We start from the raw sequence: 72,089 nt of genomic DNA on the forward strand, positions 1-72,089 counted from the left end.
ATGTGCATGACCAACTTGTTTCACAAGTAGCCAGTTTACGAGCCAAACTGGACTTTTTTCCTGGATTCTCACAAAAGTCTGCTCGATTGCGATCAATCTGACGATACAATCGGAAACCCGAATGCTGCCGATGCCGAAACCTTGTCCCGTTGCCGACAGATTCTTCATATGAATGCAACGTCTGTTACCGGAGATTAACCGGCAGCTAGCTCTGGAGACAGATATGATAGTGGCATCAATCTTCTCATTTAACTGTAAAAAAAAAGCAAACAAGCGCTTTTTCTAAAGCGTTGCCACACGCCGAGAAAACTCTCGGACCTCTTGGGTAACTAAAACCTTTCACTGGATAACGCCTCGTATTCACACGGGGATACGGGGCATTTGGTAAATGTGGGGTTTTCCACCCAAACGGCCACAAAAACGTTACACCTCATTTCAATTCCTGAAATGTGCCCATCAGCTCCATGTTACCAGTGTTGCGAAACATGCGCTCGGCAGCATTCAGGATGCTAATGCATAGTAGTGGTTTTATCGGAGGTGTAAACGCCTCGAAGGACACATGCAGTTTCCATAAAAGATCTATTCAGCGGAAGAATCCCAACCCCCCTCTCCATCCCCCCTGTCTCTTCCCAGTAGTCCTCCAGAGATAAGGCTGTCCTTCATGTGCCGTGTCTGAGCACATAGTCCAGATTACATGGCCATGGAGGATTCCCTGCCGCCTGCCTGCTCTTCTACCACATCTCCTGGACATAAACAAGGAGGATGCTGCGGAGAGGGAACAGGCTTCCACCGTGCTCCGCGTCTTTGTAATCTTGTATCTCTGTAATCCCATACGCCGCGACTGTGCTTTGAATGGCCTCGGTGCTGCGATGGGTCCGCGAACATGTGCCGTCTGTGGATTGTTGCCGCTAATAACCAAGGCACCTTAGGAAGAGCTTACACCTCCGAGATGCTTTTGCTTCTCTGCTATCAGGTTATGGAACTGCCTGCCAAGGAAATACTTCACTATAATCCATATCAATAGTGTGGGAGTGAGAACCAAACATAGGGGGCACATCTAAAAGACAGTTTAGTTTAATTATAATGTGCATTCAATGGTTTTTTATTTAGTTTTTAAAGTGTTATATGTGTCTTGTACCGTTTTTAGGTAAAGTTTGTAGTGGAACTACAGTGAGAGTTTTAAATAGTACTTGGAAGTGGTCCTAAATCAATACCAGAGAGGGTGTGTGTAAGGCAGAGTTTAAACTTAAGACAGGAGAACAGTATTTCACCTCCCACTGCATACTTGCAATACGATTTGCCTTTTTAATACATAGGTAATTATACATAATGATCCTTCCCCAACATTACCCATGCATTTTAGTGATCTTACCCTAGCCATGTCTTAGTTAATTTGACATAACCATGACCTTTCCTTAACCCATGCACAGACAGGACATGAAAACAAATAAACCCCAAATATCATTGAACGTAACCCAGGGTCTTTTGCTGTACTGTTATTTACCGAGACTTAACCAAACAATTACTTTGCAAGAAGCAGTGTGATGTTTAGATATACATTAATATGTAAACACGACAAGAATCCATTAGTGTAGATTAAGCGAGAAGATTTGTTGTCTTTGTTTTGTATCTAAATACATTTTAAGACTGATTTCTCACATATATTTTCACAACAATGTAAATACATGCCAACTGCTACTTTGAATATAGCATCAATCCTGTGTGATCCGTGTCCTCTTATGATCTAATACCAAAAAGCATGCTCAATCAGGGTCAGTCAACACTAAAGAAACGCTGACCTGGGTGGAATATGAACAGTTTCGCGTATTCATCTGCCTCACAAATCTATTTTCACAACGAGCACGCTATAGCAACACTTTAAATCATCCGCACTTGTCTTCAGCCGCTGATTTGCATATCGGGGCGCGCTAGAACATTTCCGCGCGCACCGATTCTGTCTTTGCATGTTGCTGCAGCATGTTGGCAAAAACATGCTGCATGTTCTGCTCGTCCTCAGATAACTGCCTCCAGCAGAAGATGTCCTGTCGGCACCTGGCACCCGGGGAACGGAAGGAAGGCCTGCAATTCCCCACCTTACCCCCCGCGTGCACACACACACACACACACACACACTCACACTCACACCCTCCAAATGTGGGCGTCTAGGCGTGTGAGAGGAGAACATGTAGATGTACGTGCGTGCTCGGTCGCTATTGCACAGCAGCTACTCTGCATATCTTTGTGTGTGTGTGTGTGTGTGTGTGTGTGTGTGCGTTTGTGCTGCATTATTATTGTGGGCCTATAAGCTAGTGTTGTCTGTAAAATCTCCCCCTGGTCCCAGCCTGCTCTGGCTGGTTTTATTGAAGCAACAGACAGCGTGGGCACACACACACACACACACACACACACACACACACACACACACAAGCACACACATGCACACACATGCACACACACGCACACACACACACACACACACACACACACAAGCTTGGAGCAGCCCTGATCCCAGGCTGATAGAGACAGACAGAGACTTGGTAAAGTTGAGAGAACAGCCTGGGGTTGTCTGCAGACCACGGGGAATACGCCCCCGAGTTACGAAAAAGATGAAGCACAGAAGCCCAAAACTCTGCTAACCCCCCCCCCCCCCCCCCCCCCCCCCCCCGCCAAGTTACTAATGCTGCCATTCGGCTGTCTACCTGTCTGTCTGACTGCTGTCTGTCACCCACCCCATCGGCTGCTTCATCATTCCCTTTTTTATTTTTTATTTACAGTTGCATATATTTAGCATTCTCATTTTTGTGTGTGTGTCATTTTTTTGTTTTGCATCACTTCGGTCCACGGGCTCCGTCGGTCGGTCCCCTTTTGTTCATCAGTGCCATCAATCTTGAATGGAGAAAACCAATGCATCAGCAGTGTAATTTTGTAATCAGCACAGCGAGGAATACAAATCAGATCGGAAGCGGGGCCGTAATGCATGTAATCCATCAGAGTGAAAGTGTTACAGACAGCTGATAAACATGCATTTTTTGAGGTGATTAATTGACTGAATAATAGATTGATCTCTGCGTACACTCACAGATCTAGAGTTTTATTTCTTTCTTGCCCCGCCCAAGTATATCCACCGGACTGGGTCTGTGAAGCGTGGAGACTGTAAAAATCATTACAAACCTTCGATTCAAATGCGCCGGACAGTTTGGGAATAATAAAGTGTTCTTCGCTGTAGCGCTGCAAGCTTTACAATGTGTCTGATTGGGACATTTCATTTTGTTTACGACATTTATTTATTTTATTGCTCTCCATCGGTGGCTATTAGGAGTTTTAACAGCATCACAAAACGCCGTCTCCTCGTACGCGGGGCCCCCGCTCATCTTGAGCTCTGGCTGCCCGCACTCGACAGAAGCAATGAAGCCCTACTTTCACACGGAGACGAGGAAGCGCTATTAGAGACACACGCAGTAAATAGGTGATATATCACCGTGCTAAATACTGCAATAATAAGCACAGCTCTGGCATTTGCTTTTGTTGGCCTAAGAACAAAGACGATCGGTCTTCGCAGCTAAAAATGTCTCCTTCATGTCCGTTTTCTACCTTTTTCTCAACTTTTGAGATCAAAGCGAACGATTGATTCGTTATCGATCGGCCGTCCCATGCGGCAGGGCGGCCGTTTTTGTGTGCAGCGGGGCGGAACGAACAATCTGGCCCTCGCGTTCTGGGCGTAGCGTTCGTTCTCACTTTCGCACGACTGGTGCCAACACCGAGGCCAATTGACATCGTTTCCCCACTCCAAATATCGGGACCCAGCCCGGACCAGCTGTGGCTATCTCAATGAAAGATTGATGAGGCTCTTGAGGTAGATACAAAGCTAAGTGTCTTGTTTATTAATGTGCTGTGATTGGATCCATTAGCTTCCTTGTGTAAACTAATCGCCGTATAATGCGTTGTTGTCATTTCAGCCTAACGGCTCATAATGTATTCCTCCTCCGTCTTTGCAAATGCTGTTGGTTTCTAATACACTCATAGGAATACTGTTGTGTCAGGAGTAAGGATTGCTTTCTTTTTTTTTCTCTCCATCCGGTCCAGTGAACAGTAAGCATGTTTCACATTTACATTGATTGCTGAATATGCTCCCGCTCGCGGTTCTCTGACACGTAATATAGCGATTGAGCGCAGGTTGCAGCAGATTTGGACGAATCAAGTTGCGACGATGCCTTCCTTTTTCTACTCTGTTCCATCTGGCGGAGTGCAGATGTACTGCCAGTCCAGGTGTTGAGCTCTAAAAGTAGGGAGTTTGTAAATGAAAACTACAGATGGGAAGAAAAACATTTAAAAAATGGGTCACATCTCAGCAACATCCTGAGATATTACTGCAGACAGCCTTTTCCCCTTGTGCGTGACATGACATCCACATACACGTCAGCATGGCGGCAACACTGGGGACGAGGATTATTGACTAGTAATAGCAGATCTAATGGTGTCGCTTTCATGAAAGGATGACAAAAAAGAAAAGAAAACAACCTCACAGAGCCATAACAGTATCATAAGCACACTGGCTGACATCCAGCTCGCCATCTTCTGGGATCAATTTCTTCAAAGCATAATGCATCTCTTTTTATTCTCTGTCTGCGATGCAGAGTCGGTGATCTCAAGGTGCGCCGGGAGGACTTTGAAGTGCAAAGGAGTCGGAGATGGAAGATTCACAGCCCAGGTTTCTCCCCGCTGAGATCCTCTGACCTCGAGCGAACGACGTGAAACTGAGCAAATTGAGAATAAGTCTAGAAGGCCGCTGTTCAGTGTACATACAGGAGAATAAACTACCTGTCAGAACCCATTTGCAATGACGACGGATTTCAAAGAGTTATGGGAGGCTTTTTAAAAAAGAAACAAACCCAGACGCTCCTTTTTTCATCATAACGCATTTCCATGATAATAAGCATTTTGAAACCCCGCGAGAAGAAAGAAATCTAATTTTACAAAATTAACAAAACACGATGAAGCTTTTTGAATTCATTTCCTTTTTTTTTTTTTTTTTTTGCGCCTTCTCACCTTCGTCGCCGTGCCACGTTACGAAAGTGACAGGTGTGCTTTGCGTCTCCGCAAACGCGCGTTCGCCGGTTCACTGTTGCGGGGGGGGGGGGGGGGGCGCTCCATCTATAAATAAGACTGTGGCCGCTCGCATTGGGAACTACACTTCACAGGGAGCGGCACAGCACACACTGCACCGGGACACAATGGGGGGAACAAAGGAGAGGAATAGTGTGTCACTCTTTTTATTGTTATTAAAGCAGTTGGCGTGCCACAGAGTGTACGCCACATGCTGCGGAGCTACAATAGCTGTTTGGGTTCTTGGAGCTAATGGACGGGTCTGGGCCTTCACTAAGACCCGGACTAGAGACGGAGTTGCAAATGTAAACAACCTGGTTGGGGGTCCGCGGTCACACAAACGGTTTAATAGTCGGTTAATGAGGCCGAGTACACGCGACCCCCCCTCGCTTTTGATTTGGCTCAAAAACATCCGCTGGAGTTGCAAACCAACGCTGCTCATGAGAGAAGCTATATTTAGCCGATATCATAAATGGAAGCCCAGGCAAACACACACCTCTCCGTCCAGCTGGAGGGGGGAACATTGACACTGTCCCTTTGCTCTTTCTATTGTCCTAATTATAAACAAGCACACAGTTCCTTCCTTCCCGCACCGAGGTTCCCACAAAACCAATCGGACGAGCTGAAAGGCAGAGTCACAATGATGTAATTACTTCTCCAGGTTCCCAGGATACACTGAAAAGAAAACAGAAGGGGGGGGGGGGGGGGGGGGGGGGGGGTAATGCAGGGCCGTGGCTAAACAGCAGAGCCAGTTTCGGTGCTCTTTAAAGCCGACTTGGGTGTAAAGCGATGCTGGATCCCCCCGATACATGATTTAATGGCACATTCTCCATTGGTTCAGCCCACCGCAGCGCTCAGCCCGGAGTCATGGGGTGTTCACTATAGTCTGGGAAACCAACCCGGTGGCGGTTGTTTTTGGCAGATTGGAGGAGAACGACGTCTTAGATTACGTCTGCCTTGACAACAGCGGTGCATTCTCATTGGATGACGCCTGCAGCAGAGTCAGCGAACCACTCAACCTATATATTGACAACATTTTGCACGCATTCGAGTGTGCACACGTCTCACAATGGCTTAAACACTCTACAGTTTTATATATATTTTCATAGCATGACCTTTTGTTAGCAGCACAAAATCATATTCATCGTATTTGCATCCAATATGAATCTGAGAAATGGCTGTGCAACTAACTAACTAAATCCCTCTATTTAAATCAGGACTGTTTGTAGTCGTCCTTGTGGCCACTACAGCACTTGAGGAAGAAAGGCTCTCTGGAGGGGATGCAGATGAGGGGGGAGAAAACCCTCTTTGGTTGCTTTTGAACTTGGTATTCAGCGCTTTTCAGAGATGACCTTCGGTGACTTTGTTTTCAACCACGCTCAAGTGTCTTGGGACTGGATCGCGAGCGAAACAACACGACTTCACGTGCAACATGGTGAATCTGAAAAGTAAAGGAAGAAAAGGCCGGCGAGGACGAGAAAAACGTATGTTGAGGGCTGGTGATGTTCCCTGTAATCTCCTCTTGCTTCCCGAGGCTCCGCCCGGTGTGCAACCTGCTCGGATGGCATGTTGGAGTCCGTTGAGACAAGAAAAAAGAAGGAGAAAAAAAAGGCAGCTACTTGGGATGCTTTCTCAGCACCAGCATTGTAACCAGATTGGCACAAATTAACATGACTGAAGTGAACACTTCTGTAACCACTGAAAGCACACATAATTAATTTATCAAAGACCCTTGCGCACGTACACACAGAACAGCCATTAGTTGTAACACTTTGTTTTTTTTACTTCACCCCCCCCCCCCCCCCCCAACTCCTACTGCATCAATACAGTCAATCTCACATTAGTGCAGACACTGGGGTGCACAGCCTGCTTGCCGTATTTTTTGGGTTGTCAGGGGAGGGATGGCTGCTGGCTGCTGGTGGTGGTGAAGGGGGGGGCGGGGGGGGGGGGGGGGGGGGGGGGGGGAGCTGCCTCCTTTTTGAAAGGGTGGGCTTTTGATTCGGTGCCATATTCTCTGAAGCTGGAAAACAGCCCCACCAGTACCTCATTTCATATGGACGTGCTCTGATGTGGCAACTGCTTCAGCCTCCACTCGGTGTGGGGCTTCGCCACCGGCTCCCTGTATTCTCCTTTCTTCTTGATCGCACAATGGCGCTACAAGCTATTTCGCGGGAGGAGGGGAGAGCTGCCGCTAACCTGATTTGTTCACCCGTTCGTGTTTCTCGTTTAAAAAAAGATTTAAAAAGTCTGTCAAAAGGGGCGGGACTTTGTCAAAACTGTTTTGACATCTTGACCTTTGCTCCGCGGCTGTAAGTGGCTGTCAAAGCAGAGCTGTCATGTCCCATCTCAGACGCTCTGCTCTCCTATTGACTATATTCAAGTGGGCAGACAGTTGTCTTAGGAGGGAGGGAGAGGAGGTATTCCTCTGGGCATAATCAAATCAAAAACATTGTCAATAAACAGAAACAGGAAATAGGAAACAGTATGGCCAATTAGGGGGGCATTTCCTCTCAAAGTCATGAAAAAATAAGCTCAAAACACTTTGAATGTAAGTGCCTCCCCTCATGTTTCGGGGGGGGGGGGGGGGGCATTTGAGAGCTCTTTTTGTGTGGTTTCCTATTAGCGCTTAATTGAGAGAGTCCTTGAATAAGCTGTGAAAGAATGCAAGTACTGTCCAAGCTGTGGCTCTGCCCCAACAAAAAGGGGTGGCGGGGCATAGGAGGGCACAAATTCACCCCCTCCCCGATTAGCGCTCCTCGCCCCCAACCCCCACCTTTTCTGATTTGAGTTTTTCTCTGTACAAGAGCAACACTGTAAAGTCCGCCAAACGGCATATTTAATTTGTTTGACGAGCCAAGGAAAATTGTTTGCTGTTGAGTTTCTGCTTCCTGTGAGTCTTCCTCCCTCCTCCCAGCGCTGCCGCATCTTTGTTCCATTCCCTCGGCAGCTTGTTCAACTACTTCCCGTTTGACGTTCATTTGTAACAACTTCAAAACACACTGGCACAGAATATACAGACAGATGTTAGCGATGAAATATTTATCCCATAAATTGTAACCTGGATTCCTCACTTGCCTTGTGAGCTTAGCTAACTCATCTATTATTAATGATGAATGGGCATGTTTTTTTGACAGCTCCTTGTTGATTTGTAAAAAAAATAAAAGGCCTTTCAGATTTTATTTATTTTTTATATCTATCTATTTCTGTGTAAGCATGTACCCGATGATGCGGGATGAATGATGAGGGCCAGAAACAGCAAGCTCAGGTCTGTTTTCAGCCGATGAATCTTCATCTGAAATCCATCTTTATCTGCTCTCCGATGGTGATGACTGGCCATTTAAAGACACTCGGGCTGTCTGTTGAGACGGAGCCAGGAGCGTTTGAGCCCGAGCTGGGATCCAGGTTCCTCCCACTGCTTTGACATATAAATAAAAGAGAATAATAATGTTCAGCGGCTGCCTGAGCAGCATGCTAATGCGGCTGAAAGTGCCCTTTAACCAATGCACCATATCAAAAGGTGGAAAATATGATCCTGAGAGGCATCTAACAGTCCGTGGAAAGCTCCACAACTGGGACAGCCGCCTTATTTTATTTTTTATCTGCGGCTAAGTAAAACCATTAGACTGTAATGTCCACATATATCTGAAGCATGCATGCAAAGTGAATTCCGCGAAAAATCAATTCGTGTGAAACTATAAAATCTCCAGACAAAGTCTGTGCCATGCACATAAATCCAACATTGATGCATTGATGCCTATTTGTTTGAAAGCAGCCCCTCAGACTTCTCCCATTCAGCGGTGCATAAAACAGGGATGGTGGGAAATTCAGAGGGTGAGATTAATTGGCATGCAAGCAGAGTAACTGTCCACAGTCTGCCGATCACAGGGCTAGCCAAGCATGACAAGCATAGCCTATCTTCTACTTTTCATTAGGCCACGGACGGGGCCAGCCACAAGCTTTATGCTAAACAGGGTTGATACGGCTGTCTCAGTCTCCTAAAGACCTTTACACCCTCAAAACAAAACAACAGGATACGTACTGGCAAAGAAAACAAACAATGTCAGAGGGAAAGAGAAGAAGAAGAAGAAGAAGAAGAAGAAGAAGAAGAAGAAGAAGAAGAAGAAGAAGAAGAAGAAGAAGAAGAAGAAGAAGAAGAAGAAGAAGAAGAAGAAGAAGAAGAAGAAGAAAGGACGGTTCTCGCACAAAGTCTGTCACGCAAAAAAAAAAGGAGTGAATAGCTGGCGGGGAAATAAGAAGGAAGTGCGGTATCAGAAGTCGACTTGATGCGGAGAATCAATGAATAACTGTCTGCGTATGATTTACTGGGCCTGTATTCTGGAAGTGTGCCTGCTCAATTTTCAAAATGTACATTTCATTTATTGGGATCCATTAACTGCGGGGTGTACACAGAATTATGATTTGTGTATGCAACAGTGGTAAACTAATTAAAATATCAAATGAGCTGAGTTGTGTTTTCTTTTTTTCTTTTTTGGTGTATGTTCCAACCATGACTCGAAAACAAGCAACACATTAAATAGGTTCAGTGTTCCTTGGGATGTTGATCACACTACTTTGTGTGTCTACTACCATTCTATTGGTGTGAACTCAAAGACCCCATCTCTTCCCTTTTTAAAATTCATATCAAAAGTGCATCTCCAGCAGATTGGTGCTTAAGTTCTCTCTCTCTCTCTCTCTCTCTCTCTCTCTCTCAATACTTGAAGGAAAAAGAATATTGCACAGAGAGTTAAAGTCCAACAAGCAGAACATATCTACGTGTTTCTCATCACACTTTAACTCAAATGGCAAACAGGTTTGTGATGTATCTCTGTGAGAGTGTGATGTCACCGGATGGGTTGCACATTTCCACTTGCAGGGATCATGTGGAAATGTAAAACACGATGAAGTCACAGTTCATTTAATGGTGTTGATGATCATCCTCTTCAAGAAATAGCTTATTTACTTTCTTGCCAATAAAAAAGAAAAGAAAAAGGGTGCTTCACATGCTTTCTCCACTGGTAGGGCGCTGCACGTTTTCTCCACTGGAAGGGCGCTGCACGTTTTCTCCACTGGTAGGGCGCTGCACGTTTTCTCCACTGGAAGGGCGCTGCACGTTTTCTCCACTGGTAGGGCGCTGCACGTTTTCTCCACTGGAAGGGCGCTGCACGTTTTCTCCACTGGAAGGGCGCTGCACGTTTTCTCCACTGGTAGGGCGCTGCACGTTTTCTCCACTGGAAGGGCGCTTCATGCTTTTCTCCACTGGAAGGGCGCTTCATCACGCTTTCTCCACTGGAAGGGCGCTTCATCACGCTTTCTCCACTGGAAGGGCGCTTCACGTTTTCTCCACTGGAAGGGCGCTGCACGTTTTCTCCACTGGAAGGGCGCTTCATGCTTTTCTCCACTGGAAGGGCGCTTCACGCTTTTCTCCACTGGAAGGGCGCTTCTTCACGCTTTCTCCACTGGAAGGGCACTTCACGTTTTCTCCACTGGAAGGGCGCTTCACGCTTTTCTCCTCTGGAAGGGCGCTTCACGTTTTCTCCACTGGAAGGGCGCTTCATCACGTTTTCTCCACTCGCCTCTCTACTTATGACAGAATAATTATCTGCAACAATTTTGAGGTCATCTTTCAACCAAAAAGCATTAAACGTTCAAGCTGCTGACATTTTTTCTCCGCCTTACGTGATCGTAAACAGAACGTGTGGGTATTGGACTGTTGATTGGACAAAACAAGACATTAAATGATCATCTCGGTTCGTTGGTAGTGACAATGGTAGTAACAATCCTCGGTTGCAGTCCAATTTGATTGGCAACGTCAAGGTGACAAGACACCACCTCCCCTCTATTCAAAGGCAGTGTGTCATGGAGCAACATCAATGAAAACAGCAGGGACAGAAAACAAGAGTTCTCTTATTGATTTAGTCGACGTTCCATCTTCCTGCTGTGAGTCAGTCTTACACTTGCATTTTGTGCCAAAAGTATTGACGGCCCATATTCTACTTTGTCACAAGATTCATTTGCAAGAAGACAATGAATGCGTGTCAAGGAGTATTGTACTGTATCCCACTGGCTGTGGATATCTGGTCATATCACAGTTGGAACTAACAGAAGCAAGGGCCACGTGTATTCATCCTTTCAGCCTCCTTTTCTCCAATCTTTACCTCCTCAGCAGCTCCTCTTTACCCATCTTAAGAGGAGGTGACCGCTTGGCAGAGTGGGAAAAACAACAGTATCCGCTCATGGTGAAGTGGACGTGAGTGATCCGGTGGTCCACCGCCGCGACCTGGTTTATGGAAATCACCTCTCGACTGAGCGGACGCCTCCAGCTCATCATAGGGGAATTTCACAAAAGCTCTCACAGGCTAAGAGCAATATCAGCAGAGGGGCAGGAGGGGAGGGATGTCGACACCTTCGCTGTTTGTCTGGTCTGGTGTCTGTTAAAAAAAACACTAAAGGACGCTTGTGATTTTGGATTGCAAGTGGATCTGGAGAGCAATACTGGAAAACACCATCGGCATGATGACGGTGATTACTGTCATTGAAAGCGCTGCTTTTCTAAAAGGACATGATTGGGCCTCACGAGCACAAGAGCGGGTCAGCCCCGGGACTACGGCAGGTTGTTGCTCTTTCTGTTTGGCACAGTGTTGACATCAGTTGGACATGGGCGGGCCAGCGTTTCCTGGTGGGCGGGGTGGGAACGCATTATTCTGATAGTTAACCCCCTCCCTCAAGCTCAAATGACAAAACGCCCAATTTCTGCGGGAGTGTATTCTTCAGCCGAGCATGGGAAGTCGCATTCACAGCCACAGAGTGTTAATAATGCGCCAAACAATTATGTCATAGTCTTTGGCCTCCCATGTGTGAGAGAGAGAGAGAGAGCCCCTCCCCCCCTCCCCGCTGTGTTACAGTATGCAAATGAGAAGGAAAAGGCTAAGGTCTGAGAACTAGATCTTATAGAGCTGGGCCAGGCTACTGGTATGAAGCAACGTGAATGGCATCTGGAAGCTTTTACAGGAAGGGGGGTGGGGTGTGAATTAGAACAGTTTTCCATGGGAATTAAGAAGCAAACCATAATGTGTTGTTGTTAGGGTGCTGGAGTGAGCTGGTTTGGATGACGTTTTTTGAATTTCTCGAGCTAGAGAATGTAATCTATGTCAGCCATGCAGTTTTTCCACCTTGTGTATTTGTGTGTGCACTGCCCCTAAAAAAAACTATACAGATTAATACAGAAGAATACAGATTAAGTGAAATCTGTCGAGTGACAAATGCCAGAAACATCATAAGAAGTTGCGACCGCAGGTTTACTGTGGGAACGGCGCTCCTTGACCCGCGATTCTTCCCGTTTTCTGCAAGAATAAACTTGCAGAAAACATGTATCATTGGCCTCCCCGCCCCCACACCTTTTGTTTCCCACCATCAACCTTTATCTTTTCCGCCATAAATTACTGGTATTATTTACATTGCACCAACACAAAGGCTTGTGGGAGATTATGAAATCGCGATGGGGTCAAAGCGTCCTCCGTGCTCTATAAATTATGCGTCCGGTGCTTGTTTAATCACATGAAGCACAACACTGGCGGACAAACGCTGGCCTGACCTTCTCATAATTAAAATGCAAAGTAACCTGTTGCCTGTCTGCCGCAGTGATTGGACGTGACGGGCAGTCAGTCATCCTCGCTGCCTGCTGGTTACACTTCCACCCGACCTGAGGCCCACAGAGCTGCGATACCACTGTTGCTTCCTCTCTGAGGCCGTTTAGATTCGATGCGATCATTGTGTACAGTCTGCGAGGAGGCCATCTGGGATTATAAGTGTTAAATAGAGAATCTCTGGTCGCATTAAATGAAGAAGGAACTGCAATCATTTACCCTCATGTGGCAAAAGAAAAAATAACAAAACAAATTCCATCTAAATCTTACTGTTGCATTTCTTTCTTTTAGTTCTCTTTTCAAAATGTCAAGTAAAGAAAGAAGTGAGCTTTCTGCCTGATGATGAAAACAAGCCTTACAAAAAAGAATCCCCAAAAAATGAAGATCTGAAAATCACATAACCGCAGCATAATGTTTTGCTCTCTGCCCCCCCCCCCCCCCCCCCCCCCCCCCCCCCCCCCCCAAGCTGACTGTACTACTAAAAGGCTACTTGTTTCCCAGAGAGTAGCTGCCATTAGCCTCAGCGTCGACCCAGGGTTATGAAGCCTTTTAACATTCCTAAGTGTCGCCTCGGAAGCATTACGCATCAGCATGCGAGAGAGACCGTCCACAGCCACAGAGTCATTTATATTTCACTACGGGACCCCTTGATCCACGGAATGAGCCGGCAAAAACAAAACAATCGCTTTAATAATTGGAGGACAGATGTCTTTTTCCCCGGGGAGCTGCAATTAATCTTTGAAATGCGCCGGGTAACATGTCAGCTGAAAATAGAAAGTGCGTGCCCTTTCTCCCTCTCTACCGATTCTATCACTTATTTATTTTTCCAAATGTGGCCGAGAGGACATTTGCACGAATAATCTACAGTGCAGACAAATGAACTGCTGGTGACATGCGCTCGACGGGAAAAAAGAGAAAAAAGGCGCTTATACAGATTTAATGTGTGAACATGCTGCAGTGTGATGTGAGCGATTTAAAAAGGTGTTATGTACGAGCACGCACGCACACGCGCGCGCGCACACACGCACAAACATCCGCGCACACACATGCCCACGTGCGCACACACGCACACACCCACACACACGCGCGCACACGCACACGCACACACACACACACACACACACACTATAGATAAAGGCTTTCCAAATTTGACATTTCCAACAGATTTCCTTTAAACGCCGTCATGCTGCTCAGCGTGGAGATCAACCTGCCGCCTCCAACACAGCAACTCTATCTTCGTCATCATCATCATCATCATCATCATCATCATCATCATCTCCCCTGTTCCTTGCCACCACACTACTTCCTATATGCTCCTCACTCTTTCACTAGATAGTTAATTAGCGTGACCAAAAATTAATTAGGGTCTTGTCCAAAGAAGTCGGGTGTGCATTTGCTAAATTAATTCCTGAGATGGAAGGTAGAGAGGGGAGGATTAATATTCCGGGCCCAATGTTCGTTTGTAGCCTTAGGTTTTAATGAGAGGCGATGAAGTGAAATGTAAATATCAGACACATAAAACCTGGTGATTGACTTTAACATGGCTACATTTACATACTTGTGATGAAAAGTCCTTTAACCAAGTGAATTCTTGTACAGGGGATCTCCAGACCGTTGTGCTTTTGCTAAAAGTAGGCTGATACCGTTGTGCAGTAGTAATGGGATTACTGCAATTATGTAACACACACTTACAAGTAACGCTCCGTTACTTTGACAATTTGGCAAAAACAGGTTTGCTGTTTTACCAACTTCAAATACTCCTGAGACCCGGCACAGCCGCCTACGACCCGGCACAACCTCCTGAGACCCGGCACAGCCTCCTACGACCCGGCACAGCCGCCTACGACCCGGCACAGCCGCCTACGACCCGACATAGCCTCCTGAGACCCGGCACAGCCTCCTGAGACCCGGCACAGCCTCCTACGACCCGGCACAGCCTCCTACGACCCGGCACAGCCGCCTAAGACCCAGCACAGCCGCCTACGACCCGGCACAGCCTCCTGAGACCCGGCACAACCTCCTGAGACCCGGCACAGCCTCCTACGACCCGGCACAGCCGCCTACGACCCGGCACAGCCTCCTGAGACCCGGCACAGCCTCCTACGACCCGGCACAGCCTCCTGAGACCTGGCACAGCCTCCTACGTCCCGGCACAGCCTCCTGAGACCCGGCACAGCCTCCTGAGACCCGGCACAGCCTCCTACGACCCGGCACAGCCTCCTACGACCCGGCACAGCCTCCTGAGATCCGGCACAGCCTCCTACGTCCCGGCACAGCCTCCTGAGACCCGGCACAGCCTCCTACGTCCCGGCACAGCACATGACAGCAGGAGATGAGGACGACGGTAAAAAAGCTAATGCTCGATTTTGTGGATTTCAAAAGACGCAGATGAAGTGGACAGATCTGGCCTTGAAAAGGGAAAGAAAAACGTAATAGAGCCTGTGCTCTGCGACCTCGTCTCTTTCTTACAATAATTGCAATTCCAGCAGAAAGCGGGGAGCGTCGCCGCAACTTTGAAGTGAAAATATTCACAAAGTGTGAAATTAAAACACATCTTGTGCCGCCGCCGCCTCTCTCTCTCTGCTTACTTGTCTTTCTTCCTTCTGCCGGGCACAAAAACACAGTCAGGAGTGCAGTTGTCATGGTGATTAATGCAAATGTGAAATGTTTAACCTGCAGAAAGAGAGACAGGGACTTTTTCCAAGCATCTGGAAGCTCGACCTTCGCGGAGAGAAAGCTGAAAAGCACACCAGGGCTTTCGTGTGGCTCGACGTCTGGCGCGGACGTTATAATCGACATGCCTGCACTTCAGATGCTGGAAAAAACTTGTTGTACACGTCAAGACAGTGGGCTGGAAACGGAGCCCTTTCAGATGTGACAATGCGGTTATTTTGGTCAACGACATGGCAACAAGTTGTGTAGAATGACAGCCGAGGCCTCGACAGCGCCATAACAACTGGGATCATTAGTGTACATAAACCGGGCGAAGGGGCGCATCCACAGTTCTGAGAGCAATGTGACCGACCGAGAATGCCTTAATGAGAGTGGGAAAGGGCAGCGACCAAAACATCATTACACCGGGGACCATTATATGGGAATGTGCACTCGCCTTGTCCTCACCTCGTCTTGACCGCTCGACCCCTGGCTCCAGAGGCTGACAGTGTATTTCTGGTCCGTCCTCCAGAGCACACTGCCGCTGTCGGCCGCGCTGACACAAGCCAGACACTCGGAGAGCGAATCTAATTACAGGGACAATTATGATCGTGACCTGGTTCGACCCGGATTTGTAATCAAATGGACTCATTTACCTTGGGGCTTCGGCGCTCCGTCTTCTAAAGGCCCGAGTGTGAACCCAGAGGCTCTTGTGTCACTCAGTGTCTCTAAAACTGTGCGGCCTCTTTGTTACACACTGCGCACAATTACCATCGACCTACGTGCTTATTTGTCGGCTGAATGCATCGCGGTTCTCCTTTTATCAATTCCAACTGATCCAAATAGTCTCACCAAATGGTCTCCATTAGGGCGCGGAGAAAATTTAATATCGCACAGTTTATCAACTGTCGGCGGGATCATACTGCCATGATGTGATCTCTTTGTGTTGGCGTTCTACACACCTCCGTTTGTGATTCAGAGCAAGCCGTAACTAGCAACTGGCTTATTGAAATTAGTCATTCAAACATGGCATTCATACAGGAAGTAGTCCTTTGTTCAGAAAAAGGGGGCTGCATTGGTGGGAGGCGTGTTGTTTGTCACGGCACAGCCGACCATGAGACAATCTCCTCCATCCCGACGACCAACGTGGGCTCGCACGTATCTGATTGGCCAATGACAATGCGTTGTGTTTGCGTATACAGTTAAGCCAGGCTGAGCCAGGTTCACACCCCAGGGCCCTCATGAGTCTGTACCCGATGTACCATGTTGTGGCCCGGCTGGGTTTTTTGCTGGCACATACTACCAATATCTAAAATATCTTATTATAACTAAGGATTTTTGGCAAACCAACCCAACCCCATTCGAATTTATAATGTTATGCTAAACCAACCTGTAATGCTGAAGAGAAGTATTTTTATACTTAAGATAGTCGAGATCTATGGTCTGAAATCAAGTCTCGATAGCTCACTGAAATGTTACATGTTGTTACAAGTGTTATGCCTCTTAATAAGATGACATCGTCAAAGCTAAATACGTCTTATCTTAAACTTAATTTCTAAGATATATGGATTTCACATCAGAACATCTTTGAAAAATCTTTTGGAGAATATGCAATTCTGTGTACACCAATTATTTAGTTGAGACAGATCTCATTAGTGAAGTTAAACCTCTGTGCCACACCCAGACAACCACAACAACTGAAGTCACCAACCAGGAAAAGTTGGCAACAAGCAGTCCCCCAGGAGCCCGAAGGCCCCATATGCATGGTGTGCCAGTTGGTTCGAGGTAATCTGCACTGCTGTTCTTATTACTTTTTAAAAGCATCTACCTGGAGGCTCTGAGTCTGTGTTCGGCTCGGGCGCCCAGGGGCCTCATCCCTCTCAGGGAGTGTGGCGTGATGAGGATAGGAGCCTTGATGCATATTATCAACGTTGCATTCACATAATAACCTGAGTTGTTTTTTTTCCCCTGACAGCCTAATTACCGCGAACAGACAGGAGTTAAAAGGTTTGCTAAGCAGGTTAATCTGGCCATGCAACCACAGTCCTTCTGAAACCAGCGAGCTAACGGGCAAAGTAGTTCTGGTTTACTACTGGTTTACTACTGGTTAAGAAGTAGCTGGCAGCCTCCAGGTCGGGAAAAAGCCAATGCGGAAGTGCCTTCAACTTTTCTTCTTTCTAATAAAGTGAGACTACATTTTAGGACTGCTTTTCTTATTTTTGTGTGCGTGCGTGTGCGTGTGCGTGTGCGTATGCGTGTGCGCGTGGGCCCATCAGGCGGTTAAGTATTAATCTGAGTCTGCAGTCGTGAAAAAGTGGGGAAAGGAAAGGGGGATATTGCCAAGGAAAGCTGAAGAGAGTTAAATTGCGGGTTGTAATATTTTGGTAGAAGCCAATTAGGTTTTGCATATTTTTCAAAGCAATTCCTTGGTTGATAAGTTTGGTAAAGGTATTATTTTGTAAGTACTGTTTCTTATTTTAAAGAGGTCTAATTGTGTTACATTTGTATTTGGTTTCTTGTCCACCGAAAATGTAAATATTATTTAAATATTCTTAAAAGTAGTCAGTAAACTGTTATTCCTTTTAACCAAAATAGATGTCTGTGGTCAGTTATTTAAAATACAGTGTGGTCTAATCAAATTGAGCCATTGCTAAGTTGTATTAAGGATATAGACGTCACCCAACACAAGTAAACCTTCGTTGTGACTACCTTAAGAAACAAACACCCCATCATGCCAGTTTACAGAGTAACGGAGCTCTACTCTACTCTGCACTTTATTTATTACCTCAGTAAAAATTCTTTAGGTGTTTACTTTTGTTCTCGACTGTGGCGTCAAGTCTTCTTCACTCTCAGCATGATGTTCATTTAGTAAATCATTGTCCCATTTAAAGTCAAATAGACCATATAGCAGGGTAAGTTTTGGCTACCTTGTGATTGACAGTTGTTCGTGAAAGTAATGTATAAACGTCTTGGTCGCCCACATATTCATCGTTCTGTTGTACTTTGCTCCACCCTCTTGTGTCAATTCAGGTTGAATAAAGACAAGATGGCCAGAAATGGCCTAAAACCCCCCAAAAAAGCAGAACGAGGCTTCAAAACAGCAGTCCACGAACCAAACGGGCGACCCTTAGCAGGTCTCTTATGCAACATTAACGTAACAAGCATCTCCTGGGTGAAAGTCCTGTGTTTGTTTGACCCGACCACCACCACTCCACTGAGTGGACCTTTCTGTATTTTTTATCTATACCGCGTAACCTTTTCAATGACAGGTCCCTCGATGTGCAACGCCACTTGTTCTGCGTGCCGCTCGCTACTCTCGTCACTCAACTCCGACGCAACGCAAAGACGGCGACATTCAGCGCAGACGTGGAGAATCTTTTTCCTGGCGCCCGTTTGCGAGGCTCAATGAGAGCGTGAAGAGCAGACCTGCTTTGGATGGACATTTCTATTCCTCACACTTACCCTTCCACTGAGAACTCGTACCTCTGAAGTCACCCTTGCTACTTTGCATAGCACTCAGACGTGTTCGCCGGTTCACCGCGAGTTCTGCGACAAGGTCACGCCCCCCCCCTCACCCACATCTCCCGCAGGCTGCTCCAGTGTCTCACCCACGAAATCTCTGGCGGAGCTGTTGCTGCTTTCGAGTCGGGCTCCCTCTGAGGATTGCATCTTGGTTCTCAAAAGAACTGACACCTCTTCCAATTTCATTCAGAAATGAATCGGTGCTTAAAGACACACAATAGAGACGCAGATCTTCTGTTTTTTTTTGTTTTTTTACACATTTCTGAGAGTTAAAAACAAAACAGAACAGAAAAAAAAACATAACAAGTAATCTGGCTCACTTTGTTGTGGGCAATGGTTTTTGGATCCTCTCTCATTTCTTCTGCTAATTGCAACATGATAATTAGGTGTAGAGTGTAATTTACTACGGGGCTTCGTTTAACGATGTATGCATTATTCAAGGGGAGAATCCGAGGAGGAGGAGGAGGAGGAGGAGGATAACAATAGTACTGATGATACTTGTGGTTTTGATGATGACAGCGACGATTGAAATGGGACTCACAATGGCGGAGAGGCAGAAAGCATCGACGTTGATGAGGATGGCGATGATGATGGTGATTACGGCACCATGTGGCTGTGACTGTGGTGGCGGTGCTCGTGAGCCCGGGACATAAAGGAGGGTCATTGACCTCTGATTTCAGTCCTATTTCCCCTACAAGCCAAGTCCTAATAGACTCCATTAACAGAGAGAGGGGAGAGAAAGCCCTGACGCTGGAGTAAAGTCTGCATATGTGATGACTTGCAGTCTGGCTGGCTGAATGAAGCACGCTCACAGCCTGATAACCTCCTCTTTCCTTATTATTTCCCCTCATTTAACTCACTGTGTGCCTCCATTACGGTCCATTTTCCTGTGTGTGTGTGTGTGTGTGTGTGAGTGAGAGAGTGTGAGACACACACCAGGCGAGGACATCTCTCCTGCAGCACGCCTGTTATTTCACAGCAATTTTGGATAATGATTTATTTTACCATCCACAATTGGAAGGCCTTCCGCTTGAAAGGGAACGATAAAAACAGTAATCCCTTTGCAATTATGTGGCGAGAGATAGTCACGTTCATTGAGATTCACTGATACGACTGGCGAGGACGCAGGACATTCTTCTTCAGTGTGGCCTGCTCAGGATATCACAGGAAAATACACATGCCTTTCAAACACACTGTGCCCACTTTAAATACTGGGAATTATAGCGCCGATTCGTGTGAAGAATAATGCCCGCGTTGAGATCAGCGCCGACGTGACAGGGATCTCTCGTGGCCTCTATCACTTATATCTATCACAGTATTAGGTGGTGAATTTTTCAGACACATTTGCATTTAATCAAATTACCACAAGCCCTTTGCAGCCGTTGCGAGTCTGGGACCCAGACGGGAGCGGTTGCCAGGCAGTTTATTCAGCCTCGCTGCCAGCGGTGGAAGATGCACCGACACCTTTTAATCCAGTAACAGTAGCAATACCGGCTCATGAGTCAAGGTCTCCTGGATTCATAGGAATAGATATTGGTATGAGTATCAAAAGTAAAAGTAGACCTTCCGCAGATACAAACAGCCCCCCTTATTGATATTTTAATATGTATGACATAAGTAGATTGTTAATAGTGAGGCATCATTGTGCAAGCAGAATTTTGCTGTTGTAAGCTGCAGCTGGTTTTAACTACTTTGTATGGTAAGTGGATCTATTTTACCGGATGAAGTGCTTAATAATTCTCCTCTCCTTACACATACACCGATGGAGGTGCAAGGTGCAAGCCGGTGTTCAGTGCCTTGCTCAAAGACAATTTCAACGTGCACACACGGGGGCCGAGGGTACCGAACCTCCAACCTTGTGAACAAAGGACAATACGGTAGTTTAGTCCAGTGGATTACGTGCATGCATCACTTCCTGTGAATCACTCGTGTTTGGGTATAATAGGACTCTAAAGCGAGAATGGCAGACTCCGCCACCACCAACACAAACTACTGTACATACAGGGAATCATTGAATGTAAATACATTGAAAATATGCCGACCACATGATGAGGTTTGATTTCATGAAAACCTTGATTAAAACTTTGAGTAAAGGTGCAGAAGTATAGCAAGATGTACTTAAAAGTATCAAAACTAGTCAAAACTGGTGACATTTAACGTATACTGCGGTATTTTACTGTTGGTGGAGCTTTATGTACAGTTCAGTAGATTAGTCCAGCGGATCACAATTTAGGGGTCAGGTACCTCCAGAGGGAGATGCTTGTGAGATGATTCATGTGTTCATTTTTCTTGCCATTCCATTTACAAAAAGATTGATAATTTTACATCTTTGGTTCCCAAACAGCTCTTAGCTGAAGCCACTTCTTGGTAAAATGCTATTTAAGGCCACTGGAGTAAATGTATTTACTTTCCACCACTGGTCATCCATTAAATAGGCTGCTCCAAGCTGTGACATTGCCACGGGACACAACCCCTAGACCATATGCGCTCCCACGAGACATAAAGGGAAGGATGTATGACAAGTGATGAACTGTTTCCCATAATCCTTGGGGTTTTGGGCTGTGTTTCAATATCAAAGAGAGAAAGCATATGGGGGCTTTGCGGGTCTGGACACAGCAAAGCAAAGTGTGCAATCCTAGCGCCCCATTTACGAGAAACTGTATCCACAACGGTCCACTTCACAAAAGGATGCTCCACTCATATCGCCAGGATGAGAGAGTAGATGCAACGTGGGCCCGACTCCTTGTGAAAAACAAGAATCTGAGCTTCCATCTTTGGTTTTTCCCCCTCCCATGTGAGTAGTTTGGACTCGGAAACTCCTCCTCGCAGGTTGTTTTGCTCTTCAGCCTCACATTATGCATCACAGGTAGATTCGAAGTTGAGAAATCAAGTGGGACAGCACTTTTGAGAGATCAAGGAGTTGCAGCATTTGAGGCAAAAGCAACGCTGGTTGCCACTCCAAGAGCTGGGAGGTTCTCCAAAGCGGGCTTAATTACCAACTGCAGGCAGGCGAAGCTTCATTTATAAACCACAGGGCTTTTACTGGGAATCAGAGGAGCTAATAAGTTGCCTGCCCATTCTAGGTCATCAACATGAGCAGGGGGAGCGGCAAAGAAGTAGGCGGTGGCTGTCGGTTTAAAAAAAAAAAAAAGAAGAAGAAAATCCTGTTTTCTTGTTAGTTTGTGACCTAAACTCGGCTCTTTGGTTTATCCACTGCTGGTTTGTATCATTATCTGTGTCAAGTGGAGTAATTATCTAACAAATGTTGAAAAGCTGCTCTCTAATTAAATGCCATGGGCTGCGAGAGATGGAGATAAATTATTTATGCCGCTTTGATGAGAGCTAGCTAGCTCCAAGGAGTGAGCAGTCCGTCGCTTTTGGAACCGAATTCAGCGAAACCTTTTTCTAGGTGTTCAGGGAAAAAGAAAAAAAAAAAGAAGAAAGTACGTGTTTGCCACTGGGATGGAGGTGCTTCGGGTTTTCTGTGTTTAGCAACCAGTTTGTGCAAAGATGTCATTTGCTCATGGGGAGGGAGATATTTTCAAACTGGTATTTACAAGTCAGGAAGAGGTGGGGCCACTTGGAGCGACTGTTTAAAAAGGTATTCATATGCGCCTATAGCGGGGAAAACATTCACCTTTTTAAAGCGACAAATGCAGAATGTGCTGCTGCTCACACCCCGATCCTAATCTCATCGAGCCCACATCACGACGCAGTTAAAACGCAACCACTCCTCAACAAGCTGCAAATCTCCTCTTCTGGCAAAATAAATGAATCAAAAAGCTTTAACAATAATGAGCCACAAACTGAGGAGAATCAACTCAAATGAGAAGAAGAAGGGAGCAAGCCAAAGTCAGATAAGAATTTCTTATTATTCCAATAAAAAATACATTCATACAGAAATATAACAATTTTGCAAAACAATTTCAAATAAAAATTTCATAAAGCATAAACATAACAATTTTACAAAAGTTGTTTTTTTTTTCTCCTTTTTTTTTTTTATACAAAGATTCAGTTGAGAACAAAGAGCTGTGTGTGTGTGTGTCTGTGTGTGCATGAGAGAGAGAGACAGAAGATGTTGGGGTAGTGTGGGATGAAAGCATTGATGAAAGATGGGAGCAAACACGGGGCTTAATCAAGGCTCAATTGCCACCAGAACGTTCTTTTTTTGGGACGTTTCCTCTCCTTTGCCCACTAAAGGCGCTGCCAGCGCTCCCAAAATCAATCCAGCGGTTTCAAGCGTGTACTCATCCCGTCTGATCTGAAATCTTTAAGGATGCAACGGTGCCACAGCGTCCGATCCCGACAGCAAGGCCCGCTGATCTGGGAGCGGGTGGCACAGATGACCTTTGACCTGAAGACGGTAATAAATATGATCCTGCAGATCCATCCTTCAAAAAAGGGAGATACGGTCGTGGGCTTTCCCCCCCGACCTTTTCTTTTTGGGCTCAAATCTCCATGTGCACCTTGACCATTTGATCTCCTTCCGAGAGCCCCGCCCACCTTTCCTCCTCTGGTTTTCATAATACTGTTGCAGCTCGGCTAAAACAACGCTCCCCAGACAGGGTCAATAACCAACCTACACAGTCAGCAGTCTGTGTGACAGATTCCATGCCAACAAAGCCTTAAGCAATTCATTACCGAGAGGCAGTACAAGGCGAGGCCTGTCCGACTGCAGCCTGTTAATTACAATAAATCTTTAGAGTTTTCTTCAGTCCCATTCGCAGGGCTAAGGGGGGGGACAGTGTGTTGGTGGTGGAGGGATGCAGCGGCGAGGAGCTGTCCTGTATGAACTGGACATACAAAATAAACAATACTTTTGTTGACCGAGTCTGGTTTGTTTGCGAGTGTGATGGACAACGCCTTTAATAAGTGAATCTAAGTGCTCTAAACATACAGCGTTTGACCGACATGTGATGCGTCTCAACTGAACTGGTGCCGCCTGCGAAAAAAGGTGCTTTTTTTTTTTTTTTGCCCCCCCCCACACACACACACACAACAAACACGATCAACCGACAGAATAGATTGCGGACAGCGGCCATTGAACACAAAGGAGGTGGAGAGGTAGCGTGTAACTGAGCCTTGATCAAGCTTGTCAAAATCACCCATACGACAAGTGTGACTTCCCCTGGGAGGAAAGAAAAAAACATCCCACCGCTGCCACAGGGCCGAGTCACTTGCATAAGGCACCATTAAGGTCAACAGTGCATTATTAGATAGAAAAGAAAAGTACAAAAAAAATCTAAGTTACTCCTCAAGGCATAGGATGAGTGAGAAAATGAGGAAGCAGTGGGTGAAATCTCAAGCCAGATGGAAAGAAAATTAAAAAAAATTTTAAAAAAAATGTATGAAACGGATGAGGTTGTGAAAAAAAGAAAAAAAAGAGGAAATCATCAAGGCTTTATGTACAATATTGTAACATTTAACCGTTTGCACTTTAGCTGCACTTTTATTGAAACTATTTGCAGTCCTGATTACAGTGGAAACATGAAATGAACAAACCCTAGAACCATGCAACACCTGTCTATGATACTGAAGTTATAGTATAGTTGTGTTATACCTCTAAGCACACAGCTTATACAATTGGACTACAAATGAGCTTTGTAGCTTGTAAAAAATAAACCAGGCTACATAACACATTGCACATTTAGTAGCTGCACCAAAAAACACCAAAAAAAAGCTCCTGTCATACAGTGACCAAGAGGGTGGGGGGAGGGAGTTGTGGTCTCTGGGCTACTGACCAGAAGAGGGAACAGGTCCCCTTTCTCCCGGGGTCAAATCCAAGGCCTCAAAAAGCTCCAAAGAACCCCCCTCCACCCCCATACAGTCTTGGGTGCCAGACAGACAGGCAGGAGCCTCCATCCTGCCCCCGTCCTCGCTCTGCCACCGGGGAAACACGGGTGGAATGTTTCCTCCCAGAAACCCATTCAGTCCACAGCAACATTGGTACCGGCCCCGCACCGTCCGTTCCTCCATCAGCCCCATCTCGCCTACTGTCCTCCCAGGGATGGTGTGTGTGTGTGTGGGGGGGGGGAGGCAGTCAGCCAATCTCAGACATTCACAGTGCACACATGCTAACCTCAGAGAGTTTTTTTTTTTTTTTTTTAAGTACCAGTGTATCTGCTGTCCGGGAATTCCCCCTCCACCCCCCTAACATCATGCACCACACATACAAATCATTCACGCTCTTTTTTTTGTTGTCTTTTTTTTACATGTGTGAGTTGTACGTCCTTCTCAAGCAAAAAGATTTCTTCTCCCCCCCCCTCCCCGTCCGTGATTTTGTCCTTTTTTTTTTGTCCTTTTTTTTTTGTCGGAACAGACAACCATCAGAGCGCCCTTTTTCTCCAAAGAGAGGTCCCGGAGGCACTGGGTTTCAGTATGGTGCAAAACGGCATGCTTTGGCTGGAACACACTCCCCGCCACTCTGCTCTGGGACAGTTCAACCAAGAGACTGGTCGGGAGACGGCGTTTTCGTTGTATTTTTTTTTTTTTAACCCCCTTTCTTTCTCTCTCTCTCTCTCCTCTTTTTTTAAATTTTTTTTTTACAACAACTTTTCCCCCCGTCGCTGTTGGTCGGAGCTCGCCCTCCGCTTTAGACGTGCCTCTTCATGTGAAGGGCCAGATGGTCAGACCTGGAGAAACATCTGTGGGGGGGACAGGAGAGGATGGAGAGTCAGTAACAGGTGGACTGCAGGTGAGCGTGACGCTTTTAAAACATTTTTTTTAGAAGATAAGAGTCTTGAGAGCGATTTATCCAAAAGATTTGGTGCTTATTATCGGAATGCCATGCGAGGTAATAACTGAACCATCACATTCCACTGACACAAGGCTGATTAAATGACCTCCTGATTCATGCTTTAGTACATTTGTTTTTTTTTCATCAGTGCATTCCATCATCATGCATCATTATCGAAAAAAAAAATGAAAGTTAAAACAAAAAAACCTGTATGGGTTCTGCCTGAATAAAGTAGCGGGCTTACCTGTCACAGTGACTGCATTTGAATGGCTTTGCCCCGGTGTGCTTCCTGAAGTGTCTGGTCAACTCGTCGCTTCGTGCAAAACGCCACACGCAGCCCTCCCACGAACACCTGTACGGTTTCTCGCCTGCAGAACCAAAAAAAAAAAGGGGACATGGGTCGTGATTAATAAAAAATTCACATACACAAACACACACACACACACACACACACACACACACGCACAAAAGGGTTTTCCTGCTGAGGCTGCGAATGGATTTGTCATTCAAATGCGTTCCAATCAATCACCCTGGTGGTGTGTGTGTGTGGAGGGGGGTGGGGGGAGGCCAGACGACACAAGTCACTGACAACTCACTCAAGGCCCAGATTCCACCGAACCGGTTGAATCACCAGCCGCGTTCACGTGCAACCTGGAAAATACAGCTTGAAAACGCCTAGAGCGATACTGTGCACGAGATTATGAAAAGAAAATGTACAAAATAAAACCAAAAGCCACACGTGCAATTTCACACCACTAATCAAAAATAAGAGACGCTCAAATGACCACTCGACGGCCTTCCAACTCCCCCCCCGCCCATTCAACCCTTTCCCATGGTGAAACTCAATCTGCTTTCAAGTCCTTTTATCTCCCATGTGCAACCCCTCCCCTTGCTCCCTCCCTCCCTCGCTTGCTCACATTCCAGATAGATTAGGTCACAGTTTAGGTATCCAGCCATGCAGAGCTAATACCCACAGCGCTCCAGCTGAGGACATCGTGCAATGTGGACCTTTAATTACATTACACAATGGCCGGGCAGCTGAATTCAGGGCACCTCTGCTCGCTCCCTCAATAATAAGTGAGGTTTTTGTTTGACTCTGTGAATGAATTGCTTTTCGGAAGCAGCGGAGAAGACCCTCTCTCTGTTTACAATACATGACACACGTGGGTCCCGGCTGGGTGCTTGGGGGGGGGGGGGGGGGGGGGGGGAGAACTCACCCGTATGAGTGCGCTGGTGTGCCTTTAGGTGGGAGCTCTTCGTGTAAACCTTGCGACACCCGTTGAACTGACACCTGTGTACCCGCCTCCTGCCGTCCGGGGACGCTTCCCCGCACACGAGTCCCGTCTTTTCCGCGCCCTTCGCCGCACCGCCGCTCCGGATTTTGACCGGCAAGTGCAGTTCGGCGGCGACCCAGGCTCCGGCCACGCCGCCGGCCTCCGAGCTGGCCTCCGGAGAGGATGGGGGCGTGCTTATGACGGAGGGGCTAAAAGGCCCCGAGCCGACCAGGACGGAGCCCAGAGGGTTGGAGGTAAAGCTGTGCGTCGGCGAGAGCTCCTCGGAACTGTCCGAAGCCTCACTGCTGGCGTCCGAGTTCACGCTGTTGGTGTCCAAGATGGGGCTGTCCCGATTGTCCTCCTCGTGGGCCACGGGCAGCTTGGGGTCGGACTCGGCCTTGGTCTTGTCGCCGCAGACCAAGATCAGCTTGCTCCAGAGGTCCTCCTGGCTATCAAACTTGAGGTCGGACGTGGAGACGTAGGGCTCGCTCTGCAGGTAGCGCTCCAACTCCAAGCATGTCTGGTGGCGCGAGAGTCAAAACAGTCAGAATGAATGAACTACAACCACAGCACACAGAGACAGAGAGACAGAGAGACAGAGAGAGAGAGAGAGAGAGAGAGAGACTCCTTCAGAACCAGCAAAAAGCTTCAGTGTGGGAAATCCTTTTAAATGAGTCATGTGCACATAACCCCCCAAACAAAAAGCCTTATGCGGTGTAACGATTGTAGCAGGAAGCATTAACCAGGAAACGGCAACTACGCTGCACAATTTAGGCCGACGACAGCAATGACAGCACAGCTGTGACGACACCATGACAACGATGCAGTTTGCTCCAGCGTAGGGAACCTGCTGCCATGTGTGCATTGGCCGGTAATGGAAACAATGTTTTGGGGGTGAAAAATAAACTCGCCAATTCCTGCTTCATTTCCATGAACCTCCCTGAACTCTCCTGCACCTGAGCGCAGCCCCAACACTAAAAACGTGCATTGTCATTTCAGCTCTCCAATGACTCACTGAACAACTCTAGAGTCCTTTTAAGGAAGCCGCTCGGCTCCCCCCCCCTCCTCCCTCCTCCCTCCTCCATTCAGATGCTTTTTACTCATGCATTCACATCCGGCCTTGTAAAATAAATAAATACACGCCACTTCCCAGTTGGCTTGAGAGGCCTTTTAAGTTGAAGAAGAAAAACAGATTAAGGGCCGTTCATTAGAGGCTGATCCAGAGACAGCAGGTTTGAAAGGCAGATGTTGAAGACATTCTCCCTCCAGGCTTCTTGCAGCCCGGCACTATATATTCCAGCTGTGCTCGTGCCTACTCACGCCTGCAGGAATGTGGCCGCGGCTGACACTTGAGAGCGTCATCATGTTGTGGAGTTCGTTCAAAAACATCTAAAAAGGGATGATGCTTTTAAAATTTTTTTAAAAAAAAGGGAAATAAATGTATAATAAGGCTGAGGGGGTGTTGTTTGAGTCATTATGGGGGCTGAAACACTGAAAACCAGCATTCTAAACTTTACAAATGGGACTCAAACTTCCAAGAGAAAAAAAAAGGAAGGTAGATAGATAGATAAATGAAATAAATGTCCTCGTGAGGTACAGAGCTGATCCTGAGCCAGCGCGCTACTTCTGATTTGGAATCAACTACTGACTAATTTGAAATTCTACTTCCTCCTCCCACACAACCACAGTGGTAGCGGTGACACCAGCTCACATGCCCTGAAACAACCAGCTGAGAGGAGAAGAAGAAGTCATGCTCAAAATATAGCAGAGCGGTAAAAATAAATAAATATGTTATTAAAAAATAATGTAAAAAAGCACCAGCACGCTGCTATTACGCTGCCCACAATCATCTGCAGCACAGCCTCCACTCCAGCTGTCAGACTGACACACTGATCCACTTCAGGCTGCCAGAAAAAAAAAAAAAGAAAAAAAAAAAACACACTTCATAACGCCGCTGGACCGTGAAAAAAACACAGGAAAAAAAACCCACAGCAAGTCAGGTGAACGGGACGGCCGCCGTCTAAGCACCGGGCGCCTTTGCGTGTGTTTACAGCCGTTACGACGCGGGGATGTGGAGCTGAACTTGTCGAGCGCATTGAACGCGCCGCGGTGTAATCTAGCAACGCGTCTCTCAGTTCCGCTTTGCCACGCAAGGCTCAACAAGCGACTCGGAGAAGAATACAGTTGATTAAAAAAATGTATATATATATATATATATATTCACCTGCTGCCAGTACTCCTCCAGTGACGGTAAGGCTGAGAAATAGCCCGTGTCGTGAACTATTTGAAGTTCCTGAAAGATGCTGCACATGGGTAGAACATCCATTTTTTTCCCAGAGATTAAAAAAACAAAACAAAAAAAAACACAAAATATTTTGTCAGGTGGAAGAAGAAGAAGATGAAGGAAAAAAAAATGTAAACCCAGTAGAAGGAATAAGAGCGGTCCCCTGCGATGCAAGCGAAGAGGCGCTTGTTTTCAGCAGCCGAGCGTCCGTCCGTCCGTGGCTTCGCCCCCTCTCGTCTCTCGCTGGCGTTCAAGGTGTTTGCAAACACTGCGCCCGGACTGGATGGGGAACAACTGTGCTCTGCAAACTTCCCTATTCAAACCCCCCCGAAGCCCGCCCCCTCTCTTCCCCCCTCCCCTCCTCTCTTCTCCCCCCCCCCCCTCCATGCCCAAACGCTCCGCCCCGCTCCACGGCAGGAGTACGCCTGCGAGGGCGTCGGCCAATCAGCGGCGCGCGGCGTAAGAGCTCGCAAATGATATCACGGCCGGCCAATCGCGGCCGGCCTCAGACTAAATTTGGTCCCTTCTTCGCGTCGATTGGCGCGTTCGACTCCGAGCGTCTCGCCGCTGATTGGCCGGTTATTTTTAGGCGTGTATATAAAGTGGCCGATGCGCTCTCTCCGCCGGTGTAGTCTCCTCGGTCTGCGGCGGGTTTCGCCACAGACAGCGCATGTGAGCCTGACCGAGTTCGAGTCCTGCTCCTGTGGAAAACATCTCAGTTACCCCCCCCCCCTCCCTCTTCCTCCGTGTAACTTTGTCACAAGCAGCGCGTGCAACACTGCTGTTTAAGCAGATGCGTTCACGAGGCTGTAACTGCGTTGGAGTGCATGTGTTGACATCAGCCACCGAGAAGTGAATTCATGTCTTGGGACACGGAGCGGTGACTAATGGACGTGCACGTGCACTCATTGTGTTATCGGGCGCACGCGCGTGGCTTTTACGGGAAGCGTCCGCGTCCTCTCTTCTCCCCTCTGTGCCAGAAGTTGCTCTCCGTCATTAGTTTAAAAGGAGCTTTTCACCATCTAATTTGCACCTAAAAGAGAGTGAGCGGCAGAAGGCGTGTTCAAAGTAAACCCCTAAAGTAAAAAAATATGTTTTTACCCCAGTGTTGTTATTATAGTACCCCCCCCCCCCCCCCCACACACACACACACACACACACTCACACTAACCACATGTGCTGTTTTAGCAGCAGTTTCACCCCCTGTCTAAATAGGCAAACTTGTGACCCAGCTTTATTGTTGACGTGAGCTTTGAGAGTGAATATATACATGTTTTCCTTCTCAAATGGATTCCCTTTGAGATCACACATGTCTGATAATGCAACGTTTCTGTCTTCCTTTACGACTATTCATATGGATTTGTGCTTCAACATGAAAGGAAGATGACATGCACATAACCGTTTAGTCGATCAGTTTATGTCTCGTACTTCTTCTCAAGGCCGTTCTTTAGTATTTAGGCTGCAGGCCTTGTAAACGCAGCATTTACTCCCATTATCGCTGATACTCTGATTCTCGATTTCTCAGTCTGTAACACATTCTAATCAGTCACCCATTTGTATTTAATGCAAATTGGGTGGGTTTAAAACCAGCTTCTTTTCAATCTGTTTCAAAGCTACATTTCCGATGAAAACCGAATAGATATTGTTCTATTTCTAGCGATTTTCTACCTAAAATGTGTAGTCGAGCAACAACAAAATAAAAAAATCTATGTGTCTTAGCCCTTTTAGGTTTGGAACCACAAAGTTATAAAAAGAAAATGTGTCGAGTGGTTGAAGTTGGATTTTGAGTCTTTGACATGCATCCCGGAAGTAAACACATAAATCAAGTGATGCCGTCGCTAAATTACAACTTCCATAATTCCACTAATGTCTGGTGGAAACCAGCTGTATTCCCCTCAATGAATCACTTTTCATTCAGGTCCCATTCCACCGTGTATTTTGGCAGCGACGTTACGCCATCCCGACTTATTCTTATCATTTCCTCCTCGCAGAAGCGTGCCACTGAGGCATCTCTTCCTGCAGCTATTCCATAAGTTCTCACACACACACACACACACACACACACACAGCAGTCGCACCGCAACGCCGCACCCCATCGCCCGATGAGGCGGACAACATCTCCACACAGGAGACACATTATCTACCAAGCAGCAGTATTTCCCTGCGTGCCTTGCCGGGTGTAGACAACTGAGCGCCCCTTTGTGCCGCTCTCAGCTGGGAGGGCCGAATTTGTCACCCATAGCATCTGATTTAGTCATATGGCGATGGGGTGCCTTGTGAAGCCTGGAGCAGGCCTCAGTAGCCCTGTGAAGGAATCCGGCTTTTGCTTTGATGTTCCTAATGGGGCAATTCATTATGTCCCGTCCCCCCTTTGGACCAAGTGGACGCTTTGCTTTGAAGAGTCAAAATTCACTGTCCATTTCCAGGAGCCGCTCACATCTTCTTTTGTAACGTTTGTAACGGCCGCTCATTATTCGTGCGTTTGCAGAGTCAGCGCGTCCTCCGCCGTCCGCGTTCGATGGATAACGGAGTCCACCGCCGAGGTCCCGCCGGAGCATTAGCGGGCGGCTCCGCGGTGATCACTTCCTTCAGAAGGGCTTCTCAGACGGAGCGTTTACAGAATGTGCGGCAAGCTTTTTTATTTTGTTTTCATCTAGGAGGGCCAGGTCTGCAGCTTTATCATCGTTATGTAATCCCAGGCCAGCCAGTAGGCACGAGAAGGAGCAATTCCAGGATGACCCTTTTTAATGCATCACTGTCAGCTCAATTAGTGAGTTGTTCTAAGGGTTTTTCTTCTGGACGACCTGGGAGCGCTGGAGAACCGCTCTTGTACGGTTTCGGGAACAGACTACGGGGTCATGTTCACCGTCCTCCTTGGACGTTATGCGGATGCTCAAACTGGAAAGATTAGCAGACTTATGGTTTTTCCAGAAGATTAAACGTCCTCTACTTTGATTATTCAGTTCATAAATGCAAAAAAACAAACATTTGAGAGGTTTTGTCGCTTTTATTTATCTAAAATAATATTTCAGTGAATATCTTTGTGTTTTGGAATGTTGTGTAGCAATCTGTAGACATCACCTTGGTAACCTAGGAGATGATGAACATTATTCACTCTCTGTTGACGCTTTACAGAACAACAACAAAGGGTAATTAATCATTAATTAATGACAAATCACTCACTTCAAATATACTGTGATCTGATAATTATGCATTATGTTTTCTCCGGTCTTGCTTCAACAAAGGGGTTTTATATGCCAGAACTACGATTGGACAGATGTTAGCAGATGTTATGTGGAGGGAACCAGTTGGACACAAAAGTTCAGTTGCTGGAGTCTTAAGCAATTTAGTAATTCCACAGCATTTAACTTCCATTACACAGGGGTTTTCGTGAGAGACAGATACAAAATGTTTTAATAAATTACAGAATAATCTGAATCTGACTGATCTCCTTCATTCGTGTGGGTCATCCGCTGAAGCCTACATTTCCCATTAGGCAACTCTCACTAAGCCCTTCAAACACCAAACAGAGTAATGCAGAGGCTCCAATAACCCGATGACATCATCAAGGTGATATTGTTTAAACTTAAGAAAGCTGAGTAGTGTGGAGCAGTGTTTCAATCCACTGAAATAAGAATGTGTGCACACTTTGGATCAAATATATTGAGAAAAAAAGAAGAAAAAAAAGTCACGGAATAGAACCGATGGTACAAAACGAGCACATACATTGTTCATTTCTGTAATTTGTTTGTCAGTGTCTTTAGAAATGGAGCAGAGACCGATTCATGGCCCGACAATGTTTAAGGGGACATGACGAACTCAGAAATGAACGTCCCCTCATTATGTCCCTGCTTACCATCAGAGAACTCGCCCTTAATGAGGCGCAGCGCCGCTGATAGAGATGCATTGCTCTCCGCCGGTGACGCTGACAATTTGTCCGAGCTTAAATAAAATGAGAATAGAAATAATTGATTGGAAATCAATGCACATACATCATTCAATCTTTTGTTAAAAGGAGAAATGGAAGGGAAGCGTGAAGAGGGGGGTGGGGGGGGGAGAGCTCCTGGAAAATCGATATTCATTCCAATCATAAATCAGAATTGAGTCAGCGCTCGCAGGGAGGGGAGATAATCATTCGCCTGGTTTTGGATTACATACTCCACAGGGCCGAAGCCTGTCCGGCCTGCAAATGTGTTTAGCTTTGTTACAAGCCCCCCCCCCCCCCCCCCCTCCACCCACACCCACCCACACACACAAACATAAACGGTGAGATCCCCTCATTGAAATGCATTGATGGTTTAGTGCAACGTCGGCCTTATGTGCCGCTGTCAGGCCACGTCTGGGGACAGATCAACATGTGTGCACAATGGGTCGCGCAGTGTCAGCTCCATCAGGCCGTCAACGAGGAGCGTCTGCCTCCCAGCAGCTCTTGACCTTGAGGATGAAGAGTGCTGTGTGTGTGTGTGTGTGTGTGTGTGTGTCGGAGCGGACATGCATGGGATACAGCAATCAGTCAGCACGCTCTTGTGATGTTTGGTGATGAGGTTTGTGAATTGGTTTGTGCGCCTGCATTCAGAACAGACCGATATATCAGTTTGCGGATATATTGGGGTGGAAATCAATATTGTCTACCTCTGGTATGATGGAGGTTTCTTCCCCGATCAGTGCTATACATACACACACACACACACACACACACACACACAGCTGTGGAGTGAGAAACCTATGATGAAATGCATCTTCTGTGGTTCAGGAAGAAGAATGTCTGAAAGAATGTCATTATTAGTGTCTGTATTAATAACGGGACACTTCGTATTAATCAACGCTGACCTTTTTGAATGCATCAATTTGAATATGCTGAGGTTAGCTCAACAGCCAATTTGCAACCCATAGTTCCAACATCATTTGAAAAAAAAGGCCATGACAGGGCTTTGTTTTGATGCTCTTAAAGATGACTTTGGTTGAAACACAACTATTTGCTGAATTGCCATGTAATTCGGTTCACACGAACCCCTGACGATGAATCGCTGCTTCTTAGCATGCTAATTAACATGATAAAATAAGATGTATGCTAGAGCTGCCATTGTAACGCTGAGGGCAGAGCGGGGGCTGAGTGATGGCAGAGTATAAGACAATAAGACCATGCCACAACAGCTGAGGCGCCCGATGCAATGAAACAATAAGGAAATACATTTTTTTTTTAGATTTAGAATGACATTACCATGGAAACCCCGGGGCCTCCTACCAGTTGGACGTGCCCGGAAAACCTCTAATGGGAGGCGTCCAGGAGGCATCCTGACTAGATGCCCGAACCACCTCAGCTGACTCCTTTCGACACGAAGGAGCAGCGACTCGACTCCAAGCTCCCCCCTGATGTCCAAGCTCCTTACCCTATCTCTAAGGCTGAGCCCGGCCACCCTACGGAGGAAGCTCATTTCGGCCGCTTGTATCCGAGATCTCGTTCGGTTGGAACGTAGACGACCAGTAAATGGAGAGCTTTGCCTTCCGGCTCAGCTCCCTCTTCACCAAGACGGACCGGTACAGCGCCTGTTTTACTGCTGCAGCCGCACCGATCCGCCTGTCGATCTCCCGCTCCACCTTACCCTCACTCGTGAACAAGACCCCGAGATACTTGAACTCCTTTGCTTGGGGTAGGCAGTTTGCCCCCACCTGGATGGAGCAATCCGTCGGTTTCCGGCAGAGCACCATGGCCTCAGATTTGGAGGTGCTAACTCTCATCCCTGCCGCTTCGCACTCGGCTGCAAAACGCCCCAGTGAATGCTGGAGGTGACGGTCCGAGGAGGCAAACAGGACCACATCATCCGCAAACACCAGAGAGGCGATCCCGAGACTCCCGAACCGGATCCTCTCCACTCCCTGGCTGCGCCTAGATATCCTGTCCATGAAGGTCACGAACAGGACCGGTGATAAAGGGCAGCCCTGGCGGAGGCCAACACCCACCGGGAACGTGTCTGACTTATTACCGAGGAGACGAACACAGCTCCTACTGCAGGCGTACAGAGACCGGATGGCCCGTGCCAACGGGTCCGGCACCCCATACTCCCGCAGCACCCCCCCACAAAAACCCCTGAGGGACCTGGTCGAAAGCCTTCTCCAGGTCTACAAAACACATGTAAACTGGTTGGGCAAACTCCCAGGACCCCTCCAGTAATCTTGCGAGGGTAAAGAGCTGGTCCACTGTTCCACGACCGGGACGGAATCCGCACTGTTCGTCTTGAATCTGAGGTTCGACAAGCGGTCGGAGCCTCCTCTCCAGCACCCTGGCATAAGCTTTTCCCGGGAGGCTGAGCAGTGTGATACCACGATAGTTCGAGCACACTCTCCGGTCCCCCTTCTTGAAGATGGGAACCACCACCCCGGTCTGCCAGTCCATGGGCACTGTTCCCGACCCCCATGCAACACTGAAAAGGCGTGTCAACCAAGACAGCCCAACAATGTCCAGCGCTTTCAGCATCTCAGGGCGGATCTCATCCACCCCTGGCGCCTTGCCACCAAGGAGCTTTTTGACTACCTTAGCGACCTCTGCCAGGGATATGGGTAAATCCACCCCAAAGTCTTCTGGCGCTGCCCCCTCTCCGGGGGACATGTTGGCCGGGTTTAGGAGTTCCTCAAAGTGCTCTTTCCACCGCCCGACGATGTCCCCAGTCCGGGTCAGAAGTTCCCCCCCCCTGCTGAGAACAGCCTGGGGTAGACCCTGCTTTCCCTTCCTGAGCCGTCGGATGGTTTGCCAGAACTTCCTTGAGGCCAACCGAAAGTCCTTCTCCATGGCCTCCCCGAACTCCTCCCATGCCCGAGTTTTAGCCTCCGCGACCATCGCCGCTGCAGCCCTTCTGGCCCACCGGTACCCGTCAGCTGCTTCTGGAGACCCCTGGGCCAGCCAGGCCCGAAAGACCTCCTTCTTCAGTTTGACGGCTTCCCTCACCCCCGGTGTCCACCACCGGGTTCTCGGGTTGCCGCCACGACAGGCACCGATGACCTTCCGGCCACAGCCCCGAGCAGCCGCGTCCACAATAGAGGCTTTGAACAAGGTCCACTCGGATTCCATGTCCCCAGCCTCCCTCGGGATTTGTGAAAAGTTCTTCCGGAGGTGGGAGTTGAAGACCTCCCGGACATGATCCTCTGCCAGACGTTCCCAGTTCACCCTCACTACACGTTTGGGCTTGCCAGGTCTTTCTAGCCGAGTCCCCCGCCATCTGATCCAACTCACCACCAGGTGGTGATCAGTTGACAGCTCTGCTCCTCTCTTCACCCGAGTGTCCAAGACATACGGCCGCAGATCAGATGATACGATTACAAAGTCGATCATTGATCTCCGGCCTAAGGTGTTCTGGTACCAGGTACACTTATGAGCCACCTTATGTTCGAACATGGTGTTCGTTATGGACAAACTGTGGCTAGCACAGAAGTCCAGCAACAAAACACCATTCGGGTTCAGATCGGGCAAGCCGTTCCTCCCAATCACGCCCCGCCAGGTTTCTCTGTCATTGCCCACGTGAGCGTTGAAGTCTCCCAGGAGAACTATGGAGTTGGCAGGCGGCGCCCTTTCCCACCGACTCCAAGAAGGCCGGATACTCCGAAATGCTGTTCGGTGCATAAGCACAAACAACAGTCAGAGCCTTACTCCCCGCAACCCGTAGGCGCAGGGAGGCAACCCTCTCGTTCCCCGGGGAAAACTCCAACACAGCGGCGCTCATCCTGGGGCTCGTGAGTATCCCCACTCCCGCCTGGCGCCTCTCACCCTGGGCAACTCCAGAAAAGGACAAAGTCCAACCCTTCTCCAGGAGCTTAGTTCCAGAGCCCATGCTGTGCGTGGAGGTGAGCCCAACTATATCTAGCTGGTACCGCTCCACCTCCTGCACCAGCTCCAGCTCTTTCCCCGCTAGTGAGGTGACGTTCCACGTCCCTAGAGCTAGTCTATGGCGCCAGCGATCGGCCCGCCCAGGTCTCCCGCCGCCCGGTCTACATAGCACCCGACCCCGATAATTCTCCTTGCGGGTGGTGGGTCCACAGGGTGACTGCTGCTCCATGATGTTTTTTCGGGCTGAGCCCGACCGGGCCCCATGGGCGAAAGCCCGGCCACCAGACGCTCGCCGACGAGCTCCCCTCCTGGGTCTGGCTCCGGGAGGGTGCCCCGGTTTCCCTTGTCCGGGCAAGGTAGCTTCAGTCCGTGGGCTGCTTATCATCAGGGTTTATTGAACCGCTCTTAGTCTGGGCTCTCCCCCGAGACCTGTTTGCCTTGGGAGACCCTACCAGGGGCTGATGCCCCGGACAACATAGCTCCCAGGATCACTGAGCCACTCAAACTCCTCCACCACGTTAAGGTGGCGATTCATAGGAGGTAGGAGGCCCCGGGGAAGACCGAGGACACGCTGGAGGGATTATATCTCCCGGCTGGCCTTGGAACGCCTCGGGATCCCCCAGAATGAGCTGAAAAGTGTTGCGGGTGAGAGGGAGGCCTGGGTCGGCCTGCTGAACCTGCTGCCACCGCGACCCGACCCCGGATAAGCGGGTGATAATGGATGGATGGATGGATTACCATGGAAAGCCTCTTTGTTCGGCTGTCTACTGTTTTCACAAAAAAAATGTCAATTAGCAATGTCAGTCCACGAGAAGCATTCAATGTGCGCCGTAACCGTGTGTGTGTGTGTGTGTGTGTGTGTGCGCTGCTGGCGTTTGTTTACCAGCGAGCATGCTGGACGTGTCATGTAGCCTTGAGGTTATCACTCGAGTGAATAGCAACAGAGTCTGTGTGCCTTATCTCCGGCGACACTCTGGTTGCACTGAGGAGTCTCTCTATGAAACAAATAGTCCTTTCTGGAACATTCATGTAGCCTCACATTCACTCCCCTCCGAGTGGACGTTCCGAAGAAACACGGAAACGCAACGCGCCAGCAAAAGATTTCAGTGTGTAGATCTAAAAAAGAAAAGAAAAAGAAAAGAGAGAGTTCAACGGTCATTGTTTTCACACAGGGTGGTGCATTCATGGGCTGAACGTTGTTTTTTCCCCCCTTCAGTGATGCCAGCTCTGCACTAAAGGCTATACCGCCATTGTACAGGGTGCAGGAATGTTAAGTATTTTTATTATTTTCTGCCAAACCTCTGTGGGAACAGGCGTTCTCCGAAGTGTTTTTTTCTTCCAGGGGGTGGTATTTATCAAGGCCACGGTATTAAAACACTTGCACACCCAACCCCTCTGATTAGGGAACTGGGACACATTCATTCATTGTACACTTTCGGGTGTGGGAGGGAAAGCGGAGGGAGTGAGTGGAGGTTGGGATCAGGTTACCATGACCGTGAACGCGCTCGGGCTGAATGCGCTGTTCTCTGACTCTCATACCGGATCACGCGTCACCCGGTTCTGGGGAGCGCACAGACGTATTCCTGCGCCACCGACTCGTAGTTTTGTAGACGGACGTCTGAGGTGTGAGTCATTCCTGTCACAGGGAAGTGATTGTTGTCTTACCTGGCACAAAGTCCATTTTTAGAACTTGAATCAAATGTTCACGACTTCCGGTCTATGATTGGTTCCACGATCTTTGCAGCTTCAATGGCGGATTCCCCTCTGAGGGAATTCTTGTATCCAACAGATCGATTCAGCCAAAGAGTCACATTTTTTTGTAGCTTTTTGTGTGTTTGGTTCCAATCGGACACCAAATCAGTGTTTCACATTGTGATGCCAGTCGCTTCCCTTACTGTGCTATCTGATCTTATCTGTGACCTGGGGGGGGGGTCATTGTCCCCACACAACCGTGAACAATGCGACTCCACTGCTTGCTTATCGTACCCTATCCAAAACTACGATCTATCGTTCATTGCCGCAGATCAGTTTCGGATGAAGTTATAAGACTCCCCCTGCTGCTCCCGCTGCCGACACGATTGAACAGAATCACACACACTCAAACACACAAAAAAAGAGAAGGTATCAGAAAAAGTGCTTTTGTTTTTCCGCCGCGACACAAAGAGGGACTTTCTTCCTCCACATGGTTAAGTTTGCAAAGCATGACAGACTTTGAGCTCTGAGTAAGCCTCCGGTCATCGCCTTGAGATCCAGCTTCCTTGTAGGAATCCACCTGCAGGATAAGATTAAAGCAACGTCAGGGGCGGGGGGGAGGGAGGGGGGGTGAACTTTGGAAAATCTACTTTATTAGAGTCGTGTATTTGTCAGGAGAGCTGATCAGTAGCGCCTGGTGCAGCGTGTGAACTTTCGGTGTCTGTACGGTATAGGAAACGCATCAGCTCCGCTGCACCTTTTTCGCTAAGGTCGTGACTTTTAAAGGTTGACTCCAAAACACCGGCTTTGTTGACTCAGCGCCTGTCTGTACATTAGGACACAGATAGTGGCCAGGCTAACGGCCCCGCTGTTGCCAAAGTAACACATCCTGCCCACTATGACCTCACTCGCCGGGCGCCCGCTGTTGAACTTTGGACGGTTATGTCATTTATTTGATCTGTGTGTCATCGGCATTTCCTTTCACAGGGCCCTCCCCTCCCTCTTTTCCTCAAACTTTGTGTGTGTGTGTGTGTGTTTTCTTTCCCTATCAAAGGGAAATCCTATCCCGAAACCCCTTCGTGTCCCTTCGCAACCCACTGCCTTTTGTTGTGCTCCATTGTGAGTTTTCTTTAGCATAATCGCTACCACGTTAGCCCCCTTTCATTTTAAACCACGTAAGTCCATTTTCCCAAGCTCACATAATGGCTGTTCTCCGCGAAACACTCGAGTGAACACTTTGATCCAAAAAGGTGACCCACGCAGCCCAGGTTTCACTCCCCATGTGAGCCAACAATGACGTGGCTGCTGCAGCAATCAGATGGTAATCGTCACTGTTAGAGATTCTGTCTCAACCCCCCCCCCATTCCTCCAGCAGATACCTTTGCCCGGCTGAGAGTGACTCACTCATATCTCATGACTGCTCTCCAATGAAACTTGTTGTTCGGAGCAGCAGTTTCCGGGAAATGGGCTGAGTGGTGAATTATACCATCACACCGCCACGGGCTCCGGGGAGTAGCGCCGACATAAACAAATACACAGAGCACAAGCTGTACATACTAATGACCCTAATCACCCGTCAAGTAGACGTTGATGCGGAGTGAAGCCTGCCTCTCGCTAAGCCGGCAAGAGGTAATGATTGAAATGCTCTTTCATAAAATAAAAAGGTAGACGAGGCAGGTAATGGGGGAGCTCGGATAGTGGTGACCCTAAATGTTGCAACCGCTGGATGTTTAACTATTGCTTGAGGTCATTTCAACACACTTTAGAAGTACTCCGTCACACTGTATCAGCAAAATGTTCTTAAACATGTTATATTATACTATGGGATACAGCTTTGACACACAAAAGCTGCCTGCAATGGAGCTAGGCATACCCATGTCATACTGTTGGTGGGTTAATTTACTCTATAGCAATATATAACAATTGTATTGCAAATACTCATTGTAGATTTTTAAAGCAGACGCTACAGGTAAGTTAGTTCATTAATAGATATCACCTTGAAACTTCCCCAGTTGATTACTAACATTAACAATTCTTGGTTTGTCTTACAAATCTCCATGTTTATATATGCAAATGATGCATTTTCTAATAACATATTTGCTCATTAAATAAATTCCAGAACAGAAATCTGAACATTGGATGGTGCTGATGAAAAATGATTGCTCCATTTTGTTACTTGTAGTAGAGTCAAAATATGTTTGTAGAAAAATACTGTCAACAGCCATAAACAAATCTATTTTGTCAATTTTTTCAGGAATAAAATGTTGTATGAATCAGTCTATGAATGATGCATGAACAAACCCCGCCGTAGAAACCTTCAGAATATAGATGGGAATGACACTGGGAAGTTGCGTGTATGTGAGTGCTACTCAAGTGGAGATTTCTGTTGTCTGAGAAAAAACTAATTGAGAGAAAATAACCTTTAAAGATATGGATCGTAAAATGACTTCCATGTTGAAGACACAACAGGTGAATAGGGTACATAAACATCAGCATGAAACTTCCCCAGTTGATTACTTTAACAATAAGACAACTGCTTTTTGTATTAAAAGTTTTCCGACATTTTAAAATATGTAGCATAAAATCTAAGTACCCAAGTTCCTCAGATTTGTATTCAACTGCATAAAACATAATTTCCACCACTAACTATTTATGGTGATAACAGCCTCGCAGACAAAGCTCCGAGAGGCCCCCCGTGGAGCACAACGTTGTGGTCTCTTAAAACTAAATAAAGCCCGGTTTAATAGGCGCCTCCGCCTTCCCAAGCACCGAGTAAGCCTCAACACATTGGCGCTAATAATGCACCCCAAACGGGCGCCCGCCTTGAAGGCCTTGTGGCAGGACGGACACATTGGCAAGGTGACACAACGAAACTGACGGACGAGCTTGGCAGACTGGAGCCGACAAGGTAAACAGACAGGTAAACAGACAGACAGACAAACAAACAGGGCCGGGGGCAATGCCCCAGAGAGCGGCGACGCGAGCCCGCGCCTCACCTCTGCAGCGTGGACTGAGCGGGCGGGTGGGGGAGAGGGGCGGGGGTGGCTTTTTTTCGCTGACTGAAGAGCCGAGCGTAGACACACAGTCCGTGATGACTGAAGACACGGCTGCCTTATCTTGGTGGGAGGTGTGGTGGTGGGGGGCAAGGAGGGTGGGGAGGAGAGCACAACACCACCTCTTCCTTCCTGCAAATGCTGGGGCTCAATAAAAACAACGGCGGCGGCAACAACAACCCAAATAAGCCGTGACAGCGCGCGGGGTACTTGAGCGACTTCCTAATTGATCATTCTTCTCGGTTGCAGACTTCCCGAATCCTCGCTGCCATTGCAGCACGTGCGCGCCTCTCATGCATTGCCACAGCTGCACTCTTTGCATCGCGGCTATTCTTAGCGCAGGTGTGCTACATCGCTGGAGTTCTTATTTTGAGCTCTGGCTGTAAACACATTCCAGAAACATTTATTCAGAGAGAGAGAGAGAAGGGGAGAGAGGGAGTGTGTGTGCTCTTTATCTAGTTCAATATCGTGAAGGTGTCGCACAAGAGCGCGCTTCTTCCTCGGTTTCTTTCCCGCTCCTCAGCTAGCGCAGGCAAAAGCACACGTGAGCCCGCAAGCCAGCTGACCTATTGTGAGAATTAATTAACAGCCGCGGCAGATTTTAGCACAGTTATTTGGGACTTTCTGTACGTAGGTGTGATATGTGGGCCAGTGGGGAGCGACGTGTCATCACACGCTATCGGCGGGTGACAGCCTCTCAGTGAGCGCGCTGATCCCGTCGCGGGCCCGTTAACATTCCCATCCCTTTACAGCCGCTTAATCCGGGAATTTAACAATGCGCCCGGCCTTCCAAAACCAGGGGATCAAATTCTCCCGGTTGGCTCCGCATTAGCCCGGCCAGCACGCGCAGTAGCCCCCCCCCCCCCTCTCCCCCCCGTGCCCACCCACAAAGCAGACTAGCAGTAATTTACACACACTCACAGCGCACTCGGTTCATTCTCGGGGTCCCGGCCACACTGAGCGACATGTTAACAAGCGCTGGGAATTTCTTCCTCTATTTTCTTCTCCTAATGCTTCATGTGCGTCTCTGGCTAACCTTCAACGTACATTTAAGCCAACTAAAACAACTGGTCGGGTCTTTAACTTTCTGCTTTGTGACATTGACCAAAAAAAAGGTGAGGAGAGCCGTGTTTGCGCCAAGGCACTGGGATCAAATCTATTTCCTCTAGAAGCCATGCCGGAGGGATGGGAACACTGGACACATCCTGACATGCAATTAGGCGACACTGCACTTTGGGAGCATTGCAATTAGCGAGTTTCATTTTCAAGTGTTTTTTTTTTCTTTCCGTCTTTCTGCAGTCAGCTTTCCAGTGTGAGCTTCTAGCCTTTCAGGCCAGACTGCCACAAGGTCAGATAGAAGAGATACACTACGCTGGTGTCGGAACCTCTCAGCTGTATGCGGTAATTACTGGTGTCCTTGATATTTGATGTGAAATGGGGATGGTAACCTTTAGTGTTTGCCTGTTAGCCCACCCCTCCTCTCGCGGCTCCTGCCCTCGATTCCTCCCCGCCCCCTCGCTAACCACCTCCCTCCTGTCAGCTCAGCAGAGTGCGGATGGACAACGGGAGGGAGGCTCACTTTGGAGGGAAATGTGAAGTGTGTTTGAAAGCCAGCTGGTGCCCTGGGACATAGTTAAACATCTACTGGCCAAATGGTGCCGTGTCATTGCTGTGAAGCGGGATGACACTCTTGATGGGACCTGCTGTCCAGTGGAGGACGGGACAAAGGACGCAAGGATGCACACTTTGGTCCTATTTTTAACTCTGTACTACTACCTGGGTGTGCAGGTATATTCAAGTATGAACCATATTTGAGGAATTGTCAAGTTTTATACTTTAGATTTTGGAACAAATGTAACGGAGTCATGATGTTGTTTTTGTATTTACTGTTGCATGACTCTGATGTTTGAATTGCTGTAATAAATAAAGGACAGAAAAAAAGAAAAAACTCCCACCACTGCAAACACATGTGAGAGTTGGCAGTCATGAGGAGTCACTGGAGGATTGTCAAAAGGAGGGATTTAATCACCCAAACATGAAGTCATTTACAACTTGCAAACAGAATTCCTGGGCCAATAAAAGAGAACTTAAATCAGGTTATGACCAAGGGCGTAGGTTTGGCCTCAGCATTGGTAGGGACACTGCCCCCCTCCACCCCCTGCCATATACAAAAAACATAGTTGATATTGTGTTGAACAGGCAAACTTTATTAAAATATATTAACATTTGTGTAACTTGGAACTGATTTAAACATAATAGCAGGAATACAACCTTCTGCACCAAACAAATAATAACAATAGTAAATAATTAAATAAATGAATAAGAATGCCAATATACAGTAACAGTATATTCTATATCCAATGTATATATATATATAAACAACTTGTACCAGTTGTGTAGTGAAAAAAGACAAAAGAAATTAGAAAACAGTGCCTTGCCTCCTGCTGTGCTTTAGCCATTGCACTTAGTAGTTGGGTGTGAACTGGCATTTTCTGCAATGCATTTGTTGTCACAGCATGATCGTGTGCTTTACTGGCTTGATGGCCATTAAAGCTTTCAATGGCATTTTTCCAATTACTAAAACCATTTAAGCAGAAGGCTGGGTCATTCTTTTTTTCCAGAGTGTTCTTTTTGATGGTTATGCTTTGACACACTCAAAACAAAGTACCTTTTTCAATGTAGGGCTACAATGCAGCCACAGATACTGACTGTACCACTTTGCCTGAAACCGTAACTTGTGCTGAAGTTGCTGGACTCTGATGAGTTACGGATCAGGCTGGTATGGTTCACTCATGTCCAGGACACTGCTACACTCACTTCATGACGGTCACTGTCACTCAATCTGACTGTTCCCTTAGCCTAGTCTGCACATGCATGTTTTAACATAATAATAATTCACTTAAAATAGTTAGACAATGTTTATACTGTCAGCCATGATAATACACCTCAACACATAATCAATTTAAGACCTCATCTGGAGCCCTGATGATCCAGCTGCTACTTCCACAACCTGCACTACATCTGCACTGGATTTCTGAGTTTCCTGAATGCATTTCAAAATAATGCTTTAATGAATAAATGTAGACCTTATATGAGTAATATATGTATTTTTTTTAAAGTCATTTAGACTATTTAGGTAATAGGTTCAGGTTTTATGGAACAGTCTTGTTTTTTTATTTAACATCACATAATTCACAATCCAAAAGTCCTGACATAAGGTCAGATTCCCCAAACGTCCTTCAGTTTCATTGCTAATGCATGGTAAAATGGTAATTCTTAACAAAATGGCATGAGTAAGACCTCATCTGAAGCTCTATATGTTCCAGCTGCTGCTTCCTCAACCTACACTAGATCTGCACTGAGCTTCCTAAATGCATTTCAAAATGAAAGTGTGGGTAGTTAGCCTGCTACTAGGTAACGTTAACCAACAACAACCTGGGCTTCTTGATAGCTACTTACCCTCTGGGTGGTGACCAAACTTTGGATATCTCTTTTCTTTTTTGGTGACATTGGAAAACTTGGTATGTTTCACTCTTCTGGACAACGAACATAGTATAGATAATAATACGAATGAGTTTGCAAATATATTGTGCACAATTATTTTTTCTAACAGGCAATTCAAATTAACAAAATATTGGTGGGGACAATTGTGTCTTTCCCAAAACTTTGGTTGTGACTATGGACCATATGCAAACCTAAGCCCTTGGTTATGACTATTAAACTATGTAAACCTGAACTGAAAAAAAAAAACTGAAACTAAAATGGCAGATCAGACCACTTCTGAAACAAAGACGAACGTCCTAGACAAACACTGACTACTGAACTACCATTACAGCAAAATGTAACATTAATATATGAACTATTATATTATATATAATTATAATATATACATATATAAAATAAATATACAAAATCTCAAAACATAATATGTATAAGTGTGGCTGTATAGGAGTGGCCAAAATGTGCCTGCTACAAGTATAAACTAATTTGTGATACTGAGTATGATATCTTAAACAAAAACTATGTCAGCATTTATCTGTTTGTCGATTCAAACTAAATTAATCCCATGATTCCTAAGAACCTAAAAAGGTTATTGGCCCTCCAGAGAAGTTCCTGCAGTGGAAACGTCTTAAGTTTCATTTAATAAGATTAACGGCAAGACACAACGTGTCTACTTCCCCATCGAAAAGTCCATTGTCAGTGTCCTGGAGATCCAAACTTGTTTAACTTGCACATTGGACAACATTTGGCCTCCGAACCTTTTGATTTCACAAAATCCTGCCCATACGCACAGGCCTGAAACCTTTACTGAGGTGATTTGAGGTGAGCACAGAGAAACTTTGCTCCTTTGGTAGATGAATCTGAAAAAGGACTTCAAGTGTCAAACTTCACACATACATCATTCTGCACGGTGAAGGAAGGCCAAGTGAAGTGACAACACATTTTTGAATGGAGGTACGCTCAAACGGACAAATGTATTGATACTCCCAAAGACACTGAAATAAAGTGCAAACAATACATTTGCTACAAAATGGCTGCTGCGCAGTTTGTTAGGCATTGAGACATTCTTGAGAGGATTTGACTAGTGATTACTTGCTCATCTGTGAGCTTTTGCCATAGCCAGAACGAGACTCCAACATGGCATGTGGCTACTAATTAGACTAACAACAGCTCCATCATCTGTCTCTGACAAGCTGTTTAATTGGCAGAGCAATAATTGAAGAAGGAAAAAAAACAAAAAAGGTGCATTTTGTAATGTGGATCTCCGCCAGGTGTTTCTGCAACGGCCACTGCTGTTTGTGTGATTGACTGAACACAACCCACAACGGACATTTCATGCAATCTTCCAGGTACTGTGGTACTGTGCAGTGTGTGTGCGTATGGGGACTTTCTAAACAACCGTCTGACTTTGATTTAGCTTGTGAATTAATACGGCCGTACATGTCGTCTCTCGACTTAAACTCCAGTCTTGTATCTCAAGTTGATAATCCGACGAGCAGTGGCATGGAAAGGATAGTCTTGGACCGGATATTTGCCGGCTACAGCGGAACCCCAGACATATAGCCCCTTGTGTCCAGAGGCTCAACGGTAGTCTGTCCGATAGCCGCTAGGTTACAAGATCCGCTGTTAGCAAACACACCCGTCCATAACAATAAAAGTGTGCTAAATATTTTCTCCAAATGAGTCTCTGGGCAAAGAGAAGTGTTCAAGTGGCACTCAGCAGTGTGTATACTGCTAGTTTCACAAGCTATTCAATTCAATTCAGTTTATTTTGTATAGCCCAATATCACAAATTACAAATTTGCCTCAGAGGGCTTTACGATCTGTACACATACGACATCCCTGTCCCAGGACCTCACATCGAATCAAAAATAAAATTTTACAGGGAAAAAAGGGAAGAAACCTTCAGGAGAGCAACAGAGGAGGATCCTTTTTCCCGGATGGACAGAAGCAATAGATGTCATGTGTACAGATGAACAGCGTTACAGAGTTACATAAACACAATACATGAATATGACAATGTAAGAATGGACCTCCAATCCATGAAACAGAAGGAGGTAGAGAGGAGGGGGGCAGAGAGGAGGGGGCGGGGCTATGCACTCAGTAGTTTCGTGAGATATGCACTCGGTAGTTTTGTGAGATATGCACTTGGTAGTTTCGTGAGATATCCACTCGGTAGTTTCGTGAGATATGCGCTCGGTAATTTTGTGAGATATGCACTTGGTAGTTTCGTGAGATATCCACTCGGTAGTTTCGTGAGATATGCACTCGGTAGTTTGTTGGCTATGCCCCTACTGGCCAAGGACACATTAAGATGGATGAGTGAGGATTCAGCAGGCAGACAACGACAGTATAAAAACAGGCCATATAAGGTATTTTGAGAAAATTAGAGACACCACAGCCACGAGAGGTCCTTGAGCATGCAGCCATAACTTGGCAAATATTATGCAGTTTGCTGCAGCATAATGCAAGATTAGCTGAGGGGAGAAATGCAGACACACACGACCAATTGCATGATCCCCCTGGCAGAAATAATAACCTTGTGTCCATTACTATTAGCTACACCTGTGATGGAGAAACTCCTCAGTCCGCTGTCAAAAGAGCTCTGGTTCTTCTGTGTTTTCGTGCTGCATGCAATTGCAGCCGTGCACTTCATTCATTGCATGTGCTCAAAACAACATTGCAACACACTTGAGTGCTATAGAGAGCCCATGTGAACACATTCAAGAGCAAATGCAGCGTGTTGCAACTCGCCAGGTGTTTTGACAGTCGGCCGGTGTACTACGGCTCTCTCTCTCGAGCACCTTCATCAAGTGTGTTGTGCCAACCTCCAAACACTCCCCCTTTGCCTGAATAGCGCTGGCTTATATAACAGGGCTTCACACTCATCAATCTGTATACCCTGTGTTTATATTTGCCCCCCCCCACACACGCTGTTTTTCTTGGAGCTCCCGTTTCAAGGGAAGCGACGATGGAAAGGGTGAGGCGCTCTTGAGCAAACACGCGCAAACACCTGCATATCTGAGATGCCTGGCAGGAATTATCATCACGGCCCACTGTAAACACACACACACAAGCTGATCTCCGTGCGCATGCTTAACACCAGCCTTGTCTGCAAACAAAATGTGGCAGCTAGGAAACACTACGTGGATTTACTGGGATAGATTGCACCCGGGGCCTCGGTTGGGACATGCTGATAAAAATACCCGAAACAAAAAGAACATCCTTTCACATAGGTTTGTGTCGAAACATGTTTTGTAAGAGGTGCCTACCTTTACGAAAAAGGAGGGTTGGGGATATGTCACTGTTTGTTCATTCCCCCTGGAATATAGAAGCTGCTCAAATAAAAAAAAATACTATACTGCAATAGCCTATAATATTGCAATTACAATTGGTTGGGGGAATTCAGCAGTGAAATGATAATGGCTTTCCATTACAGTCATGGCAATGAAGACATTTGCAGCCGCATTATCTACACTTATTGATATTTTTTGTCATTACTTTGCCAGCTAATCTCAATTCAGACGCTCTATGCGGCCCCTATTGATTCGGTGTGAAAACACAGAAGTGGTGGAAAGATATGAAGGTGAAAGGAGGAGTGACTGAGGTCAGCAGGCATTGTCCAGCCGCAATCTCCATCTTCATCCATTGTCCATCCACGGGTGCCCGGCTGAATGGGGACTTTCTTTTTCCTTGATAAACTTTTCACCTCGACGTATCTCCAACTTGTGCAAACACGTCGACCTTGGCTCGCCATTCAGCGAGGCGCAGAGGCCGCGGCGAGAGGGTGATAGCGCACTCCGATGAGCTGATACTGGGATCCGCATTCATCCAATGAGAGAAAAGTTTGATGAACTCGAAACACTGCTCGCAACCTTGGGTAAAAGATGCATTTAATGGCTCTATTTTGAGAAACCAGGTCGACGCGTGTCTTGTGCTGCGAGAACATCCTTCACTCCAAACCCAAAATACAACCTCCACTGCTTCCTCCAGGTGAGGTGAGCGTCGTTACCCCAAAACCAAGCCGTGTCGAAGAATACCGCCAAGCATTTGTCAAAAATTGCTTGAGCAGTTGCTGGTTATTATTTATGGTGTCTTGTCACAGAGCCTCATTGTTGATTCTCGCTCCGGGCACCCGCATGCATTTTCATCACACGCGCTCATCTCCCACCCTTTCATCAGACGTCGTTAGCATCAGGTTGTGACCGATGTTCCTGAAGTCTCGCTGCACTGACTTGGATCCTCTTGCAGGTGGATTTTTTTTCCAGATATATATACTTCAAAAAAAATAAGAGCTGGGATGAGGGGGAGCTGAAGGGAGCTTGGGGGAGAGGGTTGGGGGAGTGATTGCCACCTGCCACTTCATTCAACTGCATTTTAATCTGGGGTGTCTGGAGGAATCTCGTTCCGCAAATGACTTCGGCAGTGGAGTGGTGGCGCTGGAGGGAGGGAGGAGAGATTTGAGCTGCTGATACCCCGCAACAAATCACCTGGATATGAACTATTCGCTTTCTAATGGGAATCCATATTCATCTTCCTCTCCAAAAGCTCTCCTGTGGGGATGCAGATGTGCGGATGCTTTTATATCTTCTCCTTATCCACTTCCCCATCCGTGTACCCTAATCAAAACCCCCACATATTTTAAGGCCCGACACCATCCGCTCACTCATATTGAATTTCCATTGCTACACCATTGAGTTTATGGACCATCTTTGGGATTATTAATGACACCGCACAGAGTTATACATATGAATATGGAGATCAGCCACATTGTGCATGCGCCCTCCTATATAACTGGATTGATCTAAATCTCTAATGTCTTCTTTGACTGATGGCGCCACCCTTCTGCTCCACACGCTTTTCTTAATAATGTGTCTTCTTCACTCACTATTATCTGTGTATTTAAAACCCAAGACCCACTAAATATCAGCCGTGAATCATAACTTTTCCTCCACACTAACTCCTCCTGCGTCTTCAATTCAATCTGCGGCACAGATAAAGGGGTCAACTTCATGCTACTAGGAATCACATTGAAACCATAACGGGTTTAGTTCTGGCGGCCCTTTTTCATTGTACAGAATTTGCGTTTTATTCAGGCGTCTTGAAGGGCACCTTCATGCTCGTTGCTGCTGTTTCAGGGGCTGCGTGCGATGCCCAGACAAGATATGTAGGATGAATTATTACAGTAAAGGGATTTTATTTATTAACTGGCCCATGAAAGTTGGGTGTGTGCCAACTGTTGCGGTTCCATTCAGGGTCCTATCTGTATTGTCGAAGGGGAGATAAATACAGTATGGCTGTATTCATGGTTACAGATGATATATAGCCACGCGGTCTGAATCTACTTCAGCAGCGAAATTAGTCTGAAGACTTTTGGTGGAAGGCCAGCAGATGGGGGCGGACAAAGACACCATTTCACTATCTGCTGAGAGCTCACTTTTTATATCAGTCAGTTAAAATGAAGATAATTTGTCGGACTGGAGTTTGGTTAAAGGTGAACTCCAGATTATGAACCATTATGTCCTCTTTGACCCTGGAGGAACGTTGGCCAGTACGAGAAATTAACCCTGGTTTTATCATGAGGGTCATTTGAGGGTCATCACTTTGGCTTGGAGACACATCTTTATTGAAAGACGAGGGCGATGCCGTAAGGGTCTACTGAAAGACACACTGTTGAGTTGGATTATGGGAAGTGTAGGATCAAGAGTTTTTTTTCACAATGGGATGAAAGTCAGGCCAATGCTGCATCCATTTCGACCATTCTTTTTGAGGGTTGTGGTCTAGATGGTTACCTTAGATTTGCAAAAACGTGTGAAAGATCACTGTCCGACAACCGATCCTGAACTCAACCATCATTCGAGGTCAATGCCCAATCACAACCATCTTTTTTTCACAAATCTAACTGTCTACACACAGCTTTTGAGGAAAATGTCTCGAGCTATTGGATAGTTTGGTACGCATATTCATGTTCCCCTCAGGATAAGCTTTGAAAGCTTGGATCTCCTGCACCTTTCATCAAGCCCCATCTATGTGAATGTGTTCAACACGAAAGACATTCACATCAGCTAATGTTAGTATTTAGCTCAAAGCACTGCCTTTCTAGCGAGCAGTACTCTCTTCATCTAAATGTAAAACCTTTGTTGCAGTTTCAAATGAGTGGTTTACCAGGTAGGTAGGTTCTACCATAATTACACTATCAAGCATTGTGGGAAGTGCAGTGTTTTTGAAAATGGACCCATACAAGAAACTAAAAGTCAGTTTACAGCTGAGTCCTCTAACTTTAAGTTGGTGCAATACCTAATTGCTGAAGTAGCCTTCTGTTTAAGGGACATCTGGGGGCAGACATAATCTTATTGGATACGTTAAACCTCAGTTGGTGGAGTTAAAAGGCCACAGTTCTCGCATTAAAGCATGGTGATATTACACTTCCACCCAGCACATATTTGTTCCGTCTCACATTCACTTTAATTGAAGCCTATGTGACGGACAAGTTGTAGCATTTGTGTCCTGTTTCAATATGATCTCCAGCCAGCTGTGACGAAAACTAGCAGGTCAACTTTACACATGTGTGCAGTCGGGGGCCATAGAAACACTGATGCATGGTGTTTGGAAATGTAGTCATGAAGTCATTATTCTAGTGCCATACTTCTGTTTCATAACCAGACCAGACTAAACGCTGGCACATTGCTCTGACAGACTGTTTATATGCAACAGAAGGCTCATATAACCTTGTCTTCACGCTAAAGTAAGTTGACACAACAACAATGGAACAAGAGGGTCGGGAACTAATATTTACAGCATGTATTCTGTTAACTGAAAACATAAAATCTGGCCAAAGTAATCTCGTAGAAAGTCGTGAAATGACCACAACATCTTGACAACCCATTGCGTGGTGGCGGCACGGAATCTGTTAAAATGTGCCACCACCACGGAAACAATTTAATGCCAGGTTTAGGAAAAAAAATCATTTGGTTGGGCTTAGGAAAGGAGACATCATGGTTTGGGTGAAAACAACCGCGTTTGTTAGGTCACTTCTTTCGTAACCTACGTAATATAGAATAACTAAACGTTGACTTATTGTATTAAACGGGAGGCGAACATCGGTCTCCTGAGGGAAAGTCCCTTATTTCTGTAGACCCTGGACATCTGTGTGTCCACCAAGAAAAAGGATCCTGATATACTTTCCATTGGTGTTGTTTTTCTGGTAAGGGCACGTAATGTGCTGCCGAGAGTGAGATCAGGCTGAATATGGTCAGATTAGTTCCAATTTATAATGCAGCAAACGTATTACTTCTACATTAGTTCAGTAGAACACTAAATTGTTAACCGTTGACTTGAATTAGAGATTTCATCAATTTGTTTCATTTATCTTGAGAACACTGGAGTATGTGTGGGGCGATGTGTGTCTACACAGTATGTCAACAACACCATAGCAACCACTGTAAACACCAGACGTGGCAGAGCCACGCGGGTCACTTTTCCTCGTATTATGTCATCTTTCCGAGGAGCATTGCATAACAACAGCAGGGAAACAGTGAGCGTAATATTGACAGGTGTTATCAGAGGAGACCCTGGTAAATGAGCAGGGACATCACTGTTCCGCCTGTTCAGTTTGTGTATCATATATTACTTTCCCATTGCCTCTCGCTTGTTTTCTTTTTAATTGTTTGTTTGTGTTTTTGTCTCCGTCTCAAATTTCTCCAGGGGGCCAAACTGTTATTGCAATCGAGCATAGCGAAGCCAGAGAGCCACTGTTGTGTGACTGCAGCCCGCACATCTTCATGACCCGCGCCGGTAATGAGTGTCATCTGCACATGCTCGTGGAGACCTCTGCAATATCAGCTGATGGTCATGTTTGTTCGGGGTTGTTATCCCGGGTTGAGAAACAGCTCGGGGTAAACAGGAGGAGAAGAGAGCGCCTACACATGAGCTCTGCCTCTCAGCAAATTATATCGAATTGCCCTCTTTATTCTCTCTCTCGCTCTTCCCCCCCCCCCCGTTCTCTCTTTTGGTTTCACAGTGAAGTGATGCTGCATCATCTCACCGACAATTTCTGGGGAAACGCTCGACTGCAGCAGAAACAGCAGCTCGGGAGTTTTGAGATAAATGCGTGCTATTCAGCATGCGGGGCAAAGCCTTTCACTCAGGGGCCTCGGCCGTGTTTTTATTTGCGGAGCAGCAATTTCATCTCGCCGTCTTCACGCCGGTCTCAGAAATCCAATAAAGATGACTGACTACATTTTATCACTGCAGGATTTATCTCTCAGGAAGATTTACAATTCCATCCAGATAATGTGGAATCGGTGGGGGGAGGAGCAGAAATATGAAGAACCATGAACCCCGTATGATATGTGTTTTGCTCAAACTTATGAGGAACCTGTAATTCACCAGCGGTGTTACAGCTGAATAAGAGAGTCACACTGCTCTGATTTGTATTACCGCGTATAGTTTGTCATGTAATGTGATGCATTAGAGGATTGTTGTTTTGTTTTCTTGTGTTCTGCCAGCTCGAGACATTATCCGATTGGACCCAACAGGCTGACAGTGGTTCCTTGGCCCCGTGAGTCAGGAACAAGCCTGTTTCACCCTCGACCTTTTATCATTATCCACCAGCAACATCGCAGGGCAGACAATCAAGGGATCAAGGCCGGCCACGAGAAATCCTGTCCCCAGACATAAAAAAGGATGCGCGCCGTGATCTTTCCCCCTCATTGCCAGGAATTCAATTTCACTCAGCTAACATCTGCCAGAGATAAGTGAAACATAAACAATGTCACTCACACAGAGTGAGAGAGAGAGAGGGAGGGCTCAGGGTTTTTTTTTCCTGGAGAGACACGGCAGCACCGACACATCCCATAATTACAACCATGACATTTGTGCCCACCGTTCTTCCTTTCTGCTGCTTTAAAAAAAAAGAAGTATAAACGAGAAAGGATGTTTTTGGATGGAATGGAGAAAAAAAAGAAAAAATGCCATTACAAAAGGGGTCACTTTCAATAATAATGGAAGGAAAAACCCAAATCCATTCAAATTCATCATGTAAAATAAAAAAATAAAAACATTTCATCTCAACTGAGCTGTAGTGTGTGTTAAACCTTGTGCAAATGATAAGAAGTCCTCCGGAAAGGAAATAATATCAGTCTCTCCAAACAAAGACGTCCAATTTCCCGTTCAAAGCCAGGTGTCAAGGCCACAAACCCCCCGCTGTCACCCGATACAAAGCCCTGCACCCTAGGGTCAATGTCGGTGTCGTGTTTTCTTCTGTACCGCTGGAGCTTAACTTGAAAGCCCCATTATGATTGAGATGACGCAGACATCCAGCGTCCCGGTGTAACCCCTTGAGACCTGACTCACTCCAGTAAACGTGTCATTAGGACACCATGTTGTTTGCCAGTGGTGTGGCCATGCTGTAATGAGTAATATTGTACATAATGCATTTTAAATCATCCAAATCATTGAAAGGCTCTTGTTTTTGTCTGGCCGCGGAAATGTTCCAGCACATGACAACTCTGTTTTTCCCCCTCCAACCATTTTCGTAGAGTTTGCTCACTTTTTCCGCAACGCTCAAGCTGAGGTGGCATACATTCACGGTCAACAGCCAAAAAACTGATCAAAAGTTCCTAATTAAAGCAGTTAAAAAGAAACTAAATAATCCCTGTGTTCCTCAACTTTAGGGACAGTTGAAAAATGATTGTGGTCGGGAGGCAGGTTTATATTTCATTTTGTATAAAATAAAAGCCCTCCCTAGAATTGGAATATATTCTTTAAATCTTCCTCTTGACTTAATAGAAATACAAGAATACAAGAGACAGTGACAAACTCATCCCTGTTTTGATCTTTTTTAAATTTTTATTTCAAACATAACTAATTTGGAATTAACAGATACCAAACAATTATGTGGATTATGAGGAACAGGCTGTGAATATCGATAAGAAAGATAAAGCCCTAATACGGAGATTACCGTTTCACTTTAAAAAAAAAGATTATTATTCTACGACACAACCCTTAAAAAGAGATCTTGATGTCAGGCTTTGGTATGGTTTATAGAATATAAAATGAGCAAAAGTCTGATTACGTCCATTCGGCAAAAATTTTAAAGAGTGCTTAACACTCCATCTTTTCTGATCCCTAATAATTTGCGTACGGTCCCTTGGTCCGAGCTGTCTATCTGCTCAATAATGAGAGACGTGACTGTCGGACTGCCTCGCAACTGTCATCAATAAAGCCAGCTTGTGCTGTACCTTTTGTGCAGCTTTACTGGTGCCCTGCCTCGAGATGTATTGCTTATTGAAGTACGCAAGGAACACATAATGCAATAATCTTATGCTGATGGAATAATATAATTTTCTCTCCACTGCCTCAAAGGAAAATGCAGCCCACTATTATCACTAAGTATTCTCTCGAGGAAAAAAAAAAAGAGAAACCCTAAAGGCAGTATTTGTGTTCGCTGTGTGCCGGTTGCATTTGGAAACACGACGCAGAATCAGTATTCATGCAGACTTTGGTTATTTGGTGTGCAGACCTCATTATATTAGCATACCAGGAGGTAAATGACAAATAAATGCAGCACTCATCACCGTCTCTATTTCTACTTGACGATGCGTGTTCTGCATGAATGAATATTGATGCACAGCTTTCCCTAGATGGTTCATTTTCAAGTTAACAACCCCCCTCCACCCCTTTCCTTCTTTTTTTTGAGGGGGGGGGGGAAGGGATAAGGTAAAAAAAAAAAAGAAAGGAGGAGGAGGCAGCAGCGGCAGCAAGGAGACTTGGAAGTAGCGCACATTGTTAGTATTGAAAGCGTTTCCTGCTGGTAGTCAATAAACAGGATGCTTGCTGTGTCATCCCAGACGTTTGAAGACAGCTGCCGTATGGCAAAGAGAAACAGCTTGGAGTCTGCCACTTTGAGCCCAAATCTATTTTGGGGGATTTATCTTCAGTTTTTTTTTTTGTATGTTTTTGGGCAGGGGGTAGAAAGTGAAAAGCGATGTGCCCCCCTCCCGCTCCACCACCGCCGCCACCCCTTTCTCTCCTCTCAGCTCTTGCAGCTATAGCTTCACACACCTGCTTTTTGTTCGACACAAAGCTGATTACACTTTTCAGCACAGCCATTCCTCCCAAAAATAAATAAAAAGGAGCGTTGGAAAGTGTCCCCGTCAGGTATCCATGCATATTTCAGTGATCTCGTAGCTGAGAATTTAAAGGGACAGTCTGACACCGCTCAAATCGCTCTCTTGTCGAGAGGCAGATGAGGAGACTGACACCTCTCTCAACGAGAACGGTATCAGTATTCTCATCTAACCCTCGGCAAGAGAGCAAATGAATGTATTTCCCGAAAGGTCGAGCTATTCCTTTAACTCGGTGAGCGAACCGAGATAAAATACCACCGCATATCCTTGGATATGCTGCGAATCTCCCCATCTTACTTGGGCTTTTCAATGTCCTGCTGTTGCACAGACTCCCTCTGACCCTCCCTGCTTGGCTCGCACGGTTCCAGACGGCAGTGAGCGCGTCCAGCCCAGCCGGTGGATAACCCCACTACCTCATCCTCCCCCTGGGACCGACTTACATCCTTCCTCCTCTGTCCGCACTCCTTGCCATTCTCCTCGTATCTTCGCCCGGCTTCACTTCCCTCCACAGTGAGAGCATCGCCATCTGCTAGCCCAAATCCCTTAGCTCCCGGCCTCCTTCCTTCTCCACACTTGTATCTCAGCGACAGGAAGCAGCACCTGCCTCTTTACCTCACTTCCTGGTGTCACAATCCTTTATTCACCCCCCCCCTCCCCTCTCACACTCTGCGTCTAATTCTTCTGCCTGTATCTGTGCCCATATGTGTGTGTGTGTGTGTGTGTTGGAAAATGTGGTGGACTTGCCATTCACTTTCTGGCTCCGTTCCAAGGCTCCCGCGGTTAAAGGCTATATTTTCCGCGACAGGTTGTGTCTGGACACTTAATGTGCTCTCACAGTCAACCTTGGCCACCGTTTTCTCCCCGAACCCAGTTCTCCCCTCGAGCAAGTTCCCGGCATAAATCACCCCTCCTGCTGGGATCTTTATCAATTCATTTGGACCGTCCGCTTGTGTGCCATCATCTTTACAGCGGCGTAAACAAGGCAGCGTGTCGGCCTGACCTCTTGTTTGGGACAAAGAAATATGGATGTTGTACGGGGCGCATTAAAGACGCTCGGCTGCATTAACTTCAATTGTCACAAGTCATTTCCCTGCCATTCTTTCCACTGCACAGCTTAGGAAATATTCGTATTGTTTATTGCGGCAGCGACTCTATTGAGTTAGGTGACTCAAAACAGGATGTTTCGCTGTGCAATTACCGCTCGCAAGGAATGATGGAGGAACAAACAGAAGCTGAAGTCACTTCTGTTTTTTTCGCTGGGTGGATGTCCATTGTTTTAGACTCTCTAGTTATTGGTTGTGCAGCCTGCTTCCTGTTCTATCATTAGGGCCCATACAGTCGGCCTGTGTGTGGCCATCCTCCATCTTGTGCGGCCTGCTTGGTTACAATGGTCTTTCCACACTGGTTTTACTCAATACTTAGATGCTAAGGCATGATTCAGTTGTTTTTATGGTTATGATTAGGAGCTCAAAGCACTTTGTTAAAAGGCAGACTTTGACCAAAGTTGGATATTGAAAAATCCACATTGACTTTAAGATAAGTACACGTGGAAACTTTTTAAATTTTTAATCCAAATTAGGTCACACTTTCCTTGAACTAAATAAAGTGTTTTGTTGCCTGGACATCCATGCAGGACCTGCAGTGAACGCTGGTCTCCGGTATCAGAGCACACCATCCACCCTGACGACATCCCTTCTGTTTCATCCAGCATTCGTAGCTACACCAACAGAAATGAATGTGCCATTGTCATAGGTAAATTAATTCATAGGTATACCGAGAGATCACTTTGCATGTTATCCACATAATCATGAACGAGGAAGTGTAAAGGCCGCAAAAGCACACGCAGCATGGGTCCAACAGACAGCGATCGTTCAGCCAGTAGAACGCTGTTCCCAAGTCAACATTGATTTATTTGTTTGTGAAGTAACTTGGGGACTTCAGTAATGACACTTTGGTAGTTATTTTAACCCAAACAACGATATTTTCCTAAGCCTTACCAAGCAGTTTGGTTGCCTCAACCTAACTAAGTACCCGGCTCTTCAGCTTCTAAATGCTCCAACAGGTTACATTACATTACATTACATGTCATTTAGCTGACGCTTTTATCCAAAGCGACTTAAAATAAAGCGACTTACAATAAGTGCAAGGTTCACCAGCTAGTTGCTAACTTTGTCTGTTTACCATTCGGTGTTTGACAGTTAGTATAAAATAGTTTTCCACTAAATTCTTACAAAGCAAATAGTGGTTTGCTGCTATATTAATGCTCTTGAATAAAAAAACGAGCACCTTTTTTTAAGTGAAATACAAGTACCTCTGAAGTAAATCGTTTGAATAAATCATCCCCGTTAGTTTGCTGATTTGATGGAACATCCTCCAAGGCCATTTGACATCATTCAAATGGTGTCATTATATTGCATTCAAAGTCTAAATGTTGTTTCAGAAGCTTTTCACCTGGTGAATTATCGGAATCTGCTGCAAATGCTTTTAGTCTTTCCGACATTGACACTGACATTTTCTCTCACTTTTGAAAACATTCATCGCTGAAAAAGCCAAATAAACATTGTGTCGAGCCTGCCTCCACTTAATGGACTCAGATATGTCGCCTTTTGTAGTTCCCTCATTAAATGTCACATCCTGCAGCATGTGCTATTTCCGGAAACACTGTTTTCCAGCAACAAAAAGAGTCAGTGAATAGACTGTCGCTGTGTTATTCATACTAACATTCCAGTCATAAAAAAAAGCAGCCATCACAGATACACTTGATGACTTTGAATCGATCTCCTCCCACTGATGTGTGGAACTGTTAATAGAACATCTCAGGGCTTGAGGCTGAACGCATTGATCCCCTACGATGTTTTCATTGGGTCTTGATGGAGAATATTGATACAGTGAGTATGGATCCTCTATATTCGACTTCACATGTGGAGACTCTTGTCAATGGACATAGATTGGCTCATGGAAGGTATGTGTATTAGTGACTGTATTGCTTTGTGTGTCTTTTTTTCAACACAGCAAAGTTTGAGGCGAAGATGCTGCTCAAAGCTTGTTGATGCAAATGTGATCCTGCACGGCAAACCCAAGCACCATCAGATATCCATGATTAATGGACTTCAAGACTGATTGATTCGTCTGGGACGTCCGTGACAGACAAAATGTTTCATTTTTACCGATCAATGCAAGCGTCTGGCTCGACAGCACAGTTCCATTAAGAGTTAAGGTGCTAATCTAGCATTTTATCTGCAGTGTGTGTGATGAGGGCTGTTAGGAAACAAGAGTCGAGGATCAAAGCAGCTCTTTAGAAGTTGTCCCCTCCGATGTCGCTGCTGCGTTGCCTGGGAAACCAAGCAGTGAGACCAAAACAGGAAATGATTTCATCACCTCTTTCCTCTAACCTACAACAGGAGCCGACCTGCTGCAATGCATGTGCTAAGAAGCAACAACAATTATCACAGATACGGAGAAACATACGCTAAATTATCAAATGTCATGAGCTCACATTATTGCAATGAAGCACTTTATATACAATATAACAACAATTAAAAAGCAGAATACAGTGCTACCAGCACCAGCGGTGGAAGAAGTAGTCAGATTGTTTCGTGAAGTGAAAGTTTCAACTCTATAATGTAAAGTATACTCTATTATGAGTAAAGGTACAGATGTATCATCTGCAAAACTGGGTTCAGCAACATTGGAGGAACCAGCAAGAATAAATCTGATTTTGAACATATCAAACTAAAAAACTAAAGTTAAAAAGCTCAACTCTTTTCTAATGAAAGTAGCTAATAGCAATAGCTCCAATTCGCTAAATCTAGCAAGAAAGTCACCAACACTGACAGCCCGTCCCTTTAGACCTCCCTCTCTGCCGGGATGTAAACAACATTTCGTAAACAATAGACAAACATTACCAACCCTACCTTTTAAATTATCAAAAAGTAAAGAAGGGCGCTGCTCGACTGACATTTTATTACATTCATAGATTGTTAAAACTTCGATGTGTATTCAGCATTTGACTGTCGTAAAAGGTGGAGCTTGTTTTAACTACTTTATATCCAGTTGAGTAGTTAAGTCCAGTGGGACCACACTTAGGGCTCAGGTCTCCTGCAAGGGGTCACAAGAATAACCTGTGGGGGTCGTGAGATGATTATTGGAGTAGGAACAAAGAAAAAAAACACGTTCTGATCCACAAGTTCATGTCGTTATTTTGGGGAATTTTCTCAGATCTTTTTGTTTTTTATTTTTTAAGAAGAGAAATCTCTCTTCGGTGGGTTGCAAACACCGCACAGACCAAAAAGGTTGACGTTTGGATCCTTTCATAAACGCATCATAATCTCTCTGTGTGGTCACAAATATCCACCCCTGCAAAATAAACCCAGGGGCGTAAACAGCACAATATTTGCCACTGAAATATAGTCAAGTACAAGCACCTCGAGATTGTACAGTCAACACAGAGTACAGTATTTGAATAAATGCTCTCGGCTTCTCTCCACCACTGACCGGCACTTAACGCAACCAAATGGCCACCAAAAGGAGAGACACTCGATCATTTCGTGCTAAAAGACATTCTAAATTGCCACTTGGTTTTATGGACGCGGCGCACACTTGAGCGATTGCTTCCGGTCGCCATGCAGAAAGCTACTTAATGTGCGGTGGCAGCATGTGAGTGCTTCCACTGCTGATCTGCACTCCTTTCATTAGAGGGCCTGTGTGCTCAGAGCCGGAGCTGGCTGACGGCTGCCAGGTCGGAGCCAGGAGGGTTCATCTCTGCAGATAAGGATGAGCCATACCAGAGCCGCCTCAGGCCCCCTCTCTGACATCTTCTCATGCCTGCTTGATAGAGCTGGGAGGAATGCAGTGTCTCGTACACGTGAGGAACCCCCCCCCCCTGCCCCCCCTGAAGAAAAGACCAAAAGAGACACATTTACATTTGAATATCCACCAGTGTGTCACGCAGGGGACACCCTTGTGTCAGGATCACCTGTGTGTCGTTCCTGAGCATTTTTGATACTTAAGCGATGGTGTCTCTTCATGAATATTCAACAATGCGTGATGTCAAAACGTGGCGTAACAAGGCCCGTTCACCCCGAAGATGCACCCCTCTGAAACCCCAGTCGTGTCACACACCGCTTCCATTAACATCTTGATAACGGCCCAGCGGTACCTGTCAGGGGTTAAAAAGAAAGAGGGGGTGGGAGGACCAGGGGTGGCTCACGAAAGAGGAGCAATACGTATACGTTCTCAGAAAGCACGGCTGGAATTTTGCCTCTTGGGCAGATGGGTATCCTTTCCACAAGGGGAGGGTGGAATGTGTTCTTTGTAAGGAGGGAGTGTTATGTGTTATGTGTTGAGGGGGTGGAAAACTCTCCCCAACTCTGACTGGCTGAGAGATGTATATGTGATGTAAACATGTGGGGGGCTGATGAAAACATGCGTCTCAAACTGAGATAGTGAATCTAAGCGGAGCTGGAGGGGGCACTGCTTTCCTGCAGGCTTTATATTATATAACTGTGCCCAGTATAAGATTGTTCATCTATCTCAATAATGAAATGGAAGGCTATTTTTTTCCCCAAACAGTTCTACAAAGTGCCATGCTCTATAAAAATGAAACAGAACTAATATTAGAACTAAAAACTTAAGGAGTTAATTTCTTGAACTTGTGTTTCATTATTCCGCACAAGGCTGTGCACTTCATGGGGAATACAAAAACTCACAATAATCTATATCCATAATCAATAAAACTGTCTAACTTCAAAACTAATAGCTAACCACTCCACTAATGTATTAATCTAAAATTGGGTTCTTGCTTCCAAAGTATTGACCAATTAGTGAGCACTAGTTTGCCTTAAGCAGTTCTAACTGGGAAAAGGTCTAAATTAAGGGATAGAAACTGTCCAATTCTTCGTAAATCCAACCATCATTTTGTCCCCATCTCAACCAATGTCATTTGGACGGACTGAATAGTTTTTTACCCCATAATTAATTAATCACTAATTGAAATTTAATTTAATTAAGTTCATTTATTTCACATTGTGCGCGCAACAAGAAAAGTTAAAGAGATGTGTGACTTCAACATGACGTTGTCACTGTAAATATCCCCCAGATGGAAGCGTGGACACGAGAAAAAGCAGAGCGATCCTACTGGAAGGCCCCATGGCCAGCCGATTCGGAAGAAAACGGGAGAGGTGAACAGGGTTGAGGTGGATTGCATCAATCTGACACCGGAAAAAAAAAAGGACCTGATTGCAGAAGAGAAAGGAAAGGTTTTTTAAAGTTTGACAGCAGTGACATGATTGGTTCACTAAGGCTGTGGCAAAATGGGACTGGTTGAAGTGAAAAGTGTCTGCTGATTAAACTGGAAGGTGAAACATGTTCTACCTGGTTGCTCTTCCGCCAGGCTTCATTTCTGTCTCGTGTTTTCATTCGTGACGCATTGCAAATTTAGCATTTGACCCTTTTTGAATAAATACGGACTCTCTTTCCCAGAAGAATTATCATATTCACATGGAACTATTAGTTGCCAATTTAACCACTATAGCAGTGCAAAAATATTGTCGCTCCGCCAGAGCACACACACTTTTCTACAGCATCTTTCATGCAAGATGCAAATGCAAAATCCTTAATATAGCAGAGAGAGTGCTGTTCTCAAGAGGACAAAGGACTTGCTGATGAACGTGTGTGCTTTGTTTTAGTACTACTTGACCTGATTGCAGCCTTTGACACAAACAACTATTGTTTACTGATGAAGCTCTTGGTTGCAAAATATGGAACAGCCCTTTCCTGAATGCTAGAAAGTTTGATCATGTTTCGTCACTGGGCCTTGTTCTTAACTAGACATGAGCGACCCATTCTCACTCGCCGAACACCAACGCTTGGCCGATGACCCTGGGCTCTGGAGGTCGACGCGTTAGGTACCCCTCAAGTGTTAGGTACCCCTCAAGTGTTAGGTACCCCTCAAGTGTTAGGTACCTCTCAAGTGTTAGGTACTCCTCAAGTGTTTTAACTGCCAATGTCATTTACATTGGAGTGACCAACTGTGACGAGTTGAGAGTGAGAGCGGGTTGGAGTACCACAGGGCTCAATTCTTGGTCCAGTTTTATTCCCTCCATTCCTTCTTGGGGGGCAATATGCCATTGCACCTTCATAACAATTCTAAACCGTCTCACCCAGATGTATCTCTGCACTTTAATTTCTCTTTAAACCAGAACATATGTAAACTGGATTAGATTTTTCTCATCCATCCATCCATCCATCCATCCATTTTCAATACCGCTTATCCTCATTAGGGTCGCGGGGGCGCTGGAGCCTATCCCAGCTGACATAGGGCGAAGGCAGGGGACACCCTGGACAGGCCGCCAGTCCATCTCAAACAGTTATTATTTTCTTTCAATGATGTTGATCAAACTCTTTCAATGTGTATCTATTGTAGCTTCCAAGAAGGCCTTAACAACTTTAGCCAAGATGGCTAAAATGGCACATTTGCAGTCTAATTAATGAATGAATGTCCCTTTAACCGTAACTTAAAACAATAATAATAATAATGACAATAACTGACTCCAGACTGTCCAGAACTCAGCTTTCGGTCTTGGATGGAGTCCCTCTAACCTTAATTTAACCCTCTCCACCGCCTTCCTGACAAGTTATTCAAAAATTCTCCTAATAATTTTTGAAGCACTTCATGGCCTCGATCCCAACTTCATGCATTTTGTGTTCATATCACCACCAATGGCAGTTTGCTGAGAATAAACAGAAGAGGAGCTTCGCAGTGAGGATGAAAAGCAATAAACAGTGTTGATGAAAGAAGACAAAGAAATAAGCAACACTTGAAACCCACGTCACATTCGCCACTCCGTTTGACTGAAGTGGACGGAAAGTGTGCACTTTTTTTAACAATTGGTAAACAACACAAAAACACATCCAGCTCTTTCAACATGACACAAATAGAATCCCTAAAAGCTTCAGCTACAAACGCACTGCGCTGAGTGTTACAGCTTTTAGCATTGCGCTCCACCTGTGATACCAGAGAGGCCGGAGTCTTTACTAGACTTTGCTGGGCCTCCGAGGACAGTCGTCTCTTCCCATTAACGCTCACCCAAGGTTGGCCGGGATTTTCATCTCCAAAGATATGCATTTCTAAACATTGTATAAGCATTGTGCATTATTCATTTGGCTTATTAGAGGAGGTGGACTTTGGGTTATTGCGAATCATAGGAACAAATATTAACCCATAACATTAGCATACGAATGAGCAAGCTTCTCACTGAATGACTTACAAGGACTGGTTTCATAGAACATACCCTGAAGGTAGGTGCTACTCCACACCGAATACAAACAATATAGGGTGGAATTAAAATTGTATGACATCTGCTCCCGTGAGTCCAATTTTGTTTGTACGTAGACAATGTCCTGTGTGAGAACCCCATCATAATAAACGCCACTGGTGTAACACAATTAACCTTGCTAATAAGAGTCAGTATAGCATATTGTACATCTACAAAGAGCGTTATGGTTGGCTTGCTGAGTGCAGCCTTGCCTCGGTGCACATATGCTCCAGTGTTTATGACGTCTGTGAGCATCAATTCATTGTGGATGGAAATCAATGATCCTCCAGGATCAAATTGTCTCGGTTTGGCCTGAGGTTTTATTTTTCCTGAAATTGTAGCCCTAATGAGGCACTGCAATCACACACAGACACACACACACACACACACACACACACACACACACACAAACACACTCAGTACAATCCAATCCTGCACCCCCACCCATTCGGCTGGTCCTGCACTCTACGTGTCCTGATGCAGATGTCTTCAACCCTGGATGCTCATTAGCCACAGGGTGCAATTCCAGCCATGCCTCACTTTCTCATTCATTATGAAATAGAAGTGTGGGGATTGTGTGGGGATTCTGCGAAACCAGTGAGTGAAAACTGGTACCACGAGACGCAAACGGGAACCGCAGACCGAAACACGACCAACGCATCCACAGCCTTTATCAGTGTGTGAAAATCTCCCTAATGTCGGTTTTCGGATCCAAATGAGATGCAATATACATCTTCAGCTCATTTGTGTCAATCATGTTCAACTTGGCAACATGCTACTTACTCGTCTGTCCATCAGCTGCTTGATGGGAATCATCAGACTCCAGTCACCGGGCTCAGCATGTACCAACTTGTCATAGTGACTCACGTATCTCAACTTCACTTGACCCGGTTACATCACGTCAATGCCTCTCATCTTACTGCATTTGGCATAATTATATTACCGGGGGAGGGTGAGCGCGTGTATGTGCGAGTGTATGTGCGAGTGTAGGTGTGCGTTAAAGAACGTCAAGGAACCTTCCTGTGCCTGTTTTTGAACCCTCTGCAAAGGGGGTTTCCTAATTACCGTCCGGTCCATGAACTCCTTCTGCAGCCGCAGGTTGAGCATCTTTAAGCATCTTTAAGCATCACCAAGTTTGAAGATGAACATCGCAAATGCTCATTCAAAGATCATGCCGTGAATATTATGTTGACAGGCAACATAATGTTCCTCAGTGTCATAATCCAAGCAGGCAAATTGACCATTTGCTGAGACCCGGCGATCAAATGATAATGGGTTTGAAAATGGTAACTGTGGCCGATTAACTATACAAGATTGAATACAATTTTAATTCCTTTCTCTTTTCTTTTCTTGCTTCTCACTTCTAGCTGGTGAGCGCCTATTTGATCAACTAGCTAATTGACTTGACTTTATTTGATATGGACATCACAGTGGCATTAGAATTTGCACAATAACTAGATGCACTGTGTTTACATTTACAACACCTGTCCACAGGAGTTTTTTTTTTTTAAATAAAAAGATAAAATAAGAAAATACATCCACAAATACTTACACAGATACATACACAAAGTACACGTGTGTTTACAGGGGTGTTAGGTGTGAGAACAATGTTGTTTCTCTTTTAACCATGATTTATTACCTCTATTAAAAACATTAAAATTGTGTTCCATTTTCAATTCTGCTGGTAGACAGTTCCATGCTTTTGCTCCTTGAACAGAGAAAACTGATTGTCCAAATTATGCTAACGTTAGCCTCAGAAGTTCAAAACTGCATACTATCATATCATTCACACTAAGCGGGGCGTAACATTGAGTATGAAGTGCTTTCCAACTGCAGTTTTGTGAGTATCCGATGTCGAACACAGCCTTTGTCCGGTATTTCTTCCCCCTTAGTGAGTAGATTGAGGTTTCTTTCGGGCACTTTATGGTGGATGCATTTTAAGACCCAAATTTAGATGCTCAAAAGAATTAAGAAGCAGTAAATAGTTGTCTACACAGTAAACGTTTCAAGCTGACTTGTAAAGTGAAGTGAAATATGCACTTAATGGCTATCTATATGATATTATGTGAAAGGATTGTTTCACATTTGTCCTTACTATAGAGAAGACGTGAACTAACAACTATTTTTGGTGAATGGCTGAACTGTGTAGTTCCCCAAATCCAATAGAGCAGTTACGTGCTGAAATAGCTATATACAGGTATTAGCCTGTTAGCTAAGAATCCATTCCTTAAACTTTTGATCCTGCATTTTTTACATCACAGCCACAAGCACACTGCTTCAACACACTGCTTTTGAGGAGAGGAGTTTAGCGATCATTCATTCCACCCCTGTTGATACAATCATTTTTCTCTCATATACAAGCTAATAGAGGCCGCTCTTTACTTATATAACCCTGCACTCAGCCCAGGAGGGTCATTCTACGCCTGGTTTCATGAAAAACCACAACAAGCAGCTTAGAGCCTGACGGAAGGTTCAAGGAGTTGATTGTTTTTACACTATTGATGCGTGTTTAATGTGGCATCATAAGATCTAAGCAGCGGTTGTGTCACATGAGTCATGCTATACATGCATCATCGTTTTAATTAACCATGATTGAGCCGTGATGTCATGAAATTGATATAAGGCTCGGGCAGCATTTTTGATCCGGTGGATGTGAAGTTTTTCCGTGGCTCATGCCTGATTCTCTCAGCCTTCGCTTAGCTAGACAGGTCAGTAATGAGAAAAACTTGTTTTACCCCAAAAACATGGCTTTCCAAGGCTGGCTAGAAACACACTTTGTTTGGCTCTCATGACCAGACCCTAAGTGGGTCAGCCATCGTAATAGGTTGCTCCATCGTCCTTCGCCTGGTAATTCGGAGCATTGATTGAACTCCGCCTCAACTTTCCGTTAACCCGTGCAGAGAGGCAGAAGACACGGTATCACTCAGGTGGAAAGAAAAATAAAAACCAGAGGGGTGGTCGAAGGGAAAGTTGATGTTCTCATATGCCTGACTTGGCCTCTGAAAGGAACATGCATTTCCAAATATAGCGATGCAACCTGAGGACATGGTATTTAGTTCTCTGTGGACCAAACTGCCCTGAATGAAAGATATCTGAAAAGCAATTAACCATTCAATATCCACATGATTTATGCTCTTTGCCTACAAATGGAAATGTAAGCAACTGCCAGCATTAATTTCCAATGTGGACATGTTTACACTGTCAGCCAAAAGCACCGTCTCTCTGTGGTCTCTATCATAGGCGGTCTTAACATAGAGGCATAGGTAGGCGGCTGCTTGGGACCCCCTACCAGTGGTCGTAGTAGGGGGGCCCCCAACCAACCTCAAAAAGAAAAAAAGAAAAGAAAAAGCCCCTTATCATCATGAACGCTTCAAAAGCATGGTCAATTGTATTCATATTTTTAAGAAATACGTTGAAACGTTGAAGTAGTAGTTAAAATGTCCAGTTCATGGTTATCTGTCGTGTCCCTACACCCCCTACTTTCACCATGAGATGGACTAGTCCGTAACGGTGCGCGGCGCGAAAGATAAACACAGTGACAGGAGGACTGGAAATTAGACAGAAGACAAGAATAAAGACAAGAATAAAAGCAAAAATGAAACGAAGTTATCCAAGCAGCTCAATTAAAAGAAAAATAAATATTTAGAAACGCTGCCAAAGATGACACACTTTTTACGGCTACTGGGGATACAGGCAGGAACGCCCACAGCGTTGAACACGCCTCTACAGCTGCAGCTAGCTGTGAAGTGGCGCTAGGTGAGGATAACGACGTTACCCAAGACGATGAAGAGGACCGCCCACCGTCACCCACAGTGTTATTGACGACGTTGACAACGATGATGTCGATGATGGGGCTTTGGTGAGTCAACTGCCTAGTTCTGCTAATAGCCCTAGCCCAGGGCTATTAGCAGAACTAGAGTAAGATTGGTATGAACATGATGAGAAAGACAAAACAAATGCATAAGGAGGAAGAGAGGGAGGACGAGAGTAAGGGACAGAGACCAAAGCAGATGGAACACTCAGCACTAACACAGTCATAAAGAAGAACAGGAGAAAAGCAGAAAAAGGAGGAGAGGAAGAGAAAGAGTAAAAACAGGCATATGGAGGAAGAGAAACATGAGGGAGAGAAAGGAAGGGACAGACACAAAAGAGAGAAGGTAATCATTTAACAATGCAAAAAATCATATTTCTTAATCCCAATGATGGACTGCTGTTGTTTTTTGTTATCCTCTCACTTCAGGATAGAAGAAAGAAGCTAATTTTGTTCATAGACCATATTGTTAGTTGGTGACAATGTTTATTATTATTACTATCATTATTATTTTACAGGTACAGCTCCTACATCTGCGCATCATGTTGGTGTGAAGACCTGTGAGAAAATGTCAACAAGTAGGACTCTGTGTCAGAAGCGTGTGATGTGGAGAACAATCTCTCTCTCTCTCTTACTCACTCACTCACTCACTCACTCACTCACTCTCTCACTCACACACACAATAAACAGTGCTGGTTTTCCTGGCATTTTGGCAAAGACAGGTGTTATCTGAAACTTTATTCTCTGTTCGGTTCCATCGTGACTATTAGTTTGTGTAGTGCTACACTTTGTGTGTTCTTTGCTTTCCATCTTCATTTTGGAGTAAAGAAGTGTATGCAGGGTTTAAAGGGGAAGGTTTTTTTTTTTCCTCTCCAACCTTTAGTTCCCTGTAGATTAGCTTTAGCTGCCTATCCACCATTCAGTCGGTTAAATCTTTTTTCGGTCTCTTTTAAAGATCGAATGGGGGGGGCCCCATACATACCTTCGCCTTGGGCCCCCAATTTCGCCACTGGTCTCTATAAATGTAACCAGCATTGACTTCCCTGTTTCAACACATGGACCGTATATGAACTGTGAAGTTCACTTACGCAACCGTACAGTCTGAGTTTCCTTTCACAGTCACAGCATGGCTTTTGTAATTAGGCCTAATGTAGTGTATGTACATTTCTGTTCCAAAACCAATAATCTTGTTTTCATAATCAATGAGTCCCAGAGGACATGTGATGGATCGTAATGTTGCATAAGCATAGCCTGACATTAATGATTCCGATACCGGGCGCCGCTGTATTGTTTGTCCTGGCCACATTTCAGCACATCTACTTGGTATCGAATACAATTCATCATTGCTCAGTCAAACATGCTTCATGTGAGTACACATAATGTGGTCGTAAAAAGACGGATGCCGCGCCGCATAGGAAGCAGTAGATAATGGCCCTTTCTGGACTTGAGGGGATTTGTCACTTTTGTTTGTACACCAAATAGCAAAGTGCATCAGCAAGGACAACTGTGGTTTACACGGACCATTGGCAGGCAGCCAAGCAAAGAGTAATAACGGGGACGGGAAGGAAAAGGAGCCGCCTCACATCATCTATTGCATTGGAGACTGACAGGAGAGTGATGTACTGTGCATGTGTGACATACGGGGGAGGGGGGGAGAGGGGGTTTAAAGGGCTTGAATTGTAGCACAAATTATTACAATGACTGCTTCAAGAGCCTTCCTCTCCACCTCATGCAGCTATCTGTACGATTACTCTGTGTAAGAGCGTGACATTGAGTAGAACATTCGCACATCAAGGCTATTTCTTGGCGCGATAGCGGCCGACCTGCACGACACATCTCAAGCAAAGGGCGAACCCTGCAAGTCGTTTAAGAAGCACTGGGCATATCTTTCCTGGATGTTGCTCCTTCCAAGAGGTTATTTGGAAACGTTCTAATTTGTCTGTATTCCATTTCCAGCCTCTACCGAGGTCAATAGCTAGACGCCCGCACCGACACACAAAACATCTCTCTCCCCCCCCCCCCCCCCCCCCCCCCCCTCTTTTCTTTCTGACAGAGCTTTCGCTGCCTGAGCTAGATGGCATTTCTCAACACAAATGAACCCCGCCGACGAACGCACGCCCGCAACGCGGCAGAGAGAAAATAGTGACGGTCCGAGTGCGGTGTCTCTGAATAAATCATGGGCCGGTGAACAAAGGCTTCCAGCAGTTTGATCAACGGAGCTCATTTAAATCTCTTTTTAATACGCTAAGACCTGCGAAATGTATCAACCTGGCTGCATTAAACTCAGCTTAACATTTACAACGATGAGGAGCCTAGTCTGAAGGAGCTGTTAATTCCTCATTTATTCTGTGGAAAAGGACACTCTCCGAGGGGCACTGACTTAATCTCTATTAGTTCATGACAGTGTGCATTTTTTCTTTCATTAATCGGCCACCTTTCTTGACAACAGGCGAGAGATGCAGCAGGTAACAACAGGTTTTTAATTCCGCTTCATCCTAAATAGTGTTACGTGCCATCAATTATAGAGAAATGCGTAGAAAAGCCACCAGAGATCACGCTCAGGGTTCAGACTCCATTGTTAAGAAATCTATTAGTGAAGCTGAAATCAAAAATTTTAGTTTTCTCCCTTTGCAAATGCAACCCAGTCTTGAGAATCCCGTCTTTAGGAATGCTAGCAGCATCGCCCGAGGGATGATAATGTTGGTTGGCCGGTCCACTAATGACATTTCCACAGAATTCATGGTCTGCGGAAGATGATTCCTATATTACTTTTGGATTATGACCAAATGTTAGCATGCTAACATGCTCAACTGAGATGGAGCACGGTACCAAGCAATCATCAGCCGCTGTGAGCACGTTAGCGTGATGGTTTTTTCAAACACAAATCAGGAAATTTCGATCATGATGGGGGGACACTTATTTCAGCACACACACACACACCTATCGACTGGACCTCTCAACACCACGGACAGTGCCTCATCTCCCAAATTCCACCAAATCATACTATTTACGAAATCTGTATACCAACACAAGTAAACACAAAACAGATTGCATTGTTGTAATAAAATAAGTTTTGATTGTCGGATACCTTTTTTAAACTAATTGACAGTTGAGTGTTTTACAGACATTTGTCTGGACTCGGGACACGTTGGATAACCGTATTTTAGTTGGAAGCCCGGCTGCTAGCATGGCTGCTAGCATGGCTGCTAGCATGGCTGCTGAGTCTCTTGTATTCTGTAAGATAACCTCTGGATCTATTGATCATTGGCTTTTTGCAGGTTGTTACCATTTTCTTTAGATGGGATCCATCTGAACTAGAATCTGAAGTCTTTGATTCACAGCTGGAAGCTTCAGTCATGCATGGGAAAGTTTAGGCAGCAACAAGAGTTATGGAGTTGGCCTTCATCTTTTCAAAACTGCATTGTCTGCCTATCGCATCGACTGTGCCTTCTGTTTAATCAGCTCTTTTCTGACAAAGGTCATCAGGAAACATCCAAACCTATATTAGCCCATTTGTGATCAGAAAGGCTCCATGCTAAACATTTTGCCTTGTAT

The 72,089-nt window shown here is 45.8% G+C and overlaps 1 protein-coding gene across 1 annotated transcript; it reads right to left on the reverse strand.

Moving 5' to 3' along the window:
* Positions 1-24,308: 24,308 nt before the first annotated feature.
* Positions 24,309-29,533, reverse strand: klf6a (Kruppel-like factor 6a). Its single transcript, XM_034559890.1, has 4 exons — positions 29,155-29,533; positions 26,874-27,450; positions 25,901-26,024; positions 24,309-25,564 (listed from the first exon to the last, which is right to left on the reverse strand). The coding sequence occupies exons 1-4, from the start codon at positions 29,254-29,256 to the stop codon at positions 25,513-25,515; spliced, it is 855 nt and encodes a 284-aa protein (XP_034415781.1). The 5' UTR covers positions 29,257-29,533; the 3' UTR covers positions 24,309-25,512.
* Positions 29,534-72,089: the final 42,556 nt, after the last annotated feature.

The sequence above is a fragment of the Cyclopterus lumpus genome, chromosome 20 (genome assembly GCF_009769545.1).
Source record: "Cyclopterus lumpus isolate fCycLum1 chromosome 20, fCycLum1.pri, whole genome shotgun sequence".
In the NCBI taxonomy this organism is placed as follows: Eukaryota; Metazoa; Chordata; class Actinopteri; order Perciformes; family Cyclopteridae; genus Cyclopterus; species Cyclopterus lumpus.

Bases quoted from the DNA above. Each gene is read 5' to 3' on its own strand.
- klf6a (XM_034559890.1), bottom strand. From the start codon at position 29,256: ATGGATGTTCTACCCATGTGCAGCATCTTTCAGGAACTTCAAATAGTT. The intron at 27,451-29,154 runs GTGAATATATAT...TCGCGCCACCAG, and splicing joins TGGAGGAGTACTGGCAGCAG to ACATGCTTGGAGTTGGAGCG. The intron at 25,565-25,900 runs GTAAGCCCGCTA...TCCCCCCCACAG, and splicing joins AAATGCAGTCACTGTGACAG to ATGTTTCTCCAGGTCTGACC.